This window comes from Mus caroli, unplaced genomic scaffold (assembly GCF_978045245.1).
Source record: "Mus caroli unplaced genomic scaffold, Mus_caroli_1 scaffold_11, whole genome shotgun sequence".
In the NCBI taxonomy this organism is placed as follows: domain Eukaryota; kingdom Metazoa; phylum Chordata; class Mammalia; order Rodentia; family Muridae; genus Mus; species Mus caroli.
In genome coordinates this window covers 5,016,121-5,088,209 of record NW_028227266.1, presented here as the reverse complement: position 1 = coordinate 5,088,209, position 72,089 = coordinate 5,016,121, and positions in this window count along the sequence as shown.

The window sequence follows — 72,089 nt, the reverse complement described above, 5'->3', positions numbered from 1 at the left end:
ATAGTATTATCTTAGGACCCAGCTATACAACTCCTGGGCCTATAGACAAAAGATTCTCCAACATATAACAAGGACACATGCTTCACTATGTTCATAGCAGCCTTATTTATAATAGCCAGAAGCTGGAAAGAACCCAGATGTCCCTCTACAGAGGAATGGATACACAAATTGTGGTACGTTTACAAAGTGGAGTACTACTCAGCAATTAAAACAATGACTTCATGAAACTTTTAGGCAAATGGGTGGAACTAGAGAAGATCATGATGAGTGAGGAACCCAATTACAAATGAACACACATGGTATGTACTCACTGATAAGTGAATATTAGGCAAAAAAAAAAAAAAAAAAAACTCAGAATACCCATGATATAATTCACAGACCATATTAAGCTCAAGAAGAAAGAAGACCAAAGTGTGGATGCTTCAGTCCTACTTAGAAAGGGGAACAAAATACTTACAGGAAGTAGAGGGTGGGAGGTACTTGGGAGGAAAAGAGAAGGGAAAAGGGAAAAAGGGGGCAGGCCAGATGTGGAAGGAGACGGGGCTGATATACATAGGGTCAGGAAATTGAACAAAGGTATGTTGCAATGGGGGAAGGGGAACTGGAGGTAGCCACCAGAAATTTCCAGATGCCAGGAAAGCAAGAGGCTCCCAGGACCCAAAGGGGATGACATTGACTGAAATATCCAACAAAGGGGAGGGAGAACCTGTAGAGACCTTATCCAGAAGTTAGGCAAGGCCCACAGTTGAGGGATGGAGATAGCCACTTATCTCCAAAATTTTAACCCAGAATTGTTCCTCTTTAAAGGAAATATAAAAACAAAGACTGGATCAGAGACTGAAGGAAAGGCCATCCAGAGACTGCCCCACTTGGGGATCTATCCCATTTGCAGACACCAAACTCAGACACTATTGCTGATGCCAAGAAGTGCTTCCTGACAGTAGCCTGATATAGCTGTCATCTGAGAGGCTCTGCCAGAGCCTAACATACAGATGTGGATGCTTGCTGCCAACCATCAGACTGGGAATGGGGACTTCAACAGAGGGCAAGGACTAGAGGAGCTAAAAGGTTTTGTAACATAAACCAATCAGACGCCCTACAGTTCCTGGGGACCAACCAAAGAGAACCCATGTCTCCAGCTGTATTTGTAGCAGAGAATGGTCTTATCTGGCATCAATGGGAGGGGAAGCCCTTGGTCCTGTGAAGACTCAATGCCCCAGTGTAGGGGAATACTAGGGCAGTAAGGTGGGAGTGGGTGGTTGGGGGAAGCACTCTCATTGAAGCAGGAGTAGGGAAGATGACATAGGAGTGTTGTGGAGAAAAAACCAGGAAAGGGGTTAAGAGTTGAAATGTAAATAAATAAAATATCCAAAAAGAAAAAAGAAAAACATTTTTAACGATGCAATAAACAATTTGCTATAAATAAAGACATGTGGCCACCATAGTGACACTATCTAAGCTTATAGACTAGTAATATTTATTTAGCTAAAAAATGTGCTACAACTTATAAGGTTACAACATAAACTCACTTATACTACCATTTCTGTTGCAAATTCATTAATGGCTTAACATGTAGCTATTAGCCACCAGGGTCACCCTCTTTTTTGTGTGGAAGACAGACTGCAAGATGGCAAGTGGCAGATCAAAACTGTGAGATGCTACCAAGAAACAACAGGGCTAGGTAGAGATTGAGAACAGTGAGGTTCATGGAAGGTAATTGGATATAATCATATTTTGAACATAAAGTCAACCAAGAAGGAAGTGGAAATATAATTCCCTGCCCTCAGGGACCTTTCTCTCCTGAAAGCTCACATGTATTGAGTATTTTTTGGCCATAAATTATACACACACCAGGCAGAATCTTAGCTTACCTAATCTCACCAGTGTTCTCCAAAGTAGGTAGAATAAAAGAAACTGAACTGATTTGCCCCAGACATGTAGTTAGCTGGTAAGTAAAGCAGCAGGGTAGCTGCCATTTGACTGATACTGAGCAGGGTGCTTTACCTGTGAGTGTCTAAAGGTGAACCTGTGGAGATTGGGAAGGACTTTTAACAACTGCATGGAATACACTTAATTGTCCATTCTCAGCAAGCTGGGGTTTTTGAAGATGCCAAGTGAGTGACTTGCATTTAAATGCTTTGCGAAACCAGAGAAACAGGAAATAGGTATGCTTGGAGGAGGACTCATGGGGAAGAGGGACATGCTGTGCCTAGTATAAAGGAAACACTCAGGCTAACTGGAAAGGAGAAGAATATAAAAAAAGTAACAGCAGCATAATGAAACCTCAGTCAGAGAACTGAGTTAGAGAAAAACACAGCCATTCCGGGACAGCGAATTAACACTACAAAATGGCAAGAATGAAGGACAACAAGAGCAATGGCCACACTGCTAACAATTCACTCTGTGTACATACATGTGTGCATGCATATGTGTGTGCATGTATGTTTGTGTGTGTGCATAAGTGTGTGCATATGTGCATGTGTTGTGCATATGTGTGTATACATTGTGCATGTGTGTGCAGGTGCATGCTTGTGAGCCTTATGTGTGTGGGGTGTGTGTGTGTGTGTGTGTGTGTGTGTGTGTGTGTGTGTGTGTGTGTGTTGTACTTTTGGTAAGTATATTCTGTTGTCCAGGCTAGTCTAAAAGTCAATATGTAGTCTGGGCTAGCCTCAAATCCATGCAATCTTCCTACCTTAGACTCCCAAAGGCTGGGATTTAAGATGAAGGCCACCAAGCCTGGCTTTGATGTTCTTTCTTACATTTAATTGAAAGATATTGGTATATATAAGAAAATATAAGAAAAGGAAGAGAAGAAGGTGAGCTACACATTTTACACAGAGCCTTGAGATTTTTCCTCATCTAAAAGAAGCAAACTACATTTTGTTTCCTTAGATCCACATGGACATTACTCAGTAGTCACACATGCACCTAGAAAATTTAAGTTTTGTTTATTAAAAGCACAGATGACTCAGTGATCTGTCAAAATTTACACACTTTAATTCAGATGCAAAACAAAAGCAGAGTCCTCCTTTCTCTACAAATGCTGTGTGCTTCCTGCCAAACACCCGTTCTAACATACGCCTGGAGGTGGGGTGGGGGCAGAACATCGAAATGCCAGTCAGAAGGAGCTCATTATCTTGTTTCAAAATGGCCTTTTTTATTTAAAAGTCCATTTCAGGAAATTACCCAGCCAACTCAAAGTTCAGACTATCTACAGAGCTGTCATTCATGTCTCAAACAGGCCCTCACCTACTCTTACAAGACAGTTTCTGGGAACAGAGTGAGGTTCACATGTGCTCAGGGAGCCAGAGGGGTGAGGGCTCCAATCCATGTGCAGTTGATACCCAGATGGCGAGGAGGAGTAAGATACACAGCACAGCAACTTAATTTGGCTAGGTCCGTGAACTTCTGTCTCTACTACATCTGTTTCTGTAACATTTAGATATTCCCTTAGCATGTCTGGTGGTTGTCATTCCTAAATCTCCCTACTGGAGCTCTGGCAGGTGCTTCAGATCTTCTGGACCAACTCTGTACTCTCCTTCAGGCCTCTGTATCAACCCACTGCTCTGTGGTCCCTTGTGTGGCCACAGCAATGCCACCGTTATCTGATAAGCTACATGAATTCTAGATTTCCCTCCATGCCCCATACCTAAGGCAGTATTTAGCAAAGAAAATCAATTCCTGACTCTTTCTGCCTACACACCCCCACTCACCCTTTCTCGTGCCTAAAGGTACTCCATTCTTAGGGAACGTCTCCTGAGGAAGGAGGCTATGAGCTGTCTCTGCTTTCATAAACCCCATCAATCCAGCTGTTATTTCTCCAACACTAAACCTAACACTTTCTGAAAGTCTTTAAACTTCTGTAATACACAGGTAAGCACATGTTAGCTTAGCTCTAGAAACACCACCATTAGGTTTTATGACAATAAAAATGTCACTTTAAATGTTTCCTACAGAGCCATTTGCAGTTGATGCCCTTCTCATCTCAGGATCCAGACATTGCCATGCTGTATCCTGCCATGGGAAGGAAGGTTTCCTTTCTAATATGTTGAATCAGGTCCATAAGAACAATTCTCTTGAAGAAAACAGCTAAAAATCTATATTACATGCAAAAATGAGCATATATAATATATATTTATATATTGCAAAAACTTCCTCACCAAAACCTAGGAAATGTGGAGCCTAAAAAACAAGAGTACTTTTTCCCAGGGGTCTTCAGTCCATATGAAGATACAGCTGTGAGCAGTGGAGTTTCAGTTGCCCACTGAAGCAGGTGGCCAAACAAAATCTTCCACCCTCTCAATAAGTGAAGGTCTTTAGAAAAGAGCAAATTGGAGGTGAGCTAACATTTGCTCTAGCCTTACAATCCAAGTGCTAGTTCGTCAAATACAGGCAAGGTCCTTTATAATCAGTATCTTACAGAGCTAGCAATGGAAGCTACAGGATTCTTGTTGCTGGTCAAAAGACAGGCTCTGAGTAGTATCTCTGGCCCTAGATGAAAATATTTTGAGCCATTCTGAACTGCCTGAACAATCATTCGATTAATATCTACCCAAGGCTTTCTATTAAAGAACAAAGACATCATTGCTCCTCCCACTTTAAATTAATCTAAAGGGGCTTGCCAATCATCTAGTTAAAAAAAGTATCACTCAAGGAAATTTGTCTCTTCTAAAAACTTTAAAAATAGAATAAATCTGTCCTAATGTAGGTCATCTCAACCATCTCTTTGTGCGCTGTCTGCTTTCACCCTTAGAGTGTTTTACTTTCCTCTGACACATACCTAAACTTCACACTATGGTCTGTGTGTTCCCTCTAAATTCTCTTGACAAGAATCACAAAGGCTAGGGAGCCAAAGAAAGTCCAAAACAAGGTCCCAGGGACACAAGAATTACAAGAAAATCGTCTTCTGGGTTCAATAAGCAGGCATGAATGTTCACCAAAATACATGGGAGAACACTATAACCATAAAACAAAGGCACAAAACTCCTCAGAAGACCGAAACTGACTTCAGATATCGGAATATTACAAATGGTGCATTCTATGGAAAACTGGGGCTTAAAACTATACAGAATTTTATAAACCATGAAAATAAATAGTAATTGTAAGTGATGTTCAATCTGCATGTCTGGAAGAGATATATACAATATAATTGTAATCTTACCATACATATTACCAGTGTCTCTGGTAACCTTGGACACATTTCTATCCCTTGTTTATTCTCCTTATTCAGGCCTTAGTTTATTAAGCTTTTGAATATGAAACTAAATGAAGAGCAATATTGGATTCCCCTCAATAAACTTGTTTGCACCTAGTTTATTTGGTTGTCTATCAATGCCATTTTTATTTATTTTTAGAACAAAATAAAATCACCTACTTTGAAATGAAGCTACAGAAAAATCCATCTTAATCTGACTTAAATACAAAAAAAAAATGCAACTAACAATTCATTCTCATCAAATTCAAGACTGTCACAGAGTTAGAAGACAACCTGCACTAGAGACTCAGCTGTTATTGCTGCTTTCAATCCTCCTTCCTTTTGCCCATATTTCATTTGCCCTGGTTCTTTGCTACCTTCTCAACTATTGGAAAGAGAATATATTTATCATCTCACTTCCCAGACTATCACTTCAATTCTTCCTGGCCAAAGGGATGTTGGGCATTGGGCTATGCAAACACAGTCTGGTCTCCAGGCAAGCTGAGATGTTGAACTCCAGGACCCGGAGGTGATAATTCACCTACATGGGACAGAAGGAGTTTTCTCATGTCTCCTGGAACTCTGGCTCCTGTTGAAGCTACTGCTCCCTCAGCCTCCACAAGAGAAGCATGGTTAGTAGTCACATAGGCAATGTCCCAAGCTTCTGACATTCAGGCTAAACTCCTCCCCAGTTACCTAGCAACAGTGACATAAAGCAGCCCCACTATTTTCTGTTTGGCCCCTTCTCACTCTCCTCTCTCACTCTCTTGCTCTTACTCCCCTTACACTTTTCCCTCCCCTCCCCTCCCCTCCCCTCCCCCCCTCTCTCTCTCTTTCTCTCTCTCTCTTTTACCTTCTCTCCTTTCTCCCTGCCTTTCTATAATAAACCTCTAAAACCATAGACAGTCTCTGCTCATCAAGGCCCACTGAGCAGACTCTCACCTGTGTGGGAACCTCTCTCCCTAAGCCCTCTCTCCCATAACCCTGGGGCTACAGAGTGTTGCTCTGGGGCCCTGGTTTTAGAGGCCGCCCTTTGTCCACCCCCTGTTGAGTGGGGTCAGAGGCTTAGATGCCCACCTGGGGCTGAGTGGAAAGCATCTGGCAGCCCTCCCACTTCTGCCTGCCCAGAGCATAGGAGGAACTCTGGCCAGATGCAGGCTAACCTGCCTTCCCCTCCTTTCCCTATCCCCTGTTAGTTCCCACAAAGAGAAATCTTTTATTTTTCACAGAAAGACTAAGAGGTATGAAGAAAAATGCTCACTGACACAGACAGTGCAGCCTAAACTAACAGAAGGTTACTCTGAAGGCTCTGTTGATCTAACAAATTATGGAGAAGATGTGACAGTTGTTACTACAGAAATACATTAAACTACCTCTAAAGGTGCTGAAGGAAAGGTCTTTGTCATGGACAACAGGTCTTTTTAGAGTAAGCCTTCTACATCAGACAGTTGGGAAAATACAAGGAATTTTATGTCAGTCTTAAAAGTATTTTTTAACCTGAGTGCATACCAAAGTATTAAGAGTACTAAAATTGATGAAGAACATAAATTCATTTGGATGATACATGTAAAAACATAGAAGCCAATAAAATATGTTTATATATAAAGTACTTAAAAACAATAATTTAGAAACAAAACCAATACAGGCTATTGCCACTGCTATTGGATGACGACAACAACTTAATGAAGACCTACTGTTGAAGACAGCACATCCTTGAGGCCATGAAGAAATCAAGCTGGTACTGACCTAGAGGCTGCATACCTACTGAGGTGTATAGTTCTGGAAGGTGTTATGTGTGCTACTTGAGAAGAAAAGTTCTCAGCCTCATCCAGCTGTGAACACTGTGAGCTACAGTAATGGCTGTTTTAGTAAGATGTGTTCACTGGCACAATAGTGCATAAATACCATAAGAGTAACCAATCATCTAAGTTCCACTCCACAAATTAAAACCCATGCTTGGCACCATTATTGAAGCCAAGAACATGTGACTAGACATGCCATATGCCTTAGGGGAGAAACTACTACTACTACTACTACTACTACTACTACTACTACCCTGTTAAATGTACATAGTATTAATCTGACTCCTAATTATTTATCATTAGACTCATAGATTATTATATCTCTCAACCTTCATCAGAAAATCTTCTTTTTGTTGGAGTTGGCAGTTGACACAGAGAACCTCAACTGATCAGTGTTCAAAGGATAAGGGGTCATGGAATGCTCAGCCTTAAATGGGACATCTATATCACACCTCTCATTATGGAACAGGGTTCAAAAGATGGTAAGAGCCAGGGCCAGTGGGTAAGTATAAGGAAATATTGTTTTTTTTTTCAGACCCCACAGGACAGCTGCACATAAGACTTAACAGCAGTTCTTACAGCATACAAAACACCTATATAAGCTCAAGCCAGGCAAAATCTACCAGAAATTGATAGCTACTGGGAGAGAGAGAGAATAAGTTTTCTCTAAGGGTAAGACCTCAACTAGGTTGAAAATGCTCCAGTGGAAGAGTACAAATTTATGAGTAGGGAGATTGATGTGATCAAAATAAATTATAGGAATTGCTCAAAGAACTAGTAAAAATGGAGGGCAGGAACCAAACAAAAATCCCTCAAGGTTGATGACCTAGATAAGAAAATCAAATATCTCCAGGTTTTATATTGTATCTAAAACTGCATTAGACACAGGAACACAGAAATTCAGTTTGCATCTTTGACAGAGTTTTCAGAAGTCACTGAGTAGAGGAAGTGACTTTGTGTGCTGATCCTGTTGAAGACAGGAAAGAGTGAGCCAGATCTCATGGGTTGTACAAACAGAGAGGAAAAGAATGTCTGTGTTCTGTCTTCAAGACTAAGCAATGGATTTCCTCTGTATGGGATGTGATAAGCTGACCTCTCTCATAGACTAGACTAAACTGAGGGACAGGCTTTCTCTTTGCTCACTGCAGTTGTGCATGACAAGGAAAAGTTCTAGTAGGAAAATGCCTCATATTCCAATCCTTGAACACTTAGAGAACTCTCAAAATTCTGAATGCAAAGGGAACATTCTTCCCAACCAGATGAAGCTGTGGTTGAACCAAAAACAAAAACAAATGTTCTGATTTTACTTAAGAAGATGAATGGAAGAATAGAATTTTATTCAACCTCCACTGCCTTTTCTGAGGTTAGCTGAGTTACCTGTTCTAATCCATGAATGCCAGTAAGTTTTCCATCTGTAGGATTTAATCTTTTAAATATGAATGGAAAATACATCAGGATGCAAAATATATAAATACTGACAAGTCTCTACAGTTCTGTGGTCAAATATGCAGCAAAGAACACGAGAATGCAGCTCGGAAGTAGCACTTGCCTAGCATGCACAAAGCACAAAGCCCTGGTTCAGTTTCCAGCATTAGAGGCAAAAAAGGGGGGTGGGAGAGAGAAAGGATAGGAAGCATAAAGAAAGAAGAACGGGAGAATGTGGGAATGTGGAGAGAAGCAAGCATAAAATACTCAATGAATTTTTAATAAAATAAATTATTTTATCTATGTACAGATATTATAGTGGATACACATATCTCAACAATGAACTTAAAGTGATCACCAAATCCATATGCCTGTTTTTTTTTCTTCCACTTATTTTACACTCATATCTCCTACAAATGAAAGGATGTGTAAGGTTCTTTTATAAATCACAGAGCAAACACAATATTTCTTGTGCATCCTTTGTGTTCTGTCCCTGCTTTGTCACCCTTATCCCCTAGAAAACTGCCCACATGTTTCTATGTGCGTGCCTTGTTTCACTTTTCAGGAATTGGGCATCGTGATTACTTTAAACAAGAGGTAAGTTCAGTGATTAAAATGTGCTTTGTTTTAAAATGTTATTACTTTATTAGTAATATAAAATTCTATTTTTGAGTACTTTGTAGTACACCTTGAATTTTCATCCTTTTCTATATATTTTCTGTGTATTTAAATTTATATATATATGTACATATATATATATATGTATATATACATATATATATATGTACATATATATATATGTATATATACATATATATATATATTCTTTTCTATATTTTCTTTTCTCACAAACTTGTTTCCAGTCCATATCATGTTAATGTATGCTACTGTACTATTTTAATTATTTTAGGTGTTTATTAATGTTTTTCTTATCCATCTGATAGCCATAAGAGATTAGATATTACATGAACAAAGTTGAAATGTTTAAACATATGATTTTTAAAGGAAAATTATTACTTATTTTGAAGCACATATTCTGAAAAAAATGTTCAAGTTCCATTTAGAAAATACCGTTATATCTTCTCTAAGTAAATACACTAAAATTAACCTAAAAATGTTTTAAAGTCTTTATGATTTCAAGTTTAGTAACTTTAGACTGCCTCTGTTTTGCCCTTATCAATTATAATTATCATTTTGTGAAGAGAAATAATTATGAATTTAATGTTAGACATGTTCTGTTGTCTAGTCATACAAAGCTGGATATTGACAATATCAAATACATCAGTGAGAAGGGCATCATATCAACATGCACAGTGGAGCCTAGAGAAGAAACACGCTAAACAACATCTGAACAGCATGACTAAAGCAAGATGGAGAAACAGCAATTTCCATTTAATAGGAGCTCAGACATATATCTGTATTCTAGTTAGATATCTGCTCCAATCTTATTTCCTATGGTTCTGAGAAATTATCAGGCTGACTTCTTCCAATATGTGGACAAGGCATCCTGATGAATCCCATTGCTGCAATGTAAGTGTTTGTCCTCAGAGATTACAGTCCTGCTTTTCAGAAGGTGGGTTTGTAGAGATCTTAAGAAAGTAAATGAAATCTCTAAGAACTTGAGAGAAAAATAGCCCAAGGAGAAAAAACGTGAGGTGAAACCTGCAGAAGCATAGTCAAGTTTGCATTTCCCTAAGCAAATAACAAAAGTATGTTTTATAAATTAAACAACAGACTCTGCAAACCTTGGGATCCCAAATCCACATCTTTCAGGAAACCTTGCAGCTCCAGTTCAGGGCTGGTCTCTGGTGGCAAGCTAGCAACTTCCATACATCCCCTCTGCTGTCTTCCTTCTGTGTCTCAGAACCTTGTCCTCAGCTATCACCTTTTCTCTTCCTTACTCTTTTCTTTTGCCTTTTGTAATAAAACTGGAACATAGCCACACTAAAAAGAATCTATTTATGTGATTTATAGTCATCCTCTTTCTTTATCCAAAATATGGTCCTTCTCTTGGCTTCAGACTATCAACCAAGGTCCCTCATGCTATCGTTAAACCCATTCCCTGTCTCTTGTGTATGCTTTTGAACCAGTTGAGCTCCTTGAACCTTAACTCTTCTCTTCTTTTCAGATTTTACTCAGGTTATATTCTATTAACCACATAATATCTAAAAGTCTTGTCTGTCCTACAAGTGGGAGCTCCCAACACGGGAATTTTCTGTTTACCATGTAACTTATCTGTGTCATGAACCAACTCCCAAAATTGCACAATCACTTAAAAATCAAAAAGCTGTGGGAATGATTCACTGGATTTATTGTTAAAATTAAACAACTATTTATTGAGTACCTAAAGTGAAGTGGCAAGGCTGCAGAAGCAACATAGCTTCGGGAACAGGTCACCTTTCCGGCCTTCACCTTCTGCCAGAAAGTAGAACTGAGCTCCAGATATCAGCACAGTTTCCCAGCCAGAGGAGAAGTGGCCTCCAGGGAGGGCTCTGACCATCAGAACATGTGAGAGGGCCATCTTGTATCCCTGGTCCCTCAGAGACTAGTCTGCAAATGAGAGCACACAGCCCACAGAAGCAACATAGCTTTGGGGAAATGGCTCCTTTCAGGCCTTCTAATTCATCTCCAGACCTCTGTGCAACTTCCCAGCAAGAGGAGAGCTTGCATGCAGAGAGTACTCTGAGCACTGAGACTCAGGAGAGAGTTGGCCTTCCAAGAGTGCAGATAGAGGCTAACAAAATCACAGGAAGAAAAAGCTCCATCCAGACACAGCTATAACAACTAACACCAGAGATTACCATATGGCGAAAGGCAAATTTAAGAATCTTCCTAACAGAAACCAAGACCACTCACCATCATCAGAACCCAGCACTCCAACGAAGGCGAGTTCTGGATACCCCATCACACCTGAAAAGCAACATTCAGATTAAAAATCATATTTAATGATGCTGGTACAGGATTTTAAGAAAGAAATTAATAACTCACTTAAAGAAATACAGGAAAACATGGATAAACAGGTAGAAGGCCTTAGAAAGGAAGAAAAAAAATCTGTTAAAGAATTACAGGAGCACACACTAGCAGCTTGACAACATATCTAAAAACTCTAGAAAAAAAGAAAGAAAATTCACCCAAGAGGAGGAGACGGCAGGAAATAATCAAACTCAGTGGTGAAATCAACCAAGTGGAAACAAGAAGAACTATTCAAAGAATTAACCAAACTCAGAGTTGGTTCTTTGAGAAACTCAACAAGATAGATAAACCCTTAGCTAGACTCGCTAGAGGGCACAGGGACAACATCCTAATTAACAAAATCAGAAATGAAAAGGGAGACATAACAACAGATCCTGAAGAAATCCAAAACACCATCAGATCCTTTTACAAAAGGCTATACTCAACAAAACTGGAAAACCTGGACGAAATGGACAAATTTCTAGACAGATACCAGGTACCAGAGTTAAATCAGGATCAAGTTAATGATCTACAGTCCCATATCCCCTAAAGAAATAGAAGCAGTCATTAATAGTCTCCCAGCCAAAAAAAAAGCCCAGGACCAGATGGGTTTAGTGCAGAGTTCTACCAGACCTTCAAAGAAGATCTAATTCCAGTTCTGCACAAACTATTCCACAAAATAGAAGTAGAAGGTACTCTACCCAACTCATTCTATGAAGCCACAATTACTCTGATACCTAAACCACAGAAAGATCCAACAAAGATAGAGAACTTCAGACCAATTTCCCTTATGAATATCGATGCAAAAATACTCAATTAAATTCTTGCTAACCGAATCCAAGAACACATTAAAGCAATCATCCATCCTGACCAAGTAGGTTTTATTCCAGCGATACAGGGATGGTTTAATATACGGAAATCCATCAACATAATCCATTATATAAACAAAATCAAAGACAAAAACCACATGATCATCTCCTTAGATGTGGATAAAACATTTGACAAGATCCAACACCCATTCATGGTAAAAGTCTTGGAAAGATCAGGAATTCAAGACCCATAACTAAACATGATAAAAGCAATCTACAGCAAACCAGTAGCCAACATCAAAATAAATGGTGAGAAGCTTGAAGCAATCCAACTAAAATCAGGTACTAGACAAGGCTGCCCACTTTCTCCCTACCTATTCTACATAGTACTTGAAGTCCTAGCCAGAGCGATTCGACAACAAAAGGAGATCAAGGTGATACAAATTGGAAAAGATGAAGTCAAAATATCACTTTTTGCAGATGATATGATAGTATATATAAGTGACCCTAAAAACTCCACCAGAGAACACCTAAACCTGATAAACAGCTTCGTTGAAGTAACTGGATATAAAATTAACTCGAACAAGTCAATGGCCTTTCTCTACACAAAGAATAAACAGGCTGACAAAGAAATTAGGGAAACAACACCCTTCTCAATAGTCACAAATAATATAAAATATCTTGGCATGACTCTAACTAAGGAAGTGAAAGATCTATATGATAAGAACTTCAAGTCTCTGAAGAAAGAAATTAAAGAAGATCTCAGAAGATGGAAAGATCTCCCATGCTCATGGATTGGCAGGATCAACATTGTAAAAATGGCTATCTTGCCAAAAGCAATCTATAGATTCAATGCAATCCCCATCAAAATTCCAAATCAATTCTTCAACGAATTAGAAAGAGCAATCTGCAAATTCATCTGGAATAACAAAAAACCTAGGATAGCAAAAACTCTTCTCAAGAATAAAAGAACCTCTGGTGGAATCACCATCCCGGACCTAAAGCTTTACTACAGAGCAATTGTGATAAAAACTGCATGGTACTGGTATACTGACAGACAACTAGACCAGTGAAATAGAATTGAAGACCCAGAAATGAACCCACACACCTATGTTCACTTGATCTTCGACAAGAAAGCTAAAACCATCCAGTGGAAGAAAGACAGCAATTTCAACAAATGGTGCTGGCACAACTGGTTGCTATCATGTAGAAGAATGCAAATTGATCCATTCCTATCTCCTTGTACTAAGGTCAAATCTAAGTGGATCAAGGAACTTCATATAAAACCAGAGACACTGAAACTTATAGACAAGAAAGTGAGGAAAAGCCTCGAAGATATGGGCACAGGGGAAATTTTCGTGAATAGAACAGCAATGGCTTGTGCTGTGAGATAGAGAATTGACAAATGGGACATCGTGGAACTACAAAGCTTCTACAAGGCAAAAGACACCATCAATAAGACAAAAAGGCCACCAACAGATTGGGAAAGGATCTTTACCTATCCTAAATCAGATAGGGGACTAATATCCAATATATATAAGGAACTCAAGAGGGTGGACTCCAGAAAAATCAAGTAACCCCATTAAAAAATGGGGCTCAGAGCTAAACAAAGAATTCTCACCTGAGGAATACCGAATCGCTGAGAAGCATCTGAAAAAATGTTCAACATCCTTAATCATCAGAGAAATGCAAATCAAAACAACCCTGGGATTCCATCTCACACCAGTCAGAATGGCTAAGATCAAAAATTCAGGTGACAGCAGATGCTGGCGAGGATGTGGAGAAAGAGAAACATTCCTAAATTGTTGGTGGGATTGCAAGCTTGTACAACCACTCTGAAAATCAGTCTGGTGGTTCCTCAGAAAATTGGACACAGTACTACCTGAGGATCCCACAATACCTCTCCTGGGCATATATCCATAAGATGTCCCAACAGGTAAGAAGGACACATGCTCCACTATGTTCTTAGAAGCCTTATTTATAATAGCCAGAAGCTGGAAAGAACCCAGATGCACCTCAACAGAGGAATGAATACAAAAAATGTGGTACATTTACACAATGGAGTGCTACTCAGCTATTAAAAAGAATGAATTTATGAAATTCCTAGGCAAATGGATGGACCTGGAGGGCATCATCCTGTGTGAGGTAACACAATCACAAAAGAACTCAAATGATATGTACTCACTGATAAGTGGATATTAGCCCAGAAACTTAGTATACCTGAGATATAAGATACAATTTGCAAAATACATGAAACTGAAGAAGAATGAAGACCAAAGTGTGGACATTTTTCCCCTTAGAACTGGAAACAATCACCCATGGAAGGAGTTACAGAGACATAGTTTGGAGCTGAGACAAAAGGATGGACCATCTAGAGACTGCCATATCCAGGGATCCATCCCATAATTAGCCTCCAAAGGATGACACCATTGCATACACTAGCAAGATTTTGCTGAAAGGACCCTGATAGAGCTGTCTCTTGTGAGACTAGGCCGGGCCTAGCAAACACATAAGTGGTTGCTCACATTCAGCTATTGGATGGATCACAGGGCCCCCAATGGAAGAGCTAGAGAAAGTATCCAAGGAGCTAAAGAGATCTGCAACCCTGTAGGTGCAACAACATTATGAACTAACCAGTACCCCGGAGCTCTTGACTCTAGCAGCATATGTATCAAAAGATGGCCTAGTCAGCCATCACTGGAAAGAGATGCCCATTGGACATGCAAACTTTATATGCCCCAGTACAGGGGAAAGCCAGGGCCAAAAAAATGGGAATGGATTGGTAGGGAAGTGGGGGGAAGGGTATGGGGGACTTTTGGGATAGCATTGGAAATGTAATTGAGGATAACACGTAATAAAAAAAAATTTAAAAAAAGAATTACAGGAAAACACTGCTAAACAAGTAGAAACACTTAAAGAACAAACACACACAAAAACACACACACAGACAAAACTTTAAATAATTACAGAAAAACACAACCAAATAGGTGATGGAATTGACAAAACCATCAAAGATCTAAAAAGGAAAGTAGAAACAATAGACAAAACCCAAAGGAAGACAACTCTGGAGATAGAGACCATAGGAAAGAAATCAGGATCCATAGATTCAAGCATCAGCAACAGAATACAAGAGATGGAGGAAAGAATCTAAGATGCAGAAGATTCCATAGAGAATATGGAAACAACAATCAAAGAAAATGCAAAATAAAAAAACATTCTAACACAAAACATCCCAGAAATCCAGGACACAAAGAGAAGACCAAACCTAAAATTGATAGGTAAAGATGAGAATGAAGCTTTTCAAATTAAAGGGCCAGCAAATATCTTCAACAAAATAATAGAAGAAAACACCCCTAACCTAAAGAAAGAGATGCCCATGAACATACAATGGACTCAATTCCCCATGAAAAGACATAGACTAACAGACTGGCTAAACAAACAGGACCCAACATTTTGCTGCTTACAGGAAACAACCTAAGGGGAAAGACAGATAATACCTCACCACGGACAAAGGCTGATCTTCAATAACAGCATAAAGAATAGAAAGCCAACACTCACATGTAAGCTAAAGAACACTCTACTCAATGATACCTTGGTCAAAGAAGAAATAAAGAAAGAAATTAAAGACTTTTTACAGTTTAAAAAAATTGAAGCCACAACAGACCCAAACTTCTGGGACAAATGAAAGCATTCCAAAGAGGAAAACTCATAGATCTGAGTGCCACCAAAAAGAAACTAGAGAGAGCATACACTAGCAGCCTGACAGCGCACTGAAGAGCTCTAGAACAGAAGGAAGCAGATTCACTCAAGAGGAGTAGAAGGCAGGAAATAATCAAACTCAGAGGCGAAATCAACCAAGTGGAAACAAAAAGAACTATTCAAAGAATCAACCAAACCAGGAGCTGGTTATTTTGAGAAAATCAACAGGATAGATAAACACTTAGCCAAACTAACTACAGGGCACAGGGACAGTATCCTAATTAAAAAATTCAAAAATGAAAAAGAAGGCATAATAACAGAACCTGAGGAAATCCAAAATATCCCAAAATCATCAGATCCTACTACAAAAGGCTATACTCAACAAAACTGGAAAACCTGGATGAAATGGACAACTTCCTAGACAGATACCAGGTACCAAAGTTAAATCAAGATCAGATTAAAGATCTAAACAGTCCCATTTCCCCTAAAGAAATTGAAGCTGTCATTAATAGTCTCCCAACCAAAAAAAGCCCAGGACTAGATGGGTTTAGTACAGAGTTCTATCAAACCTTGAAGGAAGACCTAATTCCAACCTTCCTCAAACTTTTCCACAAAATAGAAACAAAGGTACTCTACCAAATTCATTCTATGAAGCAACAATTACTCTGATACATAAACCACACAAAAATCCAACAAAGAAAGAGAACTTGGGACCAATTTCCCTTATGAATATCAATGCAAAAATACTCAATAAAATCCTTGCAAACCGAATCCAAGAAGATGTCAAAATGCTCATCCATCATAATCAAGTAGGCTTCATCCCAGGGACACGGGGATGGTTTAATATAAGGAAATTCATCAACGTAATCCACTATATAAACAAACTCAAAGACAAAAAACACATGATCATCTCCTTAGATACTTCGAAAGTATTTGACAAAATCCAACACTCATTCATAATAAAAGTCTTGGAAAGATCAGGAATTCAAGGCCCATCCCTATACATAATAAAAGCAATATACAGCAAACCCGTAGCCAACATCAAACTAAATTGAGAGAAACTTGAAGCAATCCCACTAAAATCAGGGAATCGATAAGGCTGCCTACTTTCTCCCTACCTATTCAATATAGTACTTGAAGTCCTAGACAGAGGAATTAGACAACAAAAAGGAGATCAACAGGATACAAATTGGAAAGGAAGAAGTCAAAATACCACTATTTGCAGATGATATGATAGTATATGTAAGTGATCCTAAAAATTCCACCAAGGAACTCCTAAACCTAATAAATAGCTTCAGTGCAATAGCTGGATATAAAATTAACTGAAACAAATCAGTGGCCTTTCTCTACACAAAGGATAAACAGGCTGAGAAAGGAATTAAGGAAAAAACACCCTTCACAGTGGTCACAAATAATATAAAACACCTTGGTGTGAATCTAACTAAGGAAGTGAAAGATCTGTATGATAAGAACTTCAAGTCTCTGAAGAAATTAATCAAAGAAGATCTCAGAAGATGGAAAGATCTCCCATGCTTATGGATTGGCAGGATTAATATAGTCAAAATAGCTATCTTGCCAAAAGCAATATACAGACTCAATGCAATCTCCATCAAAATTCCAACTCAATTCTTCACTGAGTTAGAAAGGGCACTTTGCAAATTTATCTGGAATAACAAAAAACCTAGGATAGCAAAAACTCTTCTCAGCAATAAAAGAACCTCTGGTGGAATCACCATGCCTGACCTAAAGCTGTACTACAGAGCAATTGTGATTAAAAAAAAATATATATATATATATAACTGCATGGTACTGGTACATGATGGACATATAGACCAATGGAATAGAATTGAAAACCCAGAAATGAACCCACATACCTATGGTCACTTGATCTTTGGCAAGGGAGCTAAAACCATCCAGTGGAAAAAAGGCTGCATTTTCAAGAAATGGTACTGACAAAAATGGTGGTTATCATTTAGAAGAATGCTAATTGATCCATTCTTATCTCCTTCTACTAAGGTCAAGTATAAGTGGATGAAGGAACTCCACATAAAACCAGAGACACTGAAACTTATGGAGGAGAAAGTGGGGAAAAGCATCGAAGATATGAGCACAGGGGGGAAATTCCTGAACTGAACAGCAATGGCTTGTACTGTAAGATTGAGAATTGACAAATGGGACCTCATAAGATTGCAAAGCTTCTGCAAGGCAAAAGACACTGTTAATAGGACAAAATGGCATCCTACAGATTGGGAAAAGATCTTTACCAATCCTACATCTGATAGATGACTAATATCCAATATATACAAAGAACTCAAGAAGGTAGACTCCAGACAATCAAATAACCCTATTAAGTATGGGGTACAGAGCTAAACAGAGAATTCTCAACTGAGGAAACTTGAATGGCTGAGAAGAACCTAAAGAAATGTTCAACATTCTTAGTCATCAGGGAAATGCAAATCAAAACAACCCTGAGATTCTACCTCACACAAGTCAGAATGGCTAAGATCAAAAATTCAGGTAACAGAAGATGCTAGTTAGGATGTTGATAAAGAGGATCATTGCTCCATTGTTGGTGGGATTGCAAGCTGGTACAACCTCTCTGGAACTCAGTGTTATGGTTCCTCAGAAAATTGGACATAGTTCTACCAGAAGATCCAGCAATACCTCTCCTGAGCATATACCCAGAAGATGTTTTAACTAATAATAAGGACACATGCTCCACTATGTTCACAGCAGCCTTATTTATAATAGCCAATAGCTGGAAAGAACCCAGATATCCCTCAACAGAGGAATGGATACAGATAATGTGGCTTATTTACACAATGGAGTACTACTCAGCTATTAAAAACAATGAATTTATGAAATTCTTAAGCAAATGGATTGATCTGGACGATATCATCCTGAGTGAAGTAACCCAATCACAAAAGAACTCACATGATATGCACTCGCTGATAAGTGGATATTAGCCCAGAAACTTAGAATGCCCAAGATACAATTTGCAAAACACAAGAAAATCAAGAAGAAGGAAGGCCAAAGTATGGATACTTCATTCCTCCTTAGAATAGGGAACAAAATACCCATGGAGGAGTTATAGAGACAAAGTGTGGAGCAGAAACTGAAGGAATGATCATCCAGAGACTGCCCCACCTGGGGATCCATCCCATATACAATCGCCAAACCCAAACACTATTGTGAATGCCAACAAGTGCTTGCTGACAGGAGCTTGATATAGCTGTCTCCTGAGAGGCTCTGCCATTGCCTGACAAATACAGAAGTGGATTCTCACAGCGATCCATTGGATGGAGCACAGGGTCCCCAGTGAAGGAGCTAGAGTAAGGACCCAAGGAGCTGAAGAGGTTTGCAGCCCCATAGGAGGAACAACAATATGAACTAACCAGTACTCCCAGAGCTCCCAGGGACTAAACCACCAACCAAAAGTACTCATGGTGGGACTCATTGCTTTAGTTGCATATGTATCAGAGGATGGCCTTGTAAGTCATCAATAGGAGGAAAGGCCCTTGGTCCTGTGAAGGCTTTATGTCCCAGTGTAGAGGAATGTCAGGGCCAGGAAGCAGAAGTGGGTGGGCTGGTGAGCCGAGGGAGGGGCTAGGGAGTAGTGGGAAGGTGTTTCCTGAGGGGAAACCAGGAAAGGGAATAACACTTGAAATGTAAATAAAGAAAATGTCTAATAAAAAATTAAAAAGTATTAAAATTTAAAAATGAACTTAAAAAATAAATAAAGTGAAGTGGCTTGAAGAAAGAACAAAAGGAAGGAAGGAAGGAAGCAAGCAAGCAAAATGAAAAGAAGAGATGAGAAAGGAAAGGAGAGGGAGAGGGAGAGGGAGAGGGAGAGGGAGAGGGAGAGGGAGAGGGAGAGGGAGAGGGAGAGGGAGAGGGAGAGGGAGAGGGAGAGGGAGAGGGAGAGGGAGAGGGAGAGGGAGAGGGAGAGGGAGAGGGAGAGGGAGAGGGAGAGGGAGAGGGAGAGGGAGAGGGAGAGGGAGAGGGAGAGGGAGAGGGAGAGGGAGAGGGAGAGGGAGAGGGAGAGGGAGAGGGAGAGGGAGAGGGAGAGGGAGAGGGAGAGGGAGAGGGAGAGGGAGAGGGAGAGGGAGAGGGAGAGGGGAGAGGGAGAGGGAGAGGGAGAGGGAGAGGGAGAGGGAGAGGGAGAGGGAGAGGGAGAGGGAGAGGGAGAGGGAGAGGGAGAGGGAGAGGGAGAGGGAGAGGGAGAGGGAGAGGGAGAGGGAGAGGGAGAGGAAAGGAAAGGAAAGGAAAGGAAAGGAAAGGAAAGGAAAGGAAAGGAAAGGAAAGGAAAGGAAAGGAGAAGAGAAGAGAAGAGAAGAAAAATGCACCCAGATGAGAGCTGAAATATTCAATCACTAAAATCATATCTTTACAAGCTGACACATCTGGATAGCAGATGTTGATTTACATTTTGTTCTGCATTGAGTATTGCATAAAAGTAGCCACATCTCCCATTTAAATTCACTTTATATTTTCTGCAAGAGAAAGGCATGGAGCAGTCTATAATTCACTTTGTATATGTTCTTTAAATCAGTTCCTACTTAACTGGCTCAACTCACCATAGTAATCAAAAGTTTGCTTTCCTGTGTCAAGGACAGTGATGCCAGCTGTTAGTAGGCCTGCGTGCCTGTTCCTCTTCCCAACACTTTGAACGTGTACCAAACAAAATAAGTTCTGTATCCTCTTCAATCTGCTGTACAGTTTGTTTTTATTTAATTAACATGTAATCTAATTAAATATTATGTAACTGAGTATGGAAAAAAAGAGGGTCACAGAACATATGTGACATGAAAGCAGAAAGGGGGAGGCAGAAATGGGGCTGGCCCACCAAGAATGGGGTCTGGTCCACAGAGAAAGGAAACAACAGGAGAGCAAGAGAATGAATGAGAGGTATCCAGAGTAGAATCAACAGAAGGAATGAAACTGCCTTAATAAACTCATTACTTTGTAGGCTGATTTTTTAATTACCATATTTAGTTGCAAATCTTAAGAAATAAGCCGGACATGGTGGTGCACTCCTTTAATCCCAGCACTCAGGAGGCAGAGGCAGGCGGATTTCTGAGTTTGAGGCCAGCCTGGTCTACAAAGTGAGTTCCAGGATAGCCAGGGCTATACAGAGAAACCCTGTCTCAAAAAAAAAAAAAAACAAAACAAAACAAAAAAAAAAAAAACTTAAGAAATAAATATATAAATCATGGAGATGTTCTTCTCAACATATTAACTACTTTGGCAAAGCTCAATAGAATTGAAGGTACAATTGCTGCTGAATTTGTCATATGAGAGGCAAGTTTAAATAACAGGAAAAAAAATTGGCAAAGTCTAGAAAATTTGTCATTCCAAACATACTATCACGTACATAAACTGTAACTTAGCTTATGAAAAGAAGAAATTGAGATGCCAAATGCTGCATTGTGGGTAAGATTTATGGAAGCAACTGAAACAGGGATCACTGTCACCCAAGCCATGTGCTCTTCCCATGGACCCTGCAAGAAGCAGAGCACCTTTTCTCCAGTCCTCCATAAGCACTAGTAAACAGAAGCATTCATAACACTTTATAATCCTCATTTCTGCAACTAGTTACATGGACTTACTTGGTATTTAAAACTACCTTCCTCTACTACCCATTCTGTATTTCCTTCACCCTAGGCAAGCACCTCAGCAGGTCTTGGCTCTTTTCCTGGAGGATTGACCCATACCTTCATTCCTGATGGGTCTTTGTCCTTTGTCATCCAGCTTGGATTTGGCTGTTGTAATTTCCCATTGACTTTAATCACAGGACAAGGTATTACTAAGAGACGCCCTAAGGGATCTCCTGCCCTCCAGACATAATCTTGCTTACCTCCATTGTGGAGAGGCAATCCGATTTCCCCATGGTAATATGGATCTATCACCCCTCCTAACATTGTTATTCCTTTCTCACCTGTTGGTTTAAGGGCATCAGAAGCCCAAAATGACCAGAGAGAAGTCTGAGCTTCCAGTTCAATGGAATGTTTGTTGTAGCTCCTGGTAGGCGCACTACCCCCTTCTGGAACCAAAACTTCTAGGTCAGCAGAACCTAGAGTTGTGGGAACAGGAAGCAAAATTTTTCCTCGAGGGTCACTAGGAGTGATACTGAGTGAAACTACTCCCTTTCTACCTTTTGATTCCTGGACCCATGGATCCTGGCTATGGGAGAAACTGTACCATACATCAGACACTGATTCAAAGCATATACTGCCTTCTAAAGAACTCTGCTATTGGCAGGTCTGGCATTCAGCAGCAGCTGTAGACAAGTCATCCCTGGTGAGAGGAAGTTCATCTACAGGGAACCAAATATATGAGGCTATGGGGACATTCACACTCAGACCACCAAAATATATATGACATTTTCAAAGAATAAATGAAAAATATTCATTAAAAAATTAGTAATGGACCTTTCACCTCTATATAAACAAACTCAAAGAGAAAAAAAACACATTATCATCCCATTAGATGCTGAGAAAGCATTTGACAAAATTCAACACCCCTTCATGATAAAAGTCTTAGAAAGATCAGGAATTCAAGGCCCATACATAAAAATAGTAAAAGCAATGTACAGCAAAACAGTAGCCAACATCAAACTTAATGGAGAGAAACTTGAAGCAAACCCACTAAAATCAGGGATTAGACAAGGCTGCCAACTCTCCCTATCTCCTCAATATAGTACTCAAAGTTGTAGCCAGAGCAATTAGACACCAAATGGAGGTCAAAGGGATACAAACTGGAAAGGATGAAGTCAAAATATCACTATTTGCATATGATAGTATAGTTATGTGACCCCAAAAACTCCACCAAGGAACTCCTAAACCTGATAAACAACTTCAGCAAAGTGGCTGGATATAAAATTTACTCAAACAAATCAGTAGCCTTTCTCTACTCAAAGGATAAACAGGTTGAGAAAGAAATTAGGGAAAGGACACCCTTCACAATAGTGATAAATATTATAAAATACCTTGGTGTAACTCTAATCCAACCTAGCAAGTGAAAGATCTGAATGACAAGAACTTGAGATTTTCCTGTGGTGAGTTTAAGGTGAGGTCTTAGCCAATTAACATTTCTTGGAAGCTTTTGAAAATAAAATTTTGAAGCAAATTTGTACCATAATTTTCCAATAGAACTAAAACTCTAAATATTAAAAAAGACATTGCCTCTGAATCTTATGAAGCAACAATTACTCTAGAACTTTAAATCTCACTGTGTGAAAACAAAGATTTGAGGTAAACTTCCCTTTAGAGGCATTAGCTAATAAAATACTTTTTACTTAGGAAACAATATACACTGAAAGATTTAAAGTCTTAGCTTCTTGTATTGAAGCCTGGACAATGAAAATTTCTTACATAATGTAAGACTGTTAGCCATACCTAGGTGCAAAACCCTTTAATGGTCACCAGTCCACTAGAAGTAAACTCTTTACAAATGGAAAAAATAAACTTTCAAATCTATAATAATTTTATATGAAGTAGGCAAGCTATCTTGTAATGCCTTTATAAGTTTTACAGCCTATTGACCGTTTATAAATCTTGAATTTAGACTTTATTATGAACAACACCTGGGTAGATCTGAAAAGAAAATGTTGTTTAGCTAATCTCCCTGAAGGCAGGGAGGGTGAAGTTTTAAGAACTTTCCTAGGCACAGTCTGCAAAACACAAGAAACATTGCACAAGCTTCTCTGAGGCTGCTCTAAGCTTTGTATTAACCCAAATGTATATATTTTCTAATCTGAGCATCTTGGTCCTCTTGCAATGAGGACAGATTCTAGGGGAATAATTCAACTGTCTGTTCATGCCTTTAATTTTGGACAATCTTTCTTAAGATGACTTATACCTTAAACATTTTCTTTTATAACCTTTTATGGTCCTGCAAGGCCGCAACCATAGCCAAACTGATTGTGTGAGGGTCTAATTTCTGCACAAAGATAAATATATCTAGTTAACTCTGCCTTGCTTTGTGTGGCTGAATGGCCAAAGTGAGCGCATTAGCGCTATCATAAGATGATTACTCTTGTAATAATCTTAATTAACAATACATGGGTGAGTTAAAATTCTTAAGCTTTTGATCAAATTGTAAACTGTATGTAGTCAATGGGACACTGGCAATTTTAACTAGAAATTTTAAGTTTCTGTTGTTATATTAGAATATATCTTTAATGGCCTAGTCGGCCATCACTGGAAAGAGAGGCCCATTGGACATGCAAACTTTATGTGCTCCAGTACAGGGGAACGCCAGGGACAAAAAACTGGGAATGGGTGGGTAGGGAAGTAGGGGGGAGGGTATGAGGGACTTTTGGGATAGCATTGGAAATGTAATTGAGGAAAAGATGTAATAAAAAAAGAGAAAAAAAGAATATATCTTTAACTTTTGGAAAGCAAGACCCAATTTTAAGCAATTTATTTATTTATTTATTTATTTATTTATTTATTTTAAATCAATACTAGAAACATCACTATCACACTACGAAGTTTGGCTGTTAATTCATGAATGCATGACAGTGCAAATTTTAATGTTCTATTAAAGACACATTGTTTTAAAATCTTATCTCTATAAGTCTACCTTTTAGGATAAGAATTACATAAAAATTTTATCTCAATTTAGAAGTATCTTTAGAGGACTGTTTTATGTCACGTGTTTAAAATGACTCTAACTCTGAGTTACCAATTTAAAGCTAACTCCATGTTACATCTTTTTAATCAAACCCAATTATTAATAAGCTAATACTCTATGATGAAGACACGTAGAGCATATTTATACCTTTAAGACCAATTAAAAACTAAATGAAGTGGCTACACGAATCTTATAAATTTAGATCAAAGAATTTTACTTTTTATAGCTATACTTATAAGATAAAAACACACTTTGTCATTTGCTAAACACAATAATCACAAAATTGCAGAGAATTTTTAGAAAAAACAACTATCAACTTATTTGCCTTAGAACTAAGAGGTTGCAGATTCCTTTCTTTAAAAACAAGCTTTTCAGAAGGAACTCCCTTGCTGTGCTTGATTTTTGGCTAAAGTGAGGGCCCTCTCTCAGCCTCCGTTGTGCAAACTGAGAGTGAATCAGCAGGTAAAGTTTTAACCTTTTTTTTTTCAACATGAAACATAAAACAGTCAGTCATTCAGACAACGAAACAATCATTCAGACAACGAAACAGAAAACATACATGAATTGACGTGATTGCTGCACCAAACAGACACAATATAAAGAGGGTAGAGACTTCTCCTGTAGGGGCCAGAGAGAATAAAGCAGGGCGTCCCCCAATTTCTCTCTGTCCCTGGGAGAGTTCTTAAGTCCATTTTCCTCTATTTCTTCCTTTCCTTTCCTGCTTGTAAGAGGCAGCTTGTCAAACCAAGATTAAAATCTAGAATTTTCTAACAGCTTTTGGCAAGCATCCAAAACTTCTAATTTATTTAATCTGAGGGCAAATTTTTGAGAAAACACACACTCTATATATACTAAATGTCTCAAATAGCCTAAAAGTTTACCATGCTGAATCTTTTTGAAGCCATCATCAGTCCACACTTAGTCAAATATTTTACAACCATCTGCAAAACACTCTGTACTTTCTGCAACCAACAAAAATACTATCTATAGAATGAATTATATGTTTGAGGAGATGACTTAACTTTCAAATAAGCCTTTTCTACGAATTTTTGGCACAATGTAGGATTGGGAAATTGTAAATAAGGTAACAGTAAGAAGTGACCTATATTTTGACCTTTATGAAGTGTCTTTTTATACTTTAACCATAATTGAATGGTCATGACGAGATCCTGTCTTTGCCTGAGAAAATAAAGAAGAAAAAGAAAAAAGAAAGAAAAAGAGATAAAGACTAACCTGCTCTGGTGTCCCTGTTCAGGCGCCAACTGCTGCAGACCCTCTGGGTCCCTGTGTCTGCATGGAACGGGTCTCTTGACGCGAGTGGGCAAAGCGTGGATGAATGAGTGACAAACAGACACACACAGGAGAGTTCGTGTGGAATTAGAGTGTAATTTTACAACTCGAGCATCAGACTTTTTATGCAGAGGACAATAAGGAAGTTGGGTGACATATTCGCAAGGTACAATTGAGGTAACCAGAATCTTACATAAAACAGAGTAATGCAAACACAAAAAGTCTAACGGGAACCACCTGGGATAGAATTCATTGATAACAGCTGGGATCAACAAGGGCTCCACCTAAGATTCACTAATCTTAGAAGCCAGGGTCAAGGGCTTCACGTCCTTGCCATAGTTCCTATTTTAGTCTCTTGTATAGTCCACCTTCCCCTTAGGCCATTGTAAATATGTGTGTATGGGTGTAACTCTGCTATAGTATCTATTCTGGTTTCTCCTTTGGTCTGAAACTTCCTTCTTCCTTAGTGATGGTAAATTCCTGTGTAAGGGAGTGACTTAGCTTTTACAATCTTACTGAATTCTAAACCCTTGATCTTGGTCAAGGACACCCTTGGACTGTTGGAACACTGGCAGAAGGCTTTAGCCATGTCAGAATTCAATTTTAAACAGCACTTATAATAGGAAAATACTGAAAGAGAGCACATGGATCCATACACTAAACTAACGCAGGAATGGAACGCGGGAATGAAAAATTAGTGTATGGGTAGGGAACGCTAGACTCCAGAAGGAGAGCTTCCTTGAAACTCTTTTGCCTCATGAGTGACTTTTAAGCCTCTCGGCTTGTCCAGTTGACTCGACCGGAGAGCGTAGCACACAGCCAGATGCCCAACTCTGGCTGGACACAGGCTCTCTCCCTCCCTTCTTTCCCTAGATCCACAGTCCCAAAACACCCCACAGACCAAAATAAGTTAAAGAAGAAAGGCCCAAAAGAGAATGCTTGAGTCACAGAATAGTCATAAGAGACAGAGGGAGTGAAAAAAAATGGGTGGGAAAGGGGTAGGAGAGGGGAATAGTGGATGGGTCAATTATAGGGAAAAACAGGAGAGAGGTCCAAAGGGCCAGGAGTATGAATGGAAATCTATGCTGCTGGGGGTCAGGGGGCTAGGGAGTATCTCTAGGAAGTCCCAGAGGCCTGAGATGGGACAAGCTCCTGGGAGTCAATGCAAGTGGCCTTAGTCAAGATGACTAAGAGTGGGGACATGGAACAAGAAGAGGCCACCTCCCATAGCAAGGCAGGATGCCCAGTGGAAGGATAAGGACACCAACTACCCACAAAACCTTCGACCCAAATTTTGTCCTGTCAATAAGAAATGCAGGGACAAAGATGGAGCATAGACTGAAGGAATGGCCAACCAAAAACAAGCCCAACACGAGACCCATCCCATGGGCAAGCACTAATCACTGACATTATTAATTATACTCTGTTATGCAGATGGGAACCTGGCATAACTGTACTCTGAGAGGTTCTACCCAACAGCAACTGAAACAGATGCAGATACCCACAGCCATTGGACATAGGTTGGGGACTCTTATGGAAGAGTTGGAGGGAGGATAGAAGGCCCTGAGGGGTATGGGAATTCCATAGGAAGATCAACAAAGTCAACTAACCTGGACCCCTTGGAGATCTCAGAGACTGAGCCACCAACCAAAGATTATATACAGGTTTCAATGAGGCCCCAGGTACATATGTAGCAGACAGTCAGCTTAGTCTTCATGGCTGCCTTGTGTGGCCTCAGTAGGAGAGGATGTGCCCAATTTGGCAAAGACTTGATGTGCCCAGGTGGGGAGAAACCCTGGGAAGCCCTACCCTATCAAGAGAAAAGGGGAAGGGAGATGAGGGGAGGGATTCTGTGAGGGAGGGAACAAGGAGTAGGAGCAGCATTTGGGATATAAATAAATAAATAAATAAATAAATAAATAAATATTTTTTAAAGGGGGGAAGATCAATTCAGTTGTTAACCTTTACCCTAGTAGCCAGGTTTCCATTCATTCATTCACTTTTTAATGTAATTAGATAAAACAGAAACTATCACATCAAAATTGGAAAAGAAAAACCAACAGAAGTAAAAGATCCCAAGATAAGGCATGAGAATCAGGAACTCACTTGCTTGCACACTCAAGAATCCCATAAAAACATAACATTAGAATATGTAATATATACACAGAGGACCTGCTTAAGACTTGTGCAGGCCCTGAGATTCCTGTTCCAATCTCTGATCATGCTGATGTAGAGCCCTTGTTTTCTTGGTGTCCTCCATCCCTCTGGCTCTTAGATTCTTTTCACCTCCTACTCCATGGGTTCCCTGAGCTCTGAGAGGAGGGATTTGATGGAGACAATCTATTTAGCCTGAGTGGTCCAAGGAATCTCAGTCTCTGTGTAACGTCTGTTTGTGAGTCTCTGTATTTGTTCCCAGCTGTGCAAGAGGAAGTTTCTCTAGTGGTGGGTGCACAGGGCACTAATCTGTGAGTATAGCAGAATATTATTAGGAGTCATTTTACCACTACATTTTTTTTTCTGACCAGTAGTATTTGGTGTTGTTCTAGGTTCCTAGGCTATCTAGTCTTAGATTCTTGGTCACCCAAGCAGTGTCAGGTATTTGTTCCACAAGTGGACCTTAAGTCAAATCATTTATTGACTGATTATTTTCACAAGCTTTATGCCACCATTGCACTAACACTTGCATATCATGCAGGCAAGAACACCACTGTAGATCAATGGGTTTATAGCTGGCTTGATGTTTATGTTTTTATTTAGAGAGTACAGAGTATGTTCCTGTGCCAAAGATGCTGGAATATAAGGCTCTGTATAGGTACAGGCTCAACATCTCTATTACACCAATAGTTGTATAAATGGCTTCTATTTCTATCAGTTGCTGGATGAAGCCTCTCTGATAATTGGGCTACGTAACAATCTATAAGTATACCAGAAAGCATTAGGGATCATTTTCTATCCTAGGTCTCTGGGCTATCCTCCTTCTGGGTCCTGGCCTTCCAATAAGTGTGAGGGATGAGTTACCTCTCATGACATGGGTCTCAAGCTAGCCACTGCTTGGCCACCCCCACACATTCTATACCACCATTAACCCAGCACATCTTGAAGGCAGGTCAAATTATTGGTCAAAGGTTTTGTGACTGGGTTGTTGTCCAAATCCCTTCACTGGAACCTTGCCTAATTACAGGAGATGGCTAGTTCAGGCTCTGTAACCCCCATTTCTAGAGTCTTAGCTAATGTCACCCTCAGAGAAATTCCTGAGAGTTTCCACTGCACTAAGTTTCTAGCTTGTCCCAGAGATACACCCTAGTTCCCATTGTCTTTCCCAGTAATCTTTCCCCTCCTGCTCCTTTCTGTTCCTGTAGTATCACATTGTCTTTATCCATTCATCCATTGAATAACACCTAGTTGCTTCTGATTTCTGGCTCTTATGAATGAAACAGCAATGAATGAATGGTTGAGCAACTGTCTCTGATAGTATAAAGTGTCATTTAGGCTTATGCTCAAGAGTGGTGTATCTGGATCTTCAAATAGATTAATTTCCATCTTCCTGGGAAACCTCCATTCTGATTTCTATAGTGGCTATACAAGTTTGCACTCCCACCAACAATCCTCAGCAGCATGATATGCCATTTGTTTTGGTTGATCTTAGCCATTCTGACAGATGGAAGATGAAATCTCAAAGGAGTATTGATTTGCATTTCCTTGATAACTAAGGATGTTGAACATTTGAGTTTCCTCTTTTGAGAATTCTATGTTTAGATCTGTACTCTGTTTTTAATTAGGTTATTAGGTTTTTTTGATGTTTGTTTGTTTGTTGATATCTAGTTTCTTAAGTTTTTTATGTTTTACTGTCTTAATTCTATCAATCCATGAGCATGGGAGAGCTTTCTTTCTTTCTTCTAATATCTTCTTCAATTTCTTTCTTCAATGGCTTGAAGGATTCTACATACAAGTCTTTCACATGCTTGGTTAGAGACACTCCAAGTTATTTTATATCATTTGAGGCAACTTTGAAAGGTATTGTTTTCCTGATTTTTTTTTCCTCAGTCCATTTGTATATTGGAGGGCTACTGATTTTTGTGAGTTGGTTTTGTATGCTGCCACATTGCTGAGGTGCTTGTCAGCTATAGAGTTCCCCATTGGAAATTTCAGGGTCACTTATGTATACTCTCATATCATCTACAAATCAAGATACTGTGACCTCTTCCTTTTCAATTTATTTCTCTTGGCTCTCCTTCAGTGTCATACCACTCTGGCTAAGACTTCAAATACTATATTCTATAGATATGAAAAGAGTGAACATTCTTGTATTGTTTCCTGATTTTAGTGGAATTGTTTTGAGTTTCTCTCCATTTAAGTTTGTGTTGGTTATGGTCTCTCTGTAAATTGTCTTTATTGCGATGATCTCTCTCTCCTCTCTCTCTCTCTCTCTCTCTCTCTCTCTCTCTCTCTCTCTCTCTCTCTCTCTCTCTCTCTCTCTCTGTCTGTCTCTCTCTCAGGTATGTCTCTTGTATCCCTGATCTCTTTAGGATTTTTTATCATGAATGGATGTTGGATTTGTCAAAGGCCTCTTCTACATCTAATGAGATGACGACCATGTGGTGGATTTACTTTCAGTTTGTTTATATCATGGATTACGTTTATTGGCTTTCTTATAATGAACCACACCTGCATCTCTGGGATGAAGCCTAATCATGGTGGGTGATCTTTTTGATGTAAAATAGGTTTCCAAGTATTTTATTGTATTTTCTGCATCTATGCATAAGTAAAATCGTTCTGTAGTCACCATCCTTTGTAGCATCTTTATGTAGTTTGGTTACAGGGTAACTATAACTTCATAAAAAGAATTGGACAATGTCCCTTCTATTTCTATTTTGTGGAATAATTTAAGGCATATTGGCATTAACTCTTCTTTGAAAGTCCTGTAGAATTCTCCACTAAAACTATATGTCCCTGAGGGGGTTTTTTTGTTTGGTTCATTGGGTTTTTTGTTTGTTTGCTTGCTTGCTTGCTTGCTTGCTTGCTTGCTTTGTTTGGTTTGGTTTGGTTTGGTTTGGTTTGGTTTGGTTTGGTTTGGTTTGGTTTGGTTTGGTTTGGTTTGGTTTGGTTGGGAGAGTTTTAATGACCAATTTTATTTCACTAGGAGTTATGAATCTATTTAAGTAGTTTATCTGTTCTTGATTTAACTTTGATAAGTGGTATATGTCAAGAAAATTATCCATTTCTTTTATGTTTTTAAATTTAGTAGAGTACAGCAGTATGCTTTTAAAGTATGTTCATATGATTCTCTAGATTTCTCAGTATCTCTTGTTATAAAGGAGTTTGTCTCTAATATTTTTAAACTTTTATGTTCTTTCTTCACCTTTAGTTAATGTAGATAATGGTTTATCAATCCTATTGATTTTTTTTCTTGAACAACTAACTCTTAGTTTCATTGATTTTGTATTGTTTTGGGTTTTGTTTTTGTTTCTATTTTATTAATTTTAGTTCTAAATTTAACTATTTCTTGACATCTGTTCTTTGGGGTATGATTTCAATTTTTATCTTCTAGTGTGTTCAGATGTACTGTTAAGTTGATAGTATGAGATGCCTTCAATTTTTTATGTACAAACTTGGTGCTATGAACTTGCCTCATAAAACTGTGCTCATTTTGTTTCATAAGTTCAAATATATTGTGTATTCATTTTGGTTCAACTCTAGAAAGTCTTTATTTATTTCTTAATTTTGTCATGACTCATCTTCATACAGCAGAGTGCTATTCAGTTTCCATGAGTTTGTAAGTGTTCCATTGTTGCTGCTGAATTCCAGCTTTAATTCATGGTGGCCTGATAGTATGCAGAGTGTTGCTTTGTCTTTCTTGTATTTGTTGAGACTTGCTTTGTGTCCATTTATATGGTTAATTTTGGAGATTTCCATTAGGTACTAAAAGGCATTATATTCTTTCATGCTTGGGTTAAATATTCTGTAACTATGTTAGCTCTAGCATTTCTCTATTTAGTTTTTGTCTGGACAACCTGTCTATTTATAACAGTAGAGTAGTGAAGTCCTCCACTCTCAGTGTGTGAACATCAATATGTGACTTAATCTATTGAAGTGTTTTTTTTAATGAACTTGGGTGCCCTTGTGTTTAGAGCATAAATGTTAAGAATCACAATGTCCTCTTGGTGGAGCCTTACTTTGATTAATATGTTGTGTCCTTTGCTTTCTCTTCTAGTTAGATTTGGTTTGAAGTCTATTTTACCAGGTACTAAATGGCTACACAGCTTATTTCTGAGGTCCATTTGCTTGGAATATCTGTTTTCAATAACTTATCCTCATGTCTGTCCTTGATGTTAAGGTATATTTCTTGGGTTAAAAGGAGGTATCCTGCCTTTGTATCTGTTAGTCTGTGTCTCTGTGCTGAGGAATTGAGACTGTTGATGTTAAGAACTATCAGTGATGAATAATTGATGATTCCTGTTGTGTTGCTGTTGTTGCTGGTTGTGGTGGTGGTGATGGTGGTAGTGGTGGTGGTGTGAGTGAGTAAGTGTGTGTGTGTGTGTGTGTGTGTGTGTGTGTGTGTGCTTCCTTCGACTTTGCTGGCCTGAGACTACTTATTGCCTATACTTTCTTAGATGTAGTTAACCTCATTAGGTCGGAGTTCACTTCTAGCACTTTCTGTAGGTATGAATTGATAGATAACTATTGGTTAAATTTGGCTTTCTCAAGGAATGTCTTATTTTCTCCATCTATAGTGACTAAAATTTTTGTTGGGTATAGTAGTTTGGACTGGTATCTGTGGTCTTCTAGAATCTGCAAGACATCTGTCTAGACTCGTCTGTCTTTTAAGGTCTCCATTGGCAAGTCAGGTGTAATTCTAATAGGTCTGCCTTTATATGTTACTTGATCTTTTTCATTGCTACATTTAGAATTCCTTCTCTGTTCTTTATGTTTGGTGTTTTGATTATTATATGCCATGGAAATTTTCTTTTCTGGTCCAGTCTATTTGGCTCTCTATATGCTTCCTGTATTTGATATGCATCTCCTTCTTTAGGTTAGGGAACATTTCTTCTATAATTTTGTTGAAAATATTTTCTGGGACTTTGATATATGTTTCTTTTCCTTCCTCTCTTCCTATTAATCTATTATTTTGTCTTTTTATGGTATCCCATATTTCCTGGATGTTTTGTGCCAGGGTATTTTTAGATTTAACATTTTCTTTGTCCAAGGTATCTATTTCTTGTATACTGTCTTCAATGCCTGAGGTTGTCTCTTCTCTCTCTAGTATTTTGTTGAAGCTTGCCTCTGTTGTTCCTGTTCAAGTTCCTAAATTTTTCCCTTCCAGATAAGATTTCCTCATCTTGGATTTTCTTTGTTAATTCTATTTCCACTTTCAGGTCTTGATCTGTTTTATTCATTTCTTTCTATTTTTGTTTGTATATTCCTGCATTTCTTTAAGGGATTCATTTCCTCTTTAAGGACTCTTAACATACAGGTGCTTTATGGTCTTTTTCTTGTACTTCTGTGATGTTGCAATACTGAGTGCTGCTATGGTAGGCTCCTGGCCTCTCGTAGAGACATTTTCCTGGCTGTTATTGACTGTGTTTTTACACTAGTGTCTAAGTATCTAGGTTGGGAAGATTGTGATTCTAGGTGATAATATCTGGTCTTGTCTTCGTTAAGTGTCTGATGTGTTCCTTCTTTTCCATTCCTGCTTTTTAGGAGAGTGTGGTGGTTGTATGTTGCCTATAGGAAAATCTTCTGGGTTTGTTATAGTTGAGAGTACTGGAGGCCCAGGTAAAATGTGTTTCTACATAATGAGACCTGAGACTAAGGAATGGAGTTGAGGGCAATGGAAGAGCTTCACAAAAGAGAAAACAGGATCTGCTTAGGATATAGAAATGGTGGTAGAGAATATAGAAAGGCCACAGCAGACCATCTGCTACAGACCTGGGTATAAAACGGGGGGCTTGGACTTGAAATAGAGGGAGAGGAATAATACAGACCTGTAATCAGCCTTCCTATTTTTCTGGCCGGAGGGGTCTATGGGTTCCCAATGAATTTCTGTTGGAGTTGAATAGTGGAATAAAGAAACCAGTGGGGGAAAGGAGGTAAGAGGTGCATCTGTGGAATCTACCAGAGATGAGGTGGGGGGAGACCATCACAGGTGTTTTGCTGCAGTACCAGAGATGAGACTGTGGGGTTAGATTTGAGGAATGGAGAGGGAGGTGAAGATTTGCAGTCAGCCTGCCTGCTTCCCTGGCTGGAGCGGCCTGTGGGTTTGCAGTAAGTGCCTGCTGGATTGGGGTTATGGAAATAAAGCAGTGATGAAAGAAGGGTGGTGAGGAGGGTAAGACCTATGTGGTCTACTAGATATGGGAGTAGGCAAGAAGAGGCCTCAGTGGGTGGTCTGCCAAGATTGGGGGACTTGACTTGAAGGAGCAGAAGGAGTGGCAATGATATGGCAATCTACCTGCTTCCTTGACCAGAATGGTTTATGTATTCCCAGGGAGTGTCTGCTGGAGTTGGGTGATGATCTGTGGGGTCCACTAGAGGTGAAGTGGGGTGAGGCTGTTTGCAGGTGTTCTGCTGCAGTGCTGGGAATGGAAATGGAGAATTTGACTTGGAGGAATGGAGGGAGACAAGAGATGAAGATCTCTAGTCAGCCTACCTTTTTAATGGCCAGAATCTACTTTAAATTTTTTCAGTAAAACTTTTCTAAGTAACTTTTTTTTTTTTTTTTTTTTGGTTTTTTGAGACAGGGTTTCTCTGTGTAGCCCTGGCTGTCCTGGAACTCACTCTGTAGACCAGGCTGGCCTCGAACTCAGAAATCTGCCTGCCTCTGCCTCCCGAGTGCTGGGATTAAAGGCGTGTGCCACCACGCCCGGCTCTAAGTAACATTTTTAAAGGAGTTATTTTAAGTCTAAAATCTTTTCCAGTATCCCATCCCAATAAAATGGAACTTCTGTATACTACAATTTTTTTGCATTTGGTATGTGTGGTTTGTGGTATGTGTATACATGTGTGTAGTAGTATGTAAGGGTATGAATGCATGTCTATGCATGTGTCTATGGAGGCCAGAGATGGATGTCTCCTGACTGTTCTCTATCTCAAACACCAGGAAAAATTCTCTCAGTTAAATCCAGAGATTACTGATTTGGCTGGTCTAGCTGTTGGCTTGTTCTGGGATCCCATCTCTGCCTGGTGTACACTATGGGATTACAAGTGGCCACCATACCTACCTACAAGTTATGTGGATTCTGGGAACGTGAGCTCCAGTCTTATGATTGTGTTACAAGTACTTTACTAGCTAAAGTATTCTCCGAGCCCCTGTATACTTTACTATTTACTTACTATATTACCTCACTCCTTTTTTGAGACATTGTCCTTTAACAATCTATACACTTGGGGAGGATTTTGGAACAGTTGCTCATCCTCCATCTGTCTAAGGAAACTCAAGCCCTGAGACTTCCACCTGTTTCAAGTTAAACTTCTCAACATTGACTTTATGATTTCCCATGAACTTCAGTCCTACAGCAATAGCATGAACTAATTCATTTGATGAGAACACATTAAGCTACACACTCAGCAAATGCCTATTCTACTCTACAGAGCACTTGTCTCTGTGTAAGTACAAATATTGCAGTAATAAATGAATGAGTCTCTAACCACAATGAACATTATATTAATGTGGAAAATTAGTATTAATTCAGAACAAAAAATAAATAAGTAATTGGTGTAGGAATGTCAGGGGTGACAGTTCTTATCAATACCAATATTCTTCATCTTTAAGGATCGAATAGTAGTTTTTAACTAGTTACTCATATTGGTCACCTTTCTCAGTGCTTTGTCCAACTACTTGACAAGAAGCAGCTTAAGGGAGGAAGAATATACTTTAACTCATAGTTTGTATACAGATACCATTGTGGCTCAGAAGGTACAGAGTGGGAACAACTCTGACTATGGCAGCAGGTACTTGAAGCTGCTTGTTCACATATTGTTAGATCAGGAAACAAAGACTAGACCCTGAAGAAAGACCTCAGGCTTGCACATCAGGCACTTTGCTAACTAAACCATCACCTTACCCTTTGAGGACTTTATCTCTTAGAGCATATTATATATAAAATATATAATAATATAATATATATTATTATATATTTTAATATTGTTACGCTTATTTATTGTGTATCTGCATAAGTGTGTAGACTCACTCTCATCTCAGAATGCATGTGGACTTCAGAAGACAATTTGGGGAATAAGTTATGTGATCCACCACATGGGTCCTTAGACTTAAACTTGGATAGCGGGCTTGGTGACAATGTCTTTACCCACTGAGCTATCTCAGGAGCCCTACAGTTAATTTTGCATTTATTTTATTATTATAAATTTATAATTGCACCAAAATCAATCTCTTACTGTAGCTAATATAAGTTTAACATTGTGTACATGTACTCACTATGTAGGACTTAATACAATCCGTGATATCACATTTCAAGCAAGGGGTTGAAACCCACATCTACTACGTTTAGGACAACTCTGGTCATGAGTTTTTCTCATGTTTCAAAGAGCACTGTGACCTTTGTTTACATTTTCTTGTTTGTGTCTGTCAATTTTGTCTTCTAAAATTTAATCTTCATCCTAAGAAAATGCTTTAATCTTCCAGTTTACCCAAGATATTTATGTGTATTCCCCTTGGCTCTGAGCATGAATGAGGCACAGCAGAGACCAGCTTTTTTGGAGATTTTTCCAGGAAGAAGAAAAATCAGGTGGAGAAATTAAGTCATAGAAGAGCAGAAACTGAACACATTATAAATCTATAATCTCTGTTGGCCTCTGGGACTTAGTTCTGCAGGGCGATGTTGGTTATTTTTATAAATATGCCTCTAAATGCCCCAACCGAGAGTGCAAAAATCAATACTGATCCTATATCTCTATCCTTAACCAGAACAGCTACTTCCAGAAGAATTGGCCAGCAGCCTTTTCTATATGCTCTGCTTTAAGAGATAAAGTCCTCAAAGGGTAAGGTGATGGTTTAGTTAGCAAAGTGCCTGATGTGCAAGCCTGAGGTCTGAATTTAGATCTCCAGAAACTGTACTTATGCCTGACTATGTGTGACATACACCTGTAACTCCAGGACGGGGGGGGAAACAAACAGGGGGAACCTTGGGGTTTGTTGGTTTTCAGAACTTATCTGTTTCAGGTTTAGTAAAAGACTTTGTTATGGAAGGATATTTGATCACACTGTAAACCCCAAGTTTGTATTATTTACTGAAAAATCCTGTTTCTAGTTGTGTGGCTCAGTCTTGGTACATACCTTTAATTACTTTGACTGGAATATAAACATGCCCTTAGTACAACCCTTCAATTCCAAACTATGAAGGTAAAATTAGTTTGTAGAAGAGAGCATCCATGTTTCACAGTGATCTCTAATTGAGTTACAGACAAAGTGATGAGTCAGAAAAAGATTTGACAGACTAGGATATGCCCAGCTCTCACAAGAATAGAAATGGCAAAGAAGCTACATGAGGAAGCAATACGGAGAAAGAGGAAGCAGTTTTACTGGGAGAGTTTTACAAACACAGATTGAAGAGAGAACAAAGTAGACAGAGGTGAAGATAGAATAAGTCAGAGAATGAGAAGGAGTCAGAAGATTAGAACAAATTGCCAGAGTTAGTTTGAGGCCAAGGAAAGCAATTTAGTCAGAAGCCAAGATAAACCAGTTTGAATCAGTCAGCTTGGAGAGAAGTTTGAGCCAGAACCTCTGAGTTGAACTAACTAGCCAGAGTTTGGAAAGAACAAGAAGAGGTCAGCGTATTCACCAGTAAGTCTCAGAGGCTGAAAACTTTCTAGGCCTAGGTAAAATTGTATGGAAGCTTCCAGGATTAGGCCTAGGTTAACGGACTTAGGCTATAAGCTTCAGAGATGACAATTACATCAGGCAAATAAAAGAAACCTTTATACTCTGTCACAGAGAGAAAGAGAGAAGTGGGGGGGGGGATAGAGAGAGAAAAGGAAAGAAAGAAAAGAAAGAAAGAAAGAGAGAGAGAGAGAAAGGAAGGAAGGAAGGAAGGAAGAAAGGAAGGAAGGAAGGAAGGAAGAAAGAAAGAAAGAAAGAAAGAAAGAAAGAAAGAAAGAAAGAAAGAAAGAAAGAAAGAAAGAAAGAAAGAGAAAGGAAGGAAAGAAAGAAAGAAAGAAAGAAAGAAAGAAAGAAAGAAAGAAAGAAAGAAAGAAAGAAAGAAAGAAAGAAAGAAAGAAAGAAAGGAAGGAAGGAAGGAAGGAAGGAAGGAAGGAAGGAAGGAAGGAAGGAAGGAAGGAAGGAAGGAAAGAAGGAAGGTGATAAAGAAAAATACTTGACATTAACATTTGACCTCCACACTCACACAAGTGCATACTCACACAGATGCACACTCACAAAGTTTCATGCAGAGAGATGCACTTACTTAAATAAGACACCATGGGTGGTAGTATGGCCAGACAGAGCAGAACACTGAGAGAACCTATTGGACTCTATTCTGTGTACTGTTCTGACCCACCCTTAAAGAAATGAGAGACAATCCAACAGATAGAATCTACCCACCTTCCCTGCTGGCCTCTCACCAGGCAGGCTCCAGGGACCTATCCACATTCAATTATCATCCCATGAGAACCAATCTTGACATCTCAGGGAGACCATAACACTATGCTAATGAGATGTGTTGCTATTTTCAATTCTAACAAATTCAAAGAAGTAGTATGGTGAGAAAAGAAAAGAATGACCAACCTAATTCTATATAGAAGCTCTCCATTCTGATAGGAAGCCTGTACCCATCTTAGAAGTTAAGAGGTTTCAACTGTTTTCCATGTTGCACTTCAATTCCATCCTTATTTATGTTGCAGTTGACTTTGAACTCCTATCAGTTGCTTACTAAATGATGTTGTAGTCTTGCAAAAGCATCAAAGATAGAGGGGGGCAAATGTTCCCTACAGAACCTGCAAATGGCATTTTAATGATAATCCAATGCCATCAATGTTATGGGGGTAGCTATATGACTGAGAAATTTTTAGACACAGTTAATGCCACTCTCAGGATCTTCCTCTCCAAACCTATAAAGGTTTCCCCAAGTCTTCCAGGTATCTTCCAGGCAGGCTCATCTGTATTGAAGCTCAGTAGCTTCAACCATCCTCCAGATAATGTGAAGAGGTTCCAAATTACTGTTCTCCACTCCTACTCTCCCCTATAAAACCATTTCCAAACAGATGCTTCATAGACATCTCAAATAAATTTGAGAAAAGTTACATGGAAATGGAATGCTTTACATGCTACACACATACACACACACTCACACACGCACACATGCACAGCATTTTTCTGTGACTTATTAAGTGCAGTTTTATAACAAAGGAAACAGAAAGGAAGGCAGGAGGGAGACAAATACATCGAGGAGAAGAAAGGAACACCTGTCGCATCTCACTAGGACAGCAGCACATCTTTGGGTTGTCAGAAGCCAATAAGCCAATTGGTGGATCTGACAAACACATTGACCTACTAGAAGGGCAGATTCAGGAGATAGACATTGAAGATTAAAAGTATCTGTTCTATAGTTGTTTTAAATGGACAGTGGGTCACTGAAGAGAGAGATCAGCAGTTTAAAGCATGTTTACTGCACTAAGATAGAGCTTTAGTTCTGTTGCCAGCACCTACACCCCACATCAGGTAGCTCACAACAGCCTATAACTACAGCACTCATATGCATAAACCCACACACAGACACATACATATACACATACTTTAAAACAAAACAAAATGGTTTTTAAAAATGAGATTCAAAAACATTGCTTAAATCATAAGAAATGAGCCTACTAAAGATTCTTTATAAATTTTAATCAGGCAGTATAAGGCTCCCATTCTCACACTTACCAGACCAGTTAGATCCACTCCTACATGGTCTGGGCTTTGGCTCCTGCCTTTGGGTTTCTTCAGTAATAGACTATAATCTAGACAGTGAAATAAATCCTTTCTTTCCCAAGGTGATTTGATAGTGTTTACCATAGCAAAAGGAAAGCACACTAGGAAAAAGACTGTCTTCTTCCTGGACAACTGAGGCATCTTGCTAGCTTCACTTAGAGGAAAGGGAAACAGAACTTCCTGGTGGCTCTTTTACAAAGACATTCATCCTGCCTTTGGTAAGTGATTGGATATCACAGGGGCATGACCTAAGACGCAATACAGTGACTTAGTTTGAAGATCAAGTGGGCACCACCACCTACATAAGATCTCCTTTGTTTTCACATCTGACTCACACAGTTGTGATACAAATGCTAGAATGCTTTCCTATCCAGTGCTCCCTCTTGGCCTCAGAGCAGAGCTGAGACCTGGAGAGGGATTATCCCTAGCACGGACCTTGGTAAATGATCCATTTGGAGCTTGAGGCTGCAATTGTTTCACCTTACTATTCAACCAAATAAGTTTCTTGACCTATGTCCTTTAAAATAATGACTCCTGGTCTGTTTAATCTGTTCATTTATAAGATACATGAATTTTTGCCTGTGCTGAGAGAGTTTCATTTCTGAAATCTAAAGCAGAGATTAGAAATAATACAATTACCACAGTCATATCCAATCAGAGCCCAAACAGTGGCAAATAAACTCTTGAACTTGTGAGTAAACACATAAATCCCAAAGCTTAGTCAAATCAGAATGATCTTGAGGCCCTGCATGCAGGTAAAGGCTTCTGAGCAAGCCAGGTTAGCACTGACTACCCAGGAACTTACATAAGATACTTTAGCTAGACTGCAATAAAAACCCTGGGTACCCTGCATGGGTCTAGGCAGATGGGATATCTTGTGAAACCTTCACATCCAAAGATAAGACTTTGTCTAAAGGCCTTTAAGAAAATCTGATCCAATGTGAGCTCCATGCCATGAGAGGAGAAAGGGGGTGGTTTCTATGACCACTCTTCAAAATTGTTTTGATTCCTCTTTACCTTTGTCAAGATAAAGGGTAACTATTTTATTTACTTTATTCTATTGATTTCTGGGTAGATTTATAAACCATATTGCTCATTTTTATTATTGTGTATGAATGTGTAGAAGTTTCTACATAGTAGGTTAATGACTCAGACCATGAATATTCTCCAATATTTTTCACTAGTCTTTTACATTTTTTGTTATGTAACACAATATAAATAATAATAAAATAAAATCTGTACATTTCAATGTGTTTCCTTTAAGACTATTTTCTATTCCTTTCAAGTTCAAAACTCATCCTGTGTCTCCACATCAGAAGTACATTCTTAGATTTTCCTCTAAATTTTAATAGACTGTGTCAGATTTAGCATTTAAATATGCGTAAAATCATTTTAATACAAGAGTTTTTTCAAGGCCCATTCAATTGCCCCTAATATATCCATTGATTCTTTCACCCAATTGTTTGCAGTGACTTTTTAGAATCAAATCAAAGCTGGGTATGGTGGTGCACACCTTTAGTCCCAGCACTCGGGAGGCAGAGGCAGGCAGATTGCTGAGTTCGAGGCCAGCCTGCTCTACAAAGTGAGTTCTAGGACAGCCAGGACTATACAGAGAAACCCTGTCTTGAAAAACAAAACAAACAAACAAACAAACAAACAAAAAAACAGATCAAATCAAATCAAACATATACAGAGGAAACCAAGAACAGCTTCAGAGGTTATTTTGTTCCATTTGCCTCTAAATCCTTAGGCTAATATCACACTGTTTTGTTAAATACCTAATGTGTCAAATGCTCAGATACTAAAACTCATTTACAAAATTTTATTAGCTCTCTTTATTTGCTTCTTCTTCAAATGAACTTCAGTTTTTATTAACTGTTCTGACTTGTTTATTCTTCAAACGAACTTTAAAATCACAATCAACTTCAAAAGCACTCTGAAATCTAATGAGGTTTTATGGACATTTAAAGTAATTTTAAAATTTGTTCTTCTTATATTTAGTCTTTCAGGATTTTGATGTGTATCATACTTTGGGCACTTCCAATTTTTCTGTCCCATACTAATTTATGTTTTCCATTAGGTCTTGCCAGCATATTACTAAGGACTATAATACAGAAATCTGGTGAACAAGAGAAAAATAGAAGCATATAAATAAATCCACATGTATTATACAATTGCATATAGCTACGCAATGGGGAAGATTGGCAAGCATCTAAGTCATCTTTCTGTACTGTTTGGTAATCATGACTGGTGTATGGGAAACCTGCTGACGTTTTTATGTCTGTTTATATGCATAGTTGGGGTCCTTGCAGAAAAGCAAATGACACACTCGAAGGGGGTAAACATTCATGAAAGTCTGTTCTCAGACACATGAGTAGATCTAGAAACCCATCAAGAGAAAGCATACCACCAAGACTGACAGCAACTGATGTTGCCTTGGTTACTCGTCTCATTGCTGTGACAAAACACAAAACAGTCTAGTTGGGCTTATCCTTTATTAAAGAAGGGATACTATCAGCTGGGTGGTGGTGGTGGCAATGCACACCTTTAATCCCAGCACTCAGGAGGCAATGATAGGCAGATCTCTGGGTTAGAGGCCAGCCTGGTCTACAAGGTGAGTTCCAGGACAGTCAGAACTACACAGAGAATCCCTGGCTTGAAGTCATGGCAGCAGACTTGAGGCATCCAATAACATCTCATCCATACTTGGGAAAGGGAGAGTGGTGAATGCTGGTGCTCAGCATTCTTTTTATTCAGTCCAGGACACCAATCTATAGAAAGGTGCCATCAGTGTTTAAGGTGGATCTTTCCTTATTTCAGTCTCTCTAGAAACACCCCAAAGACACACCCACAGGTATACCCGACTCATGGTGACAATGAAGGTCTAGAATCACTAAAGGCCTTGCCTCAACTAGCCTAAAGAGGTAGGGGAAGGGAAGTGAGCTTTAACCAAAGCCCAGGAGGAAGCATTGCTGTGTGACGAGAGGGCTATCTGGACAGAGCCACAGCATGATAGAAATGTGGTAAGCAGATGCCATCATTTCTGCCTGTTTCGATACTTTGTCCTGCAGCTGGTGCCTCTCATTTGGTAAAAGCAAAAGAATGGATCAGAGGAATCCAAGTAATACAAGGCTTTTCTAACTAATTTTTAATTACTTAACAGGTTCATATATTTATATAATAAATATTAGTAATCTCTACTGTCTTATTCCAACAAGTCACACCTCTTAATTCTTCTCAAGTAGTGTTACTCTCTGATGACTAAGCATTCAAATATATAAATCTATGGGGGCCACTCTTATGCAAACCATCACATTCCACTCCCCTATACAGGCTTATAGTCATCTAATAATGCAAAATTGCATGCAGTCTAACTTCAGTGAAAGTCCCCATAGTCTTTCACAGTCTCAACACTGCTTAAAAATTCAGTGTCTCTTCTGAGATTCAAGGCAATCACTTAACTGTAGCCCCCTATAAAATCAAAATAAACAAGCAGATCACAGTCTTCCAGCATACAATGGCAGAAGGTATTGCTATTCCAAAATGGAGAAAAGGGAACATAGTGAGGAAATATTGGACCAAAGCAAAACTGAAAGCCAGTATGGAAAACTCCGAAGTCTGCATCTCCATGTCTGATGTCAAAGCCCAACTCTTCTCAGCTTTGCTAACTGCAACACTCTTCTCTCTCTTCGGCTGTTTCTACACTTAGTCTACAGCTTTCCTCAGAAAACATCCCACAACCCTAGCATCTCCAGCATTTGGCCTCATTTGGCTTTCCTTGGCTGCAGAGGGAGATTACACAACCCTTTTTTGTATCCTTAACTCTAAAGCCAGAATCATGTGGGGCCAAAGTTGCCAAGTTCTGCTGCTTGCTAGGTTGGAACTTGGCCCCCTCATTCAAATACATTTTTTACCAGCTTGCTGTTTTCCATGGTTTTCTTGCTGCCTAAGCTTTTCATTAATTATTTTTCTCAAGATAGAAGCTTAGCTGGTTAGGATCTTGCCCTGAGATCACCTTTCCCTTAATTCCATTTATCATCAGGCTTGTTTAAATTTTTTATCTCCTTAAGCTCTAGACTTAGCTCCATTACACTTCCTGGTGCTCCTTTTCTCCTCAAATTATATATGTTTTTCCTTTCTCAACTTGTACTTTTTCATTATAGATCTGCATAAGATTGTCCTTTAATAATCACAGGATATAGTCAATACTAGGCTGTCTTGGAATCTCCTCTGCCAATTCTGTTAATCCAAAAACTCTTCAATTTAGTCTTGGGCAGATTTTTTGGACAAAATCAGGTTGCTTACAGTTTCAAAGGTTTAGTCCATTATTATCCTTGCAGGGAACATAGTGACACACAGGCAGAATGGTGTGGTTAAGTAGTTGAGAATTATATGTTCAGATCTACAGGCAGGAGAAAGAAATTGAGATACTGGGAATAGCTTGAGCTTTTGAAACATCAAAGCCCTTCCATCAATGACATTCTTTCTCTACCAAGGCTATACCTAATTCAACAAATCACACCTCTTGACCATTTTTAAGTACTGCCATTCTCTGATGACTAAGCATTCAAATTTATGCTCATATAAAGGGCCACGTGTATTCAAACCACCACATCCTCCATTCCCCCTCTCATCCCTCTCCTGCTACTCTTTTTCAGAACAAATCCTCTTCTTCCTTTCATGCTTTCTTTTTGCCACTAAGTTTTATTAGAGTTTCTTGGCAGAGTATAAATGGACTGTACTGAAGCAGGAGCAAATTATTGATGGCTGCAGCAACAAAGAAAATGACACCCTTCTCCCAAAGACCACTAACTATCAATAGCCTCCCTCCCCAGAGAAGGTGTCTTAATTAGGGTTAGCATTGCTGTGAAGAGACACCATGGCCAAGTCAACTCTTATAACATTTAATTGGGGCTGGCTTACAGGTTCAGAGGTTCAGTCCATTATCATCAAGGTGGGCATGGTACAGGAGGAGCTGAAAGTTCTACATCTTCATCTGGAGGCTGCTAGGAAAATACTGACTTCCAGGAATCTTGGAGGAGAGTTTTTAAACACACATACACACAGTGACAGACCTATTTCAACAAGGCCACACCTTCTAATAATTCCACTCCCTTGGCCAAGCACTTATAAACCATAACAGAGGGTTCATGGATCATCTGGCTAAATAGTTCAACATATATACAATGATCAAATGGTCACAATTAGCAAAGCCATGGGCTAAAGCATATATCATTTCTTTGTGTTGAGAACAGAAAGATACTTTGAAATACACAATAAGTTATTCTTGACTATGTTGACTGCAGTCATCACTTAATCTGAAGAGGTCATCTTTCCAATGAAGGACAACACTGAAAAGGACAAAGAAGGGCTCCCAAGAGTCAAGAAGATATGGCAATGGGCAATGCATAATTTTTCTAAGGAATAGAAGCCTACATATTTACAAAATAAACACACAAGTAATGTTGTCATCTTGTTTGCTCTCCATAATTAAGCACCCAGTGGATGTTACTGCTCTGAAATCCTACACAGCCAGTAGATATGGTTTCCTTGGATGAGTCTTGCTTGGACTAGTTATGATGTTTTAACTCTGTCATACTGACCAGTTCATATCACCGGTGTATGTATCTGTGTCTCCTTGCTGTGCACACCCTTATCTATCTTTGTCCTCATTTATCTCACCATTTTTGTGACTTCAGTGTTCAAACTTTTCTCACAAGCACCCAACAAGGGCTCCATAGCTAATTTCTAAATTACTTATGCAGTTCTATGGTTTTCAAGATTTTTTTATTTCCTTCTAATTCAATCATAAATGTCAAGATTTGGTTTATTGCTTCATTACATGAACTTAGAACTTGGACTGTAGATGGAGCTCAGTGGTCAATCTCTTGTCTAGTATGTATGGGGTTTCCTAAACTCTGAGAAAACAAATTGTTATCATTGTTAAAGAAATTCATTCTCTGTACTTATAACCAGAAGCCTACACAATTAACACTCACACTATCTTTCCCCCTACTAAGCTCCTTAGCATCTACCACAAACAAATAGGCATATCAAAAGCACGTGACTTTTCCTATAAACAAAATTTATTACCAGGCTAGAGTGAATGGTTTCTTGATTAGAATGCTAATAGCTTCCAGTGTTTTGATGAAAATTGTGTTTAAATTGTACCCACGTACAATATGAGTGACAGTGGAAAAGGGAATAAATCTTAGGTTAAAAAATAGAGTAATAATCACCTAAGATATGAAAATGTCTTTATTTGATATTTTCTTCATTTGCATTTCAAAAGCTAATCCCTTTCCAAGTTTCCTCTATGAAAGCACCCTATACCCTCCTGCCACCCGACTCCCCAACCCACCCACTCCTGCTTCCTGGCCCTGGCATTCCCCTGTACTGGGGCATATAATCTTCTCAAGACCAAGGGCCTATCCTCTCATTGATGGACAACTAGGCTATCATTTGCTATATATGCAACAAAAGACAAAACCTCTGGGGGGTACTGGTTAATTCACATTGTTTTTTCTCCAATAGTGTTGCAGACACCTTTATCTCCTCAGATACTTTCTCAAGCTCCTACATTGGAGGCCCTGTGTTCCATCCAATAGAGGACTGTGAGCATCCACTTCTGTATTTCCCAGGCACTGGCATAGCCTAACAAGAGATAGCTATATCAGGGTTATGTCAGCAAAATCTTGCTGGCATATGCAATAGTGTCTGGATTTGGTGGTTGTTTATAGGATGGATCCTGGGGTGGGGCAGTCTCTGGATGGTCCTTCCTTCAGTCACAGCTCTGAACTTTGTCTCTGTAAATCCTTTAATGGTTATTTTGTTCCCCATTCCAAGAAGGAACAAAGTATCCACACTTCCTTCTTCTTGAGTTTCATGTGTTGTGCAAATTGTATCTTGGGTATTCTAAGTTTCTGGGCAAATATCCACTTATCAGTGAGTTCATATCATGTGTGAGTGCATATCACATCATCTTTTATGATTGGGATACCTCTCTCAGAATTATATCCTCCAGATCCATCCATTTGCCTAAGAATTTCATAAATTCATTGTTTTTAATTGCTGAGTAGTACTATATTGTATAAATGCACCACATTTTATGTATACATTCCTCAGTTGAGGGACATCTGGGTTCTTTCCAGCTTCTGCCTACTATAAAAAAAGGTTGCTATGAATATAGTAGAGCATGTGTCCTTATTACAAGTTGGAAAATCTTCTGGGTATATGCCCAGGAGAGGAATTGCTGGATAATGCAGTAGTACTATGTCCAATTTTCTGATAAATAGCCAAACTGATTTCCAGAGTGGTTGTACAATCCCACCAGCAATGGATGAGTGTTCCTTTTTCTCCACATCTTTGCCAGCATCTGCTGTCACCTGAATTTCCGCACTTAGCCATTCTGACTGGTGTGAGGTGGAATCTCAGGGTTGTTTTGAATTGCATTTCCCTGATGGTTAAGGATGTTGAACGCTTTTCAGGTGCTTCTCAGTTGAGAATTCTCAATCGAGAATTCTTTGTTTGGCTCTGTACCCCATTTTTGAAGTGGTTATTTGATTTTATGGAGTCCATCTTGGTGAGTTCTTTGTATTTGTTGGATATTAGTCCCCTATCAGATTTAGGAACGGTAAAGATCCTTTCCCAATCTGTTGGTGGCCTTTTAATCTTATTGACAGTGTCTTTTGCCTTACAGAAGCTTTGCAATTTAAGGAGGTCCCATGTGTTGATTCTCAATCTTACAGCACAAGCCATTGCTGTTCTGTTCAGGAATTTTTCCCCCGTGCTCATATCTTCGATGCTTTTCCCCACTTTCTCTTCTATAAATTTCAGTGTCTCTGGTTTTATGTAGAATTCCTTGATCCAAATAGACTTGAGCTTTGTACAGGGACATAAGAATGGATCAATTCACGTTCTTCTATATAATAACTGACTGTTGAGCCAGCACCATTTGGTGAAAATGCTATCTTCTACCAAGTGGAAGGTTTTAACTCCTTTGTCAAAGATCTAGTAACCATAGGTGTGTGGGTTCATTTTCAGGTTTTCAATTCTATTCCATTGAACTACCTGTCTGTCGCTGTACCAATACCATGCAGTTTTATCACAATTGCTCTGTAGTACAGCTTGAGGCCAGGCTTAGTGATTCCCCCATTTTATTGTTGAGAATAGGTTTTGCTATCCGAGGATTTTTGTTATTCCAGATGAATTTGCAAACTTTCCTTTCTAAGTCAGTGAAGAATTGTGTTAGAATTTTGATTGCATTTAATCTGTAGATTGCTTTCAGCAAGATAGCCATTTTTACCATATTAATCCTGCAAATCCATGAGCATGGGAGATCTTTCCATCTTCTGAGATCTCCTTTGATTTCTTTTTCAGAGACTTGAAGTTCTTATCATACAGATCTTTCACTTCCTTAGTTAGAGTCACACCCAGGTATATTATATTATTTGGGAATTTTGTGAAGGGTGTTGTCTTAGTCAGGGTTTCTATTCCTGCACAAACATCATGACCAAGAAGCAAGTTAGGGAGGAAAGGGTTTATTCAGCTTACACTTCCATGCTGCTGTTCATCACCAAAGGAACTCAGGACTGGAACTCAGACAGGTCAGGGAGCAGGAGCTGATACAGAGGCCATGGAGGGATGTTCTTTACTGGCTTGCCTCCTCTGGCTTGCTCAGCCTACTCGCTTATAGAACCGAGACTACCAGCCCAGGGATGGTCCCACCCACAAGGGGCCTTTCCCCCTTGATCACTAATTGAGAAAATGCCTTACAGCTAGATCTCATGGAGGCATCTCCTCAACTGAAGCTCCTTTCTCTGTGATAACTCCAGCTGTGTCAAGTTGACACAAAAATAGCCAGTACAATTGACCCCTTGTCAACTTGACACACAAACACATCACTAGTAAGCCTCAACCCTTACATTCTTATTCATCCCCAAGATCTAAATAACTTTAAAAGTCCCACAGTCTTTACATATTCTTAAAATTTCAATCTCTTTAAAATATCCATCACTTTTAAAATCCAAAGTCTTTTTACAATTAAAAGTCTCTTAACTGTGGGCTCCACTAAAACAGTTTCTTCCTTAAAGAGGGAAAATATCAGGGCACAGTCACAATCAAAGCAAAAATCAATCTCCAACTGTCCAACGTCTGGGATCCAACTCACGATCTTCTGGGCTCCTCCAAGGGCTTGGGATCACTTCTCCAGCCATGCCCTTTGTAGCACACACATCGTCCTCTGGGCTCCAGATGCCTGTACTCCACTGCTGCTGCTGCTCTTGGTGGTCATCTCATGGTACTGGCATCTCCAAAACACTGCGTGACCCCTTCAGTCCTGGGCCTTCAATTACAACTGGGGCTGCACCTTCACCAATGGCCTTCCATGGCCTCTCACAGTGCCGAGCCTCAGCTACTCTGCGTGACCCCTTCATGCCTTCAAAACCAGTACCACCTGGGTGACCCTTACACATTACCAAGTCCCGCTGCAGAAGGAGTACAACCTTGCCTATCTCTGGAACACAGCCTCTTTGTGCTTTCAGAAAACACTTCCCAGAAGATGTCACCTCAATGATGCTGGTCTCTTCTTAATCACCGCTAATTTCTTAGCTCCAGCTAACCAGCATCAATAGTCCCAGTAATGCAAAGTTTTTGCTTTAGTAGTTCTGGTATCTTGTTAATCACAGCTGATTCTTCAGCCCCAGCTAACCAGAACTACAAAATCTTCACAATAAAAACAGCAATGGCCCTGAAAAGAGTCTTTAATTTTCCCTCTGAAATTTCACAAACCAGGCCTCCATCTTCTGCACTGTTCTCAGCATTATCTTCCAAGCTCCTACACAACATCTGACAGAGCTCTTAACAACGAATGGATCTTCAAGCCCAAAGTTCCAAAGTCCTTCCACATTCCTCCCCACAACATGGTCAGGTTGTCACAGGAATACCCCACTCCTGGTACCAATTTGTCTTAGTCAGGGTTTCTATTCCTGCACAAACATCATGACCAAGAAGCAAGTTAGGGAGGAAAGGGTTTATTCAGCTTACACTTCCATGCTGCTGTTCATCACCAAAGGAACTCAGGACTGGAACTCAGACAGGTCAGGGAGCAGGAGCTGATACAGAGGCCATGGAGGGATGTTCTTTACTGGCTTGCCTCCTCTGGCTTGCTCAGCCTACTCGCTTATAGAACCGAGACTACCAGCCCAGGGATGGTCCCACCCACAAGGGGCCTTTCCCCCTTGATCACTAATTGAGAAAATGCCTTACAGCTAGATCTCATGGAGGCATCTCCTCAACTGAAGCTCCTTTCTCTGTGATAACTCCAGCTGTGTCAAGTTGACACAAAAATAGCCAGTACAGGTGTTATTTCCCCAATTTCTTTCTCAGCTTGTTTATCCTTTGTGCAGAGAAAGGCCACTGATTTCTTTGAGTTAAATTTATATCCAGCTACTGCACTGAAGCTGTTTATCAGCTTTAGGAGTTCTCTGGTGGAATTTTTAGGATCACTTATGTATACTATCTTATCATCTGCAAATAGTGATATTTTCACTTCTTCCTTTCCAATTTGTATCCCCTTGATCTCCTTTTGTCGTCAAATTGCTCTACATATGACTTGTTGAAGGATTACTTTCTTGCTTTTTCTAGGACATCATTTCCCTCCTTGTGTTGGAGTTTTCCCTTTTTTACCCTTTGAATGGCTGGATTCGTGGAAAGATATTGTGTGCATTTGGTTTTGTCATGGAATACTTTGGTTTCTCCATCTATGGTAATTGAGAGTTTTGCTGGGTATAGTAGCCTGGGCTGGCATTTGTGTTCTCTTAGTGTCTGTATAACATCTTCTGTCTTTCATAGTCTCTGGCAAGTAATCTAGTATAATCCTAATAGGTCTGCCTTCATATGTTACTTGACCTTTTTCCCTTAGTGCTTTTAATATTCTCTCTTTATTTAGTGCATTTATTGTTCTGATTGTTAAGTGTCAGGAGGAATATCTTTTCTGGTCCAGTCTACTTGGAGTTATGTAGGCTTCTAGTATGTTCATAGGCATCTCTTTCTTTAGGTTAGGAAGTTTTCATCTATAATTTTGTTGAAGATATTTACTGACCCTTTAAGTTAAAAATCTTCATTCTCATCTATACCTAGTATCCTTAGGTTTGGCCTTCTCATTGTGTCCTGGGTTCCTCGATGTTTTGAGTCAGAAACTTTTGGCATTTTCTTTGATTGTTGTGTCCATGTTTTATATGGAACCTTCTGCACCTAACATTCTCTCTGCCATCTCTTGTATTCTGTTGCTGATGCTCCCATCTATGGTTTCTGATTTCTTTCCTAGGATTTCTTTCTCCAGATTTATCTCCCTTTGGCTCTTCTTTATTGTTTCCACTTCCATTTTTAGATCTTGGATGGTTTCGATCAATTCCATGGCCTGTTTGATTGTGTTTTCCTGTAATTCTTTAAGGGCTTTTTGTGTTTCCTCTTTAAAGCTTCCACCTTTTTAGTAGTGTTTTCCTTTCATTTCTTGAGGGATTTTTGTGCTCTGTCTTTAAGGACTTCTAACTGTTTAGCAGTGTTCTCTTGTATTTCTTTAAGTGTGTTATCAATGTCCTTCTCAAAATCTCTACCAGAATCATGAGATATGATTTTAAATCTGAATCTTGCTTTTCATGTGTGTTGGGGTATCCAGGACTCGCTACTGTGGGAGTACTGGGTTCTGATGATGCTGAGTGGTCTTGGTTTCTGTTAGTAAGAGTCTTACATTTGCCTTTTGCCATCTGGTATCTCCAGTGTTATATATTCCAGCTGTCTCTGGCTGGAACTTGTTCTTCCTGTGATTCTCTTAGCCTCTGTCAGCACTCCTGGGACCCCAACTCTCTTGAGTCCCAGTGGTCTGAGCACTGTCTGCAAGAAAGCTCTCCTCTTGCATGTAAGATACACAGAGGTCTAGGTCTCAGATCTGCCTCCTGGCTGAGGATGAAGGCCTGAAGGGACCCTGTCCAAGAAGCTGTGTTGCTTCTGCAGACCATCTGCTCTCCTGCATGGACTAGTCTCTAAGAGACCTGTGATACAAGATGTCACTCTCACTTACATCCCAGGACCAGAGCCTTTACTGGAAGCTGAATCTCCTCTGGCAGGGGAGGTGTGCAGAGGTCTGGGTCTCTTGAAAATTCTTTTTTTTTTTCCCAATTTTTTTACTACTTTTTTCTTCATTTACATTTCAAATGCTATCCCAAAAGTCCCAGATACCCTCTCCCCTCCCCCGCTCCCCTACCCACCCACTCCCACTTCTTGGCCTTGGTGTTCCCCTGTACTGGGGCTTATAACCTTTGGAAGACCAAAGGGCCTCTCTTCCCAATGATGGCTGACTAGACCATCTTCTGATACATATGCAGCTAGAGACATGAGCTCTGGGAGGTACTGATTAGTTCATATTATTGGTCCACCTACAGGGTTACAGACCCCTTCAGCTCCTTGGGTACTTTCTCTAGCTCCTCCACTGGGGGCCCTGTGTTCCATCCAATACTTGACTGTGAGCATCTTCTTCTGTTTGCCAGGCACTGACATAGCCTCACAAGAGACAGCTATATTAGGGTCCTTTCAGCAAAATCGTGTTGGCATTTGCACTAGTATCGGCATTTGGTGGCTGATTATAGGATGGATCCCCGGGTGAGGCAGTCTCTGGATGATCCATCCTTTCATATCAACTCCAAATTTTTTCTCTTTAACTCATTCCATGGGTGTTTTGTTCCCAATTCTAAGAAGGGGCAAAGTGTGCACACTTTGGTTTTCCCTCTTCTTGAGTTTCATGTGTTTTGCAAATTGTATCTTGAGTATTCTAAGATTCTGGGCTAAAATCCACTTATCAGTGAGTACATATCAGTTAGTTCTTTTGTGATTGGGTTACCTCACTCAGGATGATACCCACCAGATCCATATATTTGTGTAGGAATTTCATAAATTCACTTTTTTTTTTAATTCACTGTTTTTAGTAGCTGAGTAGTACTCCATTGTGTAAATGTACCACATTTTCTGGATCCATTCTTCTGTTGAGGGACATCTGGGTTCTTTCCAGCTTCTGGCTAATATAAATAGGGCTGCTATAAACATAGTGGAGCATGTGTTCTTATTACTAGGTGGAACATTTTCTGGATATATGCCCAGGAGAGGTACTGCTGGATCCTCCAGTAGTACTATGTCCAATTTTCTGAAGAATCACCAGACTGATATCCAGAGTGGTTGTCCAAGCTTGCAATCCTACCAACAATGGAGGAGTGTTCCTCTTTCTCCACATCCTCACCAGCATCTGCTGTCACATGAATTTTTTATCTTAGCCATTGTGACTGGTGTGAGATGGAATCTCAGGGTTGTTTTGATTTGCATTTCCCTGATGATTAAGGATGCTGAACATTTTCTCAGGTGCTTCTCAGCCATTCAGTATTTCTCAGGTGCGAATTCTTTGTTTAGTTCTGTGCCCCATTTTTAATATGGTTATTTGATTTTCTGGAGTCCACCTTCATGAGTTCTTTATCTATATTGAATATTAGTCCCCTATCTGATTTAGGAATGATAAAGATCCTTTCTCAGTCTGTTGGTGGTCTTTTCTCTTATTGACAGTGTCTTTTGCCTTACAGAAGCTTTGCAATTTTATGAGGTCCCATTTGTCAATTCTAGATATTATAGCACAAGCCATTGATGTTCTATTCATGAATTTTTCCCCTGTGCCCATCTCTTTGAGGCTTTTCACCACTTTCTCCTCCATAAGTTTCAGTGTCTATGGTTTTATGTGGAGTTCCTTCATCCACTTAGACTTGAGCTTAGTACAAGGAGATAACAATGCATCAATTCACATTCTTCTATGTAATAACCTACTGTTATACCAGCACCATTTGTTGAAAATGCTGTCTTTTTTCCACTGGATGGTTTTACCTCCATTGTCAAAGATCAAGTAACCATAGGTGTGTTGGTTTATTTCTGGGTCTTCAATTCTAATCAAATGGTCTACCTATCTGTTGCTAGACCAGTATCATGAAGTTTTTAACACAATTGCTCTGTAGTACAGGTTTAGGTCAGGCATGATGATTCTACCAGAGATGCTTTTTTGTTTTGTTTTTTTTTTAAAGTATTTTCTTCATTTACATTTCCAGTGTTATCGCAAAAGTCCCCCATACCCTCCCCCCAATTCCCCTACTCACCCACTCCCACTTCTTGGCCCTCACATTCCCCTATACTGAGGCATATAAAGTTTGCACGACCAATGAGCCTCTCTTTCCACTGATGGCCAACTAGGCCATCTTCTGATACATATTCAGCTAGAGACACGAGCTCCAGGGTGTACTGGTTAGTTCATATTGTTGTTCCACCTATAGGGTTTCAGATCCCTTTAGCTCCTTGGGTACTTTCTCTAGCTCCTCCATTGGGGGCCCTGTGATCCATCCAATAGCTAACTGTGAGCATCCACTTCTGTGTTTGCTAGGCCTCGGCATAGTCACACAAGAGACAGCTATATCTGGGTCCTTTCAGCAAAATCTTGCTAGTGTATGCGATGGTGTCAGCGTTTGGAGGCTGATTATGGGATAGACCCCCGGATATGGCAGTCTCTAGATGGTCCATCCTTTCATCTCAGCTCCAAACTTTGTCTCTGTAACTCCTTCCATGGGTATTTGTTCCGAATTCTAAGAAGGGGCAAAGTGTCCACACTTTGGTCTTCAGAGATGCTTTTAACATTGAGAAGAGTTTTTGCTATCCTAGGTTTTATGATGTTCCTGATGAATTTGCAAATTGACCTTTCTAATTCATTGAAGAATTGATATGGAATTTAGAGGGGGATTCCATTGAATCTGTAGATTGCTTTAGGCAAGATAACCATTTTGACTATATTAATCCTACCAATCCATGAGCATGGGATATCGTTCCATCTTCTGAGATGTTCTTTGATTTCCTTCTTCGGAGACTTGAAGTTCTTATCATACAGATCTTTCACTTCCTTAGTTAGAGTCACACCCAGGTATATTATATTATTTGTGACTATTATAAAATGTGTTGTTTCCCTAATTTCTTTCTCAGTACGTTTATCATTTGTGTAGAGAAGGGCCATTGATTTATTTGAGTTCATTTTATATCCAGCTACTGCCCTGAAGCTAATTATGAGGTTTAGGAGTTCTCTGGTGGAATTTTTGGGGTCACTTTTATATACTATCATATCATATGCAAATAGAGATATTTTGACTTCTTTCTTTCCAATTTGTATCCCCTTGACCTCCTTTTGCTGTCTAATTGTTCTGGCTAGTACATCAAGTACTATACTGGATAGGTAGGGAGAAAGTGGACAGCCTTGTCTTGTCCCTGATTTTGGTGAGATTCCTTCCAACTTCTCCCCATTTACTTTGATGTTGGCTACTGGTTTTCTGTAGATTGCTTTTTATCATATTTAGGGATGGGCCTTGAATTCCTGATCTTTCCAATCTTCTATCATGAAGGGGTTTTGGATATTGTCAAATGCTTTCTCAGCATCTAATGAGATGATCATGTGGTTTTTGTCTTTGAGTTTATTTATATAGGGGATTATGTTGATGTATTTCTGTATACTAAACCATCCCTGCATCTCTTGAATGAATTATACTTGGTCATAATGGATGAATGCTTTGATGTGTTCTTGGATTCGGTTAGTGAGAATTTTATTGAGCATTGTTGCATCGATATTCATAAGGGAAATTGGTCTGAAATCCTCTATCTTTGTTGGGTCTTTCTGTGGTTTAGGTATCAGAGTAATTGTGACTTTGTAGAATGAATTGGTTAGAACACCTTCTATTTCTATTTTGTAGAATAGTTTGAGAAGAACTGGAATTGGGTCTTCTTTGAAGGGCTGCTAGAACTCTGCACTAAACCCATCTGGTTCTGGGCTTTTTTTGGTTGGGAGACTATTAATGACTGCTTCTATTTCTTTAGGGGATATAGGACTGTTTAGGTCATTCATCTGATCCTGATTTAACTTTGGTACCTGGTATCTGTCTAGAAATTTGTCGATTTTATCCAGGTTTTCTAGTTTTGTTGAGTATAGCCTTTTGTAGAAGGATCTGATGGTGTTTTGGATTTCTTCAGGATCTGTTGTTATGTCTCCCTTTTCATTTCTGATTTTGTTAATTAGAATACTGTCCCTGTGCCCTCTAGTGAGTCTGGCTAACGGTTTATCTATCTTGTTGATTTTCTCAAGGACCATCTCCTGGTTTGGTTGATTCTTTGAACAGTTCTCTTTGTTTCCATTTGGTTGATTCCAAACCTGAGTTTGATTATTTCCTGCCATCTACTCTTCTTGGGTGAATTTGCTTCCTTTTGTTCTAGAGCTTTAAGTATGCTTTCAAGCTGCTAAAGTGTGCTATCTCTAGTTTCTTTTTGGAGGCACTCAGAGCTATGAGTTTTCCTCTAAGGAATGTTTTCATTTGTCCCATATGTTTGGGTATGTTCTGGCTTCATTTTCATTAAACTCTAAAAAGTCTTTAGTTTCTTTCTTTATTTCTTCCTTGACCAGGGTATCATTGAGGAGAGTGTTGTTCAGTTTCCATGTGAATGTTGGCTTTGCATTATTTATGTTGTTATTGAAGATCAGCCTTAGTCCATGGTGATGTGATAGGATGCATGGGACAATTTCAATATTTTTGTATCTGTTGAGGCCTGTTTTGTGAACAATTGTATGGTCAATTTTGGAGAAGGTGACATGAGGTGCTGAGAAGAAGATATATCCTATTTTAGGATAAAATGTTCTGTAGATATCTGTTAAATCCATTTCTTTCATAACTTCTGTTAGTGTTCATGTGTCTCTATTTAGTTTCTGTTTCCATGATCTGTCCATGGATGAGAGTGGGGTGTTGAAGTCTCCCACTATTATTATGTGAGGTGCAATTTGTGCTTTGAGCTTTGCTATAGTTTCTTTAATGAATGTGGATGCCCTACCTTTTGGAGCATAGCTATTCACAACTGAGAGTTCATCTTGGAAAATTTTACCTTTGATGAGTATGAAGTGCCCCTCCTTGTCTTTTTTATAACTTTGGGTTGGTATTCGATTTTATTCAATATTAGAATGGCTACTCCAGCTTGTTTCTTCAGACCGTTTGCTTGGAAAATTGTTTTCTAGCCTTTGAATCTGAGGTAGTGTCTGTCTCTTTCCCTAAGATGAGCTTCCTGTAAGCAGGAAAATGTTGGGTCCTGTTTGTGTAGCCAGTCTGTTAGTCTATGTCTTTTTATTGGGGAATTGAGTCCATTGATATTAAGAGATATCAAGGAAAAGTAATTGTTTCTTCCTGTTACTTTTGTTGTAAGAGTTGGGATTCTGTTCTTGTGGCCGTCTTCTTTTAGGTTTGTTGAAGGATTACTTTCTTGCTTTTTCTAGGGTATAGTTTTTGTCCTTATATTGGTGTTTTTTCCGTTATTATCCTTTGAATGGCTGGATTCGTGGAAAGATATTGTATGAATTTGGTTTTGTCATGGAATACTTTGGTTTCTCCATCTATGGTAATTGAGAGTTTGGCTTGGTATAGTATCCTGGGCTGGCATTTGTGTTCTCTTAGTGTCTGTATAACATCTGTCCAGGATCTTCTTGCTTTCATAGTTTCTGGTGAGAAATCTGTTGTAATTCTAATATGTCTGCCTTTATATGTTACTTGACCTTTTTTCCCTTAGTGCTTTTGCTTTTAATATTCTGTCATTTAGTGCATTTGTCGTTCTGATTATAATGTGTTGGGAAGAATTTCTTTTCTGGTCCAGTCTATTTGGAGTTCTGTAGGCTTCTTGTATGTTCATGGACATCTCTTTCTTTAGGTATGTGAAGTTTTTCTTCTATAATTTTGTTGAAGATATTTGCTGGCCCTTTAAGTTGAGAAATTCATTCTCATCTACTCCTATTATCCATAGGTTTGGTCTTCTCATTGTGTCCTGGATTTCCTGGATCTTTTAAGTTAGGATCTTTTTGCATTTTGCATTTTTATTGATTGTTGTGTCCATATTTTCCATGGTATCTTCTGCACCTGAGATTCTCCCTTCCATCTCTTTTGTTCTGTTGCTGATGCTTGCATCTATGGTTCCTGATTTCTTTCCTAGGATTTCTATCTCCAGAGTTGTCTCCCTTTGTGATTTCTTCATTGTTTCTACTTCCATTTTTAGATCCTGGATGGTTTTGTTCAATTCCATCACCTGTTTGGTATTGTTTTCCTGTAACTCTTTAAGGGATTTTTGTGTTTCCTCTTTAAGGGCTTCTAGCTGTTTACCTGTGTTTTCCTGTATTTCCTTCTTTATATATTCCATCATCATCATGAGAAGTGACTTTATATCCATGTCTTGGTCTTCTGGTGTGACAGTGTATCCAAGACTTGCTACAGTGGGAGAGTTTGGTTCTGATTATGACAAATAACCTTGGTTTCTGTTGCGTCTGTTCTTACACTTGCCTCCTGCCATCTGATTATCTCAAGTGCTTGCTGGCCTCAATATATCTGATTGGAGCCTGTCCTTCCTATAATCCCGGTTGATTCAGGACTTCTCAGAGTCCAGCTTTCTCTGTGATCCTTTGATTGTGGGCTCCTGTGAACCGGAGATTTTGAGTGTGTCAGAGTTCTTGGCAGTCAAGCTTCTCTGTGACCCTGAAATACTCGTGTGACCCAGATCCTGTTATCCTGGGATCCTGTTGTCCTAAGATCATGGGCATATTACAGTGCCTGGAAATGGTGTCTCCTTCGAGGACAGTGGAGATGTCTGGTCTGGTCAAAACCAAAGTAAACCAGAAATGATCAAAAGGAACTCTGGTCAGCAAGGACTCCAGTGTCCTTGTTCCTGCTGTCACAGACCCGCCACAATTGGATTGGAACTGATGTTGTGTTCTACTCACCAGTGATCCTAAGACTGCGTGGAGAGTCCTCTAGGGACCGTGGGAGTGTCTGCCAACTCTGCGCCCAAGGTAACACAGTGCTGGCGCTGACCGGAAGGGACTTGTGCCCCTGGCCAGGCTGGTTTTCTGCTTCCCTAATGCTGTCACAGGTCCCGCACAATTGGATTAGAACCAATGTGCTCTGCTCATCAGTGATCTTAAGATTGCATGGTGAATCCTCTAGGGACCGTGGGAGTGTCCTCCAACTCCGCGCCCATGGTGAGCCGGTGCTGGTGTCGACCAGAAGGCCTGAAAATTCTTAATAATGAAATGAGATATGATAGAAAATGGATTCTATGTGGTACTTGAAAAATAATGAACATTCAAAAAGTATTAACTACTATTGTCACCATCAATTTATATTCTATTAATATAATTAATTTTATATTTTATTACAATATAGAATATAAATATAAATTTTATTTATATTTTATATTAATATAAATATATAGTAAAAAGTATAATGATGCAGAATAGAGAAATATAAAAAGTACATTTAAGTGATCTAGTATGAGATGATTAGTTGTATACTACATTTGTTGTTACTTATCCTAATTATGCATGAACTAAAGAAACTGACATGCTACTTTCCATCAAAGGAGAATGTCTTCCTTTACTACATGCTAGCAAACTCCATGAGAATATTCTTACTCTGGAGCTCTCAAAAACAGCTTCATTCCCAGGAGACAAGCCACAGGGTGAGAACAGCCAGAATGCCCAGTGGATTTTTCCCAGATCAAAAGATATTTGGTTTAGTTTCAGCAGAAAGTTGGTCCCATGGGAGAGCTTCTAACAAACTGACCATCCTGGATGACCTCTTTGATGGAACTATGTTGAACTGGGGAAAAGCAGATCAAAGCACCTAAACCATATTGGTATCCCCTGTTAAAAAATGGCAGTCTTAGAATCATAAGATGGGCTCAGTTGGTAAGGATGTCACCCAGCCTATTAGGACCTGAGTTTAATTCCCAGAACACATGTGTCAAGTTGTTCTCTGACCTCCACAAATGTATCATGGCATGCATGTGTGTTCCTCTGCATGAACATTTACACATATGCACACAAAAATAATAAATCAATAAAATTTAAAACTTAAAAGGATCTGAAGAAATGGATTGGAAGTTAAGAGCACATCCTTCCAGTTCTCAGCACCCTTATCAGCTGGCTCATACACACCTGCAACTGCAAGTGCAGATGATCTGACCTCCTCTTCTGGCCTCTGCATGTACTGCATGCATATATGCACACACCAATGCATGCACAAATAATTTTTAATTAAAATTTCTTAAATTTCAAAGAAAATGGCACTCTCCTCCTCAGCTTACATCCATCCCTAGCAAATATGGGAGAAAAGCAGTGAACTGTGTATGCTAGGAAACATATCCAGCATAGAAATGATTATTTGGACATTGTATTGTTATTATGAAATACACAGGCTATACTATAAGGCAACATCAAAGGCAGAAAGCTTGCCTAACACGTTAAGTTTCTGGATCCCCAGAACCACTAAAAATCTCTCTGCAGCAGAAAAAGACCACTACAGAAAACTATAACCAATCAAAATGCTGTTGTGGAGCCCAGGCCTAGTGGATACATCGATAAGATTCTCCCATACCTAAGGCCCAGGAATCATTACAGAAAAGAGGACAGAAAGATTGTAAGAACCAGAGGGCCAAGAAATTTGCTGTGAGACTGCAACTCCTAGTAATGTCAAAAGCTACACCCATAAAGTCTTAGCAACCATGACTGTCTAAACATGAGCCAAACAGAACAGCACTAATGTACATATTAGATTGGACAGGGGAAGGCCTGCAACTCCTCTACTGTGCACAAAGAAGTACAGGTGACCAAGAAATGCTGAGGCCTGGAGAAATAGCTTTCCTCAGGAAAAAGCACACTAATTGGATATCCAACACCAAATGGTCAATACTGAAAACATACATAGTGATAAGATTATACAGACTGATCACACTGTATCTAAATATATGTACATTTAGATTATAGATATATAAATGTATATATGTTATATGTTATTACATCTATTTGTATTATATAGTTATATAGTATATATTATCTAGATGATGTATGTAATATATAGTATATTATTTATATTATATAATTATATTATGACTATTATATTAACAAATAAAATATATTATACTCACATAATATAATAACAATATGTAATAATATTGTTATTGCATGCATACATTATATATATTTCTATATATATGATATAATTACATATATAATTATTATATAAAAGATATACATATAATAACAATAAAAGAAAGGCCCATAATTTGGAAGAGAACAAAGATGGGTATTTGGGTAGAAGAAAGGGAAGGGGGAAATGATGTGATTATATTATAATCTCAAAAAGAATAGAAAAAGAAACATTAAATTAGGCCTCTCCAATTATAACAAAGGAAATACTATAGGCTATATCACATAATAATGAATCAACAAACCTTACTTAAGAAAAGAAACAACAGGGAGAGAAAGCAGAGGGACAAGAAACACCAAACTTAAGTAAAGGCTCAGCCTGGGACTGCAATTCCAATTTAGAAAGTATCATGCTCCCCTGCTGTCCTGTTGTCTCTTTCCCTTAATCCTTTACGGATGGACAAGCATGTGTCCCTATGGCAAAGCATTTTTTTAATATTAATGAAGAAATGTTGTGAATTCACTTAGAATCTTGTCAGTTGAAGTCTGATGCTATGCCTCACCTGAAAACTGCAAACCCAAGCATTCTTACCCTTGGGAGTAAAATTACTTGTCTCCCTTTTGTTGCTGTGATAAAATATGTTTGCAACAACATTTAAAGGAAGGGAAGGTTTACTTCACCATTCAAAAGTCCATTCTGGTTAGGGAAATGAAGGTATCAGGAGCTAGAAGCCTGACATCACATCACCAATCAGAAAACAGACAATCGGGACTTCGTGTGCTCACTGGCTTTCTCCATTTTATACAGTTCAGGACTCCATGCCCAAAGAATATCCAACCCACAATTAAGATGTCTTCCCAAATCAATGTAATCAAGACAGTCCTTCACAAACATTCTCAGAAGCAAACCTTAGGTAATCCTTCACAAGAGCTCTATCAAACTAACAATCATGAGCTCTATCAAACTGACAATCAACACTAATCATACAGTCCCATCTACAGGCAATCTTCAGTCTATGCCACCAATAGTAAGAAAATCTGCTCAGTTTGCTGACAGGAGCCTGATATAGCTGTCTCCTGAGAGGCTCTGCCAGTGCCTGGAAAATACAGAAGTGGATGCTCACAGTCATCCACTGGACGGAACACAGGGTCCCCAATGAAGGAGCTTGAGAAAGGACACAAGGAGCTGAAGGGGTCTGCAGCCCCATAGGAGAAACAACAATATGAACTAACTAGTATCTCCAGAGCTCCCTGGGAATAAAGAACCAACAAGAAAATACATGGTGGGACTCATGGTTCTAGCTCCATATATAACAGAGGATGGCCTAGTCAGTCATCAATGAGAGGAGAGGCCCTTGATTCTGTGATGGTTCTATGCCCCAGTATAGGGGACTGCCAAGGCCAGGAAGAGGGAGTGGGTGGATTGGTGAGCAGGGGGAAGGGAGAAGGGATAGGGGATTTTCAGAAAGGAAACTAGGAAAGGGGATAACATTTGAAATGTAAATAAAGAAAATAATAAAAAAAAGAAAAAGAAAAATTAAAAAAAAAAATCTCCTCAGTCTCAAGACTGGTCAGTACTTAAACACCCTTTCCCACACAGCATGACAAAATGCTGTGCACATACATAAACCATATCAAATTAATATATTCTTAAGACTCCTAGACCCTATGCTCAAATTTCCCCTATGATAACTAAGCAGTTTCCCTTTCATGTCTGACATCCATATGAGCTTTGTCACAGATAAAGTGCTGTTGCTCTCTCTTCCTTACTTCTGAATTTTTTCCTTTGAAACTTGGTAGATTAATACAACTGATACTCAGATAAATCATTAGAAATCACACTTATTGTTACAAGTTTCTATAAAAAAATTTAAATAAATTTACATTTCAGTTGGCAAATTTATTTTTTGCTTATATTCAGAGAACAGTCCTGTAGTTGTGGCATAGAATATCTTGAGAATGAACACAGCTTTACATCAGCACCCACAGTGCCTGATGAAGACACTGGTAATTTACCCTTTAACACTTGCACAGGCTGGGTCTGGTTTCTGAGAAAGGACTATATTACAGGCAGTAGGTTAGTCACAGGCCGGATGGTGATATCCATGTATAAACCAGTTGTAATTCACCCCATCAGACTTCAGGCAGTCACAATAGCAACCACAGACAATGATGAAAGAAAAAGATCTTTTTCGGGAGGAATAGAAGCCATTTATGGAAATGTTTGAGTTACTGCTCCATAAACAGACACTTGAGGCAGCTGTAAAGTACAAAGCTGAGCAGGAAGGAGGCAGTGGGTGGAAGGACAACTCACAGAATGGCTCTTTGACCTGAGGGTAGACACTTCATGAGCATTGAGTCTGTACTTATGAGCATTTCTAGCATCCACTGAGGCAGCTGTCTCCTTCCTGGAAAGGATATTCCATGCTCAGTGCCTCCAATTAGATAGCTGTATTTGTACTTGTTGTTTATAGCGTATTCCCCAAGCACTTTTTAAGTGTTTACTAAATTTGAAAATAAATTCACCAATTACAGAAAATGGTGCTATTGCTTTCTATGGCAGCCTATCTACAGAGCTCCCCAGGTCTCTATATGGTTAGCTGAGGTCAATCACCTACATCCACTTAAAGGTAGAAGAAGAGAGCAGATGCCACAGTTTGACCTTCACATGTACAGCATCACACACACATGCACACAAACTCACATATACAAACACAGTCACACACACACACACTCACGTGTACACACACAAATAAAACAGACACACAAGCTCACATACTCTTACACATAGACACCCATTTACACACACATACAAATACTGATACAAATATACTCACAAGCACACAAACACATGTAAACAGATTCACACAAACACATGCAAACACACACAGGCAAATACATGCACACACACATAAACATACACACACTAAATATTTTTAAAAGCACAGTTTACTGAAAATACACTCCAATTTAAACTCACTCTCAAACTAAACTGGCCCTTCTCTGTAACACTACTCTACCTAAGATGACTAAGTTGTCAGACCATGGAGTGGCACTCATGCTGGTGGTATTGGCCAAGTGTCCTTGGGTTGGCTTCTGAATTTCTGAAGTGATAATCTTCACTAGCCTCCCTCTGCCTCTGTTGCTACCTCCTTCTGACTATTTCAAGAAGTTTCTCTCCCTCCTCCTGTCCCTACCATGCTATTGTCTACATCCGAGATAAGTTAAAACAAAAAGGCAAACATCTTAAACATGGCAGAAGGGAAGCAGAAAGAATCTATTCAAAGTATTTTAATAATGATTTTTTTTTTAATTTTTAATATTTTTTATTACATATTTTCCTCAATTACATTTCCAATGCTATCCCAAAAGTCCCCCATAGCGCCCCCCACTTCCCTACCCACCCATTCCCATTTTTTTGGCCCTGGCACTCCCCTATATTGGGGCATATAAAGTTTGCAAGTCCAATGGGCCTCTCTTTCCAGTGATGGCCGACTAGGCCATCTTTCGATACATATGCAGCTAGAGACAAGAGCTCCGGGATACTGGTTAGTTCATCATGTTGTTCCAACTATAGGGTTGCAGATCCCTTTAGCTCCTTGGGTACTTTCTCTAGCTTCTCCATTGGGAGCCCTGTGATACCTCCAATAGCTGACTGTGAGCATCCACTCCTGTGTTTGCTAGGCCCCTGCATAGTCTCACAAGAGACAGCTATATTTGGGTCCTTTCAGCAAAATCTTGCTAGTGTATGCAATGGTGTCCGCATTTAGAAGCTGATTATGGAATGAATCCCTGGATACGGCAGTCTCTAGATGGTCCATCCTTTCATCACAGCTCCAAACTTTGTTTCTGTAACTCCTTCCATGGGTGTTTTGTTCCCAATTCTAAGAAGGGGCACAGTGTCCACATTTTGGTCTTCATTCTTCTTGAGTTTCATGCGTTTAGCAAATTGTATCTTATATCTTGGGTATCCGAAGTTTTGGGCTAATATCCACTTATCAGTGAATACATATTGTGTCAGTTCCTTTGTGATTGTGTTACCTCACTCAAGATGATGCCCTCCAGGTCCATCCATTTTGCTAGGAATTTCATAAATTCATTCTTTTTATATAGCTGAGTAGTACTCCATTGTGTAAATGTACCATAATTTCTGTATCCATTCCTCTGTTGAGGGACATCTGGGTTCTTTCCAGCTTCTGGCTATTATAAATAGGGCTGCTATGAACATAGTGGAGCATGTGTCCTTCTTACCGGTTGGGACATCTTCTGGATATATGCCCAGGAGAGGTATTGCTGGATCCTCTGGTAGTACTATGTCCAATTTTCTGAGGAACCGCCAGACTGATTTCCAGAGTGGTTGTACAAGCTTGCAATCCCACCAACAATGGAGGAGTGTTCCTCTTTCTCCACATCCTCACCAGCATCTGCTGTCACCTGAATTTTTGATCTTAGCCATTCTGACTGGTGTGAGGTAGAATCTCAGGGTTGTTTTGATTGGCATTTCCCTGATGATTAAGGATGTTGAACATTTTTTCAGGTGCTTCTCTGCCAATCGGTATTCTTCAGTTGAGAATTCTTTGTTTAGTTCTGAGCCCCATTTTTTAATGGGGTTATTTGACTTTCTGGAGTTCACCTTCTTGAGTTCTTTATATATATTGGATATTAGTCCCTTATCTGATTTAGGATAGGTAAAGATCCTTTCCCAATCTGTTGGTGGTTTTTTTGTCTTATTGATGGTGTCTTTTGCCTTGCAGAAGCTTTTCAGATTCATGAGGTCCCACTTGTCAATTCTCGATCTTACAGCACAAGCCATTGATGTTCTATTCAAGAATTTTTCCCCTGTGCCCATTTCTTCAAGGCTTTTCTCCACTTTCTCCTCTATAAGTTTCAGTGTCTCTGGTTTTATGTGAAGTTCCTTGATCCACTTAGGCTTGACCTTAGTACAAGGAGATAGGAATGGATCGATTCGCATTCTTCTACATGTTAACAACCAGTTGTGCCAGCACCATTTGTTGAAAATGCTGTCTTTCTTCCACTGGATGTTTTTAGCTCCCTTGTCGAAGATCAAGTGACCGTAGGTGTGTGGGTTCATTTCTGGGTCTTCAATTCTATTCCATTGGTCTATTTGTCTGTCACTATACCAGTACCACGCAGTTTTTATCACAATTGCTCTGTAGTACAGCTTTAGGTCCGGCATGGTGACTCCACCAGAGGTTCTTTTATCCTTGAGAAGAGTTTTTGCTATCCTAGGTTTTTTGTTATTCCAGATGAATTTGCAGATTGCACTTTCTAATTCGTTGAAGAATTGAGTTGGAATTTTGATGGGGATTGCATTGAATCTGTAGATTGCTTTTGGCAAGATAGCCATTTTTACAATGTTGATCCTGCCAATCCATGAGCATGGGAGATCTTTCCATCTTCTGAGATCTTCTATAATTTCTTTCTTCAGAGACTTGAAGTTTTTATTATACAGATCTTTCACTTCCTTAGTTAGAGTCACGCCAAGATATTTTATATTATTTGTGACTATTGAGAAGGGTGTTGTTTCCCTAATTTCTTTCTCGGCCTGTTTATTCTTTGTGTAGAGAAAGGCCATTGATTTGTTTGAGTTAATTTTATATCCAGCTACTTCACCGAAGCTGTTTATCAGGTTTAGGAGTTCTCTGGTGGAATTTTTAGGGTCACTTATATATACTATCATATCATCTGCAAAAAGTGATATTTTGACTTCATCTTTTCCAATTTTTATCCCTTTGATCTCCTTTTGTTTTCGAATTGCTCTGGCTAGGACTTCAAGTACAATGTTGAATAGGTATGGAGAAAGTGGACAGCCTTGTCTAGTCCCTGATTTTAGAGGGATTGCTTCAAGCTTCTCGCCATTTACGTTGATGTTGGCTACTGGTTTGCTGTAGATTGCTTTTATCATGTTTAGTTATGGGCCTTGAATTCCTGATCTTTCCAAGACTTTTATTATGAATGGGTGTTGGATCTTGTCAAATGCTTTTTCCGCATCTAACGAGATGACCATGTGGTTTTTGTCTTTGAGTTTGTTTATATACTAGATTACATTGATGGATTTCCGTATATTGAACCATCCCTGCATCCCTGGGATGAAACCTACTGGGTCAGGATGGATGATAATTTTGATGTGTTCTTGGATTCGGTTAGCAAGAACTTTATTGAGGATTTTTGCATCAATATTCATAAGGGATATTGGTCTGAAGTTTTCTATCTTTGTTGGGTCTTTTTGTGGTTTAGGTATCAGAGTAATTGTGGCTTCATAGAATGAGTTGGGTAGAGTACCTTCTGTTTCTATTTTGTGGAATAGTTTGGGAAGAACTGTGATTATATCTTCTTTGAACGTCTGATAGAACTCTGCACTAAACCCATCTGGTCCTGGGCTTTTTTTGGTTGGGAGACTATTAACGACTGCTTCTATTTCTTTGGGGGATATAGGGATGTTTAGATCATTAACCTGATCTTGATTCAACTTTGGTACCTGGTATCTGTCTAGGAACTTCTCCATTTCATCCAGGTTCTCCAGTTTTGTTGAGTATAGCCTTTGGTAGAAGGATCTGATGGTGTTTTGGATGTCTTCAGGATCTGTTGTTATGTCTCCTTTCTCATTTCTGATTTTGTTAATTAGGATGCTTTCCCTGTGCCCTCTAGTGAGTCTGGCTAAGGGTTTGTCTATCTTGTTGATATTCTCAAAGAACCAGCTCCTTGATTGGTTGATTCTTTGAATAGTTCTTCTTGTTTCCACTTGGTTGATTTCGCCCCTGATTTTGATTATTTCCTGCTGTCTACTCCTCTTGGGTGAGTTTGCTTCCTTTTGTTCTAGTGCTTTTAGGTGTGTTGTCAAGTTGCTAATGTGTGCTCTCTCTAGTTTCTTTTTGGAGGCACTCAGAGCTATGAGTTTTCCTCTTAGAAATGCTTTCATAGTGTCCCATAAGTTTGGGTATGTTGTGGCTTCATTTTCATTGAACTCTAAAAAGTCCTTAATTTCTTTCTTTATTCCTTCCTTGACCAAGGTATCATTGAGAAGAGTGTTGTTCAGTTTCCACGTGAATGTTGGCTTTCTATTATTTATTTTGTTATTGAAGATCAGCCTTAGTCAATGGTGATCTGATAGGATGCATGGGACAATTTCAATATTATTGTATCTGTTGAGGCCTGTTTTGTGACCAATTATGTGGTCAATTTTGGAGAAGGTACCATGAGGTGCTGAGAAGAAGGTATATCCTTTTGTTTTAGGATAGAATGTTCTGTAGATATCTGCCAGATCCATTTGATTCATAACTTCTGTTAGTTTCACTGTGTCCCTGTTTAGTTTCTGTTTCCATGATCTGTCCATTGGTGAAAGTGGTGTGTTGAAGTCTCCCACTATTATTGTATGAGGTGCAATGTGTGCTTTGAGATTTACTAAAGTTTCTTTAATGAATGAGGCTGCCTTTGTATTTGGAGCATAGATATTCAGGATTGATAGTTCCTCTTGGAGGAGTTTACCTTTGATGAGTATGAAGTGCCCCTCCCTGTCTTTTTTGATGACTTTGGGTTGGAAGTCAATCTTATCAGATATTAGAATGACTACTCCAGCTTGTTTCTTCATACCATTTGCTTGGAAAATTGTTTTCCAGCCTTTCATTCTGAGGTAGTGTCTATCTTTTTCTGCGAGATGAGTTTCCTGTAAGCAGCAAAATGTTGGGTCTTGTTTGTGTAGCCAGTTTGTTAGACTATGTCTTTTTATCGGGGAGTTGAGTCCATTGATATTAAGAGATATTAAGGAAAAGTAATTGTTGTTTCCTGTTATTTTTGTTGTTAAAGTTGGCATTCTGTTCTTGTGGCTGTCTTCTTTTAGGTTTGTTGAGGGATTACCTTCTTGTTTCTGGGGCGTGGTTCCTGTCCTTGTATTGGTTTTTTCCTGTTATTATCCTTTGAAGGGCTGGATTCGTGGAGAGATAATGTGTGAATTTGGTTTTGTCGTGGAATACTTTGGTTTCTCCATCTATGTTAATTGAGAGTTTGGCTGGGTATAGTAGCCTGGGCTGGAATTTGTGTTCTTTTAGTGTCTGTATAACATCTGTCCAGGATCTTCTGGCTTTCATAGTCTCTGGTGAAAAATCTGGTGTAATTCTGATAGGCTTGCCTTTATATGTTACTTGGCCTTTTTCTCTTACTGCTTTTAGTATTCTATCTTTATTTAGTGCATTTGTTGTTCTGATTATTATGTGTCGGGAGGTATTTCTTTTCTGGTCCAGTCTATTTGGAGTTCTGTAGGCTTCTTGTATGTTCATGGGCATCTCTTTCTTTAGATTTGGGAAGTTTTCTTCTATAATTTTGTTGAAGATGTTTGCTGGTCCTTTGAGTTGAAAAATCTTCATTCTCATCCACTCCTATTTTCCATAGGTTTGGTCTTCTCATTGTGTCCTGTATTTCTTGGATGTTTTGAGTTAGGATCTTTTTGCGTTTTACATTTTCCTTGATTGTTGTGCCGATGTTCTCTATGGAATCTTCTGCACCTGAGATTCTCTCTTCCATCTCTTGTATTCTGTTGCTGATGCTCGTATCTATGGTTCCAGATTTCTTTCCTAGGGTTTCTATCTCCAGTGTTGCCTCATTTTGGGTTTTCTTTATTGTGTCTACTTCCGTTTTTAGGTCTAGTATGGTTTTGTTCATTTCCATCATCTGTTTGGATGTGTTTTCCTGTTTTTCTTTAAGGACTTCTACCTGTTTGATTGTGTTATCCTGTTTTTCTTTAAGGACTTCTACCTGTTTGATTGTGTTATCCTGTTTTTCTTTAAGGACTTCTACCTGTTTGATTGTGTTATCCTGTTTTTCTTTAAGGACTTCTACCTGTTTGATTGTGTTATCCTGTTTTTCTTTAAGGACTTGTAACTCTTTAGCCATGTTCTCCTGTAATTCTTTAAGTGAGTTATTAAAGTCCTTCTTGATGTCCTCTACCATCATCATGAGATATGCTTTTAGATCCATGTCTAGCTTTTCCGGTGTGTTGGGGTGCCCTGGACTGGGCGAAGTGGGAGTGCTGGGTTCTGATGATTGTGAATGGTCTTGGTTTCTGTTAGTAAGATTATTACATTTACATTTCGCCATCTGGTAATCTCTGGGGTTAGTTGTTCTCATTGTCACTGTTTAAAGATTGGAGCAGACTCTGTGTTCCACTCACCCGAAGTCTCAAAATCCTGTGGCGGGTGTCGTGGGTAGCTGGCGGGTGTCAGCCAACCCTGCGCTCTAGCTACCCAGGTGCTGGTCTGGCCGGAAGAGGCCTGTGGCCCTACTCAGGCCGGTTTTCTCCTTCCCTAACTAATGCAGTCTCAGGTCCCGCACCCAATTGGATTGGAGCAGAAGCTGTGTTCCACTCACCAGAAGTCTTAAGATCCTGTGGCAGGTGTTGTGGGTAGCTGGCGAGTGTCAGCCGACCCTGCGCCCTAGCTACCCCGGTGCTTTTCTGACCGGAAGAGGCTTGTGGCCCTACTCAGGCCGGATTTCTGCCTCCCCAACCAAAGCAGTCTCAGGTCCCACGTGATTGGACTGGAGCAGAAGCTGTGTTCCACTCACCAGAAGTCTCAAAATCCTGTGGCGGTGGTCGTGGGTAGCTGGCGGGTGTCAGCCAACCCTGCGCTCTAGCTACCCCGGTGCTGTTGAGGCCGGAAGAGGCCTGTGGCCCTACTCAGGCCGGTTTTCTGCTTCCCTAACTCATGATTATCTTTTATATTAATAATTTTGTTTGTTTACAATTCTTTTTTATTAATCATTTCATTTGTTTCCATCTCAAATGATATCCCACTTCTGGGTTACCCCTCCACACCCCCCATCCCACATCTGCCCTACCCCCTTTCTCACCTATTCACACTCTCCCACCCCTCCACTCCAGCATCCCCCTACACTGGGGCTTCAAACCTCCACAGGTCAAAGGGCCTCCACTCCCATTGATGTCAGACAAGGCCATCTTCTGCTTCATATGTATCTGGAGCCATGGATCCCTCCCTGTACACTCATTGGTTGGTGGCCGAGTCCCCTGTAGCATTGGGTTGTCCGGCCAGCCAACATTGTTCTTTCAATGGGGTTGCAATCTGCCTCTGTCCTCTAGTCCTTCAGCCAGCTCCCCCACAGGGGTACCTGAGCTCAGCCTGATGGTTGGTTCCAAGCATCCAGATCTGCATTGGTCAGTTGCTGGCAGAACCTCACAGGGAACAGTCACACCAGGTTCCTGTCAGCAGGCACCTCTTAGCAGCAGCAACAGTGTTTGGTTTGGTGTCTGCAGAGAGGATGATCACCAAGTGAAGCAGTCTCCAAATGGCCCTTCCTTCACTCTCTGCTCCATTTTTTTGTCCCTGTCTTTCCTTTGCACAGGAACATTTCTGGGTTAAAAACTTTGAAATGGATGGGTGACCCCATCCCTCGCCTATGGGCCATGCCTAACTACTGGAGGTAGTCTCTACAGGTTCTATCTCCCCTCTGCTGTGCATTTCTGCTAAAGTCATCCCATCTGGGTGGTGGGAGCTTCTTGCTTTCCTGGCATCTGTGACCCTCCAGTGGCTACCCCCAGTTTCCCTTCCTCCACTGTGAAATATTTTTATTCAATTTCCAGTCACAGAGAGGAAATAAGAGGCAGGCAGTGTCAGGTACTGGATGGGGACTGTCATTTTTTTAGTGGCCAACATGCAAACCTTTTTCCTACCTTTATATTCCAAATTGCTTTCTCTGAAAATAAAATAACTACAATGAAAAGCAATCAGTTTAAAAAAGAAAAGGGGCTGGTTGGCACTACCTCTGAACCATCTTCGGTGCGATCTTGGCCGAGGGCCCCAAAGTCCCCAGAGGACTCTCCACACTTCAGGTACAGAAGATTCCATAGAAAACATGGACACGACAATCAAAGAAAATGCAAAATGCAAAAAGATTCTAACACAAAACATCCAGGACACAATGAGAAGACCAAACCTAAGGATACCTAATAGGTATAGATGACAATGAAGATTTTCAACTTAAAGGACCAGCAAATATGTTCAAAAAAAATTATAGAAGAAAAATTCTCTAACCTGAAGAAAGAGATGCTCATGAACATACAAGAAGCATACAGAACTCCAAATAGACTGGACCAGAAAAGAAATTCCTCCTGACACGTAGTAATCAGAACAAACACACTAAATAAAGATAGAATATTAAAAGCACTAAGGGAAAAAAGGTCAAGTAACATATAAAGGCAGACATATTAGAATTACAACAGATTTCTCACCAGAAACTATGAAAGCAAGAAGATCCTGGAAAGATG